Raw genomic sequence first — 71,249 nt, 5'->3', positions numbered from 1 at the left:
GTAGAGAATTCTAGTCCTTGTCACCAAGTTAGATATTCAATAGGGAGAGTCTTGATGTGCCCATAATATTAATCCTAACATATTTTTATACTTAGTGATTGAAAATTTGGCCAGCTACTAATAAGATGTTCATCTAGTAGTATAAGATGTCACTAGATCTTTAAGATAACCAAAATGTCAATATTTTAATTTGTGGGAGGGCAGCCATGTACTTTAAAATTGGTGAGTAAATACGTTTGGCATTACCAAAAATATTATTCAAAATGAAGGAAGAAAAAGCAACTTTTACAAGTTAAATATTTTGGAGTATGTTTAGAAAATTAATGGAAATATAAGACTTATAAGTCATCTTATAAATATACTTTTAAACTTTTTTATACCTTTTATTACTTTCTAAAAACTAACTCGTAAAATATTCTTAAGGTACAAGGTAAATGGTGTGCCCAATTAAACAAGAAAGTTGGTCTAATTGTGATCATAATCATGATCCAATTATATTCTAGAATCATGTTCTTATAATCTAAAAAAAGTGAATCTGGTTTGACCATAAAAAACGGTGGGTTAAGTAAAATGGGCTTTAGAATTGTAGGGCCCATTGTTGCGAAACATGACACAGAAGCTGATGAAGAATTCATTACAAGTTGAAAACGTCAAAAGTGATTAATAGACATAGTTGCTGATGTCAGTGCAAGTGGATTGTGCTCTAATGTGAAATTTATTTGAATTTGTTTAACTAATTTTTGGATTCAACATAATGGGTTAGCTTTATCTTTAATCATTTAATTGTGGTTTTGGCTGCTAGTCTTACAAATGAGATTTAGAAAATGTGAAAGTTGAAGCAACTACTTATTAGTAGAATGTAAATTGTGTTAAGACGAATAGTTAAATGCTTAATTGATGTGACCAATATTTATTAGAGGAAGTAATCATACATTAAAAATAGATTAGTTTATTATAGTGAGAGATATAGTTGATTATACAAAATAAGTTTTGGATTTAATAGTTTTACCACTAAGCTTTGGATTTAATAGTTTTCAAAGTGGAATCACAATCCCAATCACGAATACTACATATGAATATTCTTAATTTGCATTTTATAGTTATCACTCTAATATTCAATTAATTGACGCACTAAAGAGAAAACTTGTTTGCAATCTCAGCCTATAATTAATTAATTACTAATAATCTAATTAAAAAATAAATCAAGAAAAAGAGTATTGTGCTCTTGTTTACGCAATAACCTGTACCACATAATTGACTTTAATAATTTTGTACGTTCTATTTATATGAAATTATTATATACACTGCCAAGAGCATGCATGCTGATATAATCCTTCACGCCTCAACTTCATATTAAGAATTATACCATCTCTTCCACTAAATAATAAATAACATTACTTTTAACATTACACCCTACCACTATGCTCTTCTATCATCTCCTTAGAATATCTGTCGAGAAAATTAACTCTACATATATGTGGATGTTCCCGACTCAAACGTGATTGAATACATGTGAGAAACCAAAATATAGAACAATCTACCTTAATTTCTATAAAATAAAATTGTTATGTACACACTACAACCACGTGAATACCTGAAAATAAATATATAAAATACTTTATTGAAAAATTCATGAAAGGGTAAAGACTCTTTATGTTCACATCATGGAACAAGCATTAGGATTCTCATCACTGAACATTTGTGGAGGAGGAGGATAATTTTGAGGATGCATATAACCATAATAATGTTGTTGTTGTTGTTGATTATTGTATCCTTGATCCATCTCATAATTACCATTATACCCTGATGATGTTTGAACGTACATAGGAGCATGTGGGTATCCATAACCATGATGCTCCATTTTGTTCACTTCTACTATCTTAATAACTGCACCTTCCTCTTTTTTCTCACCACTTTCCTTATTCTTATTCTTCTTCTTCTCTTCTTTCTTCTCACTTTCTTTGTCTTTGTCTTTGTCCTTTTTAGGTGGGACAACCTCAACGTTACGCTTCAGTTTCTGGTTTAGGTATGATACCAATTCTTTAACATCCATTGTTCCTTCAACCGTTATCAAATCCTTGCCTCCATCAATGTCAACTGATTCAGCTCCTGCGTAACGTTATCATCTCAATTAATACTCATTACTTAGAATAACCACTAATTAATTGTTTGTAACAGTTAGTAGTGGAAATGTAACAAAAGAGTAATATTAATGCATTATAATCTAAAGATTTATAGACATCATTCACCGTTTATTTTGTAGTACTTTTTGTAGATAAAGTGAATGATAATTAAATATGAATGATTGACGCCATAAAAAATTCTTTGAAATGAATATGATATATCATGGAGTGTTCAATCCTACCAAACTCTAAAGTTTAATTGTAGTTCTATACATAAATAATGAATGAATAGATTTAAAAAATATAACATAACAATATGGCCTATATGATTAAAATGCTAAGTATAAATTAACCAATTTGACGTTTTGACAATTGAAAATTTGGGTCAAAATATGGTAAAAGCTAACCTATGTTCTTGAGTATTGAGGATAATTTCTTTAATTAAAATTAAAACCTACACTTAAATGAATAGACTATAGAGAAAATAGTAATTGAAAAGCAGAACAAGATATATGTGACTTTTACATTACAAGGGATTTTCGTGGATCCAACATTTATATTTAATCATTATAAAAGTAGTATAAATGAATTATGGATTATATATTAAGTCTGTATAAATCTTTATACTAACAATATATAAAGAAAATAATAGGTATATAATTAATGAGTTCATATGTGTTACTTAGACAGAAATGGATCATTTATATTATGATATTTTGTATTGGTTATATAAAGATTTTCAATTGAAAATTTAAAATACGGTTATGGATAATGAGTAACCTTTGAACTTGAGTATAATCTTCCGAATTTTCTGAATGCAACCGTCACAGTGCAGACTGGTCTTCAAAACCACCGTGCTCTGAAACCAACCACAAATACTAAAAATTAATCCAAAATAAAAAACACCAATAAATATATATATATAGTGTCAATGAGTATAAAACTTATATAAACTTTTCGGTACATATATTTTTTTCTCATGATAAAACAACTGCAATTGACAAATTAACATGAAAATTTGACAAGATTATAACTCAATTGCAATGAAATTATCGCTCTATTTCGTGAGTACTACCTTTTTCGGTTTCTTCTCTTCCATCTTTTTGTCGCCGGTTTTCTTCTCTTCCGTCTTTTTCTCATCGGATTTCTTCTCTTCCGACTTCTTCACCGGCGGTTTATCACCGCCGGCATCTTTCTTAGCATTTGACGAAACGAGATCGACGTTCTTCTTCGTTTTCTCAGCCAATTTATCTCGCAACTTAGCGGGATCAACTTTTCCGATAACGGTTAATTTATTAGCGGAAATATCAGCAATAACGTCTTCTACACCTATAACAAAAACAACTCAATCAATTAAGTCCTCGTTTGAAAATTGAAAATCTGATTAATTCGAAATCTGAAATAGTACCATCGAAATGACGAACGGCTTTTTTGATTTTCTTTACACAACCCTCGCAGTGTAAATCTAGGTTCAAAACGACGGAAGCGGGTGCGTCGTTTTTCTTTTCTCCTTTTCCTTCGTTTGGTTTCTTCTCAGTCTCATTCTTCGGTTCCGTTTTTTTCTGGAAAAAAGAAAAGCATGTTAGTGAGAGGGAAATTGAAAATGGTAGAATCTGATGAAAGGTTTTAGAATGTGATTGAAACTAACCTCTTTTCCCATGTAACAATAGTTGTTGTTTTTGTTGAAGATTTGAAGTTGAAAATTGAATTTAAAAAAGGTGGAATGAGAGGTTTATATAGAGATGTAGATGTGAATGGGTTGCATGCTATGTAGCTATGCATGTATGTATGTGTATGTAACACTTGAAATGATACTCATTTCTTTATTTATTTTTGGAATATATATACACTCATTTGATGGATAATGTGCTAAACTTATTAATGATGTATAGATTTTAAATTCTTCATTTTATCGTCATTTTTTTGGTAGGAAGGTAACCTTCACCTTTTTGGATAAGTAACTAATCTCTTTTGGGGTTCGTGGTTGCTCTTCCCCTATAAGTGTCGTTCCTAGACATCAAACCCTCGACATTGAGATTCAGTGGAACATTATAGTAATAGACGGGCCTTGTTATTCTTATATATTTTGCTATTTCTTATGTTTATCTATATTTAATAAAAATTTTATTTTATCGTAAATGGGAAAAAAATATTACACAAAAAATAATGGTATAATGTAAATTAATATGATAATTACATTATTTAAAAGACACGTTATTTAGTATAAGACATATAAAAAGTATAAATAGAAGCTATAAAGGTATGTTTATAAGTTATTTATTTATTTTGGAGAATATGAGGTGCTTAAAGTCTTAAACATTGTGCTAGGTCCATCAAATGGATAAAACTAGTGAGAGATAAGATTATTTTTTGTTTTACATATAATATCAGTATATGAGGAACCAAATTGACGGCTACCATAGTAAATGATTTATAGAAAATTGAACATGTTATGTTTGGAGGAGTAACAAGTGTGTATAGGAGGATTTAGAAGGTTTCCGGTTTTGCCGCAGGATTGGACCTAAGCTTTTCCACAAAACTACAAAAACGTGACTATCAACACTCAAATACTAAGGTTTGGATGTAGAACTAGAAACAAACCGAAACAATTGAACCAACTCTATTCACTCAGAAAAAAAATTGTTCAGATTAAAACTTGACTTGAGTTTAACATGAGTTATATTTATAACTTGAATTTGATTCGATTGAAATTTAGAAAATGTTCGGCTGAACTCGAATTGATTCATTTGGCTCACTCAAATAATTAATTTATTTTTAAAAAATATTGCACAAATTATGAACCAAACGAATCAAACAGTATCATGTTCGAGCTAAGTTTGACTCATTTGATTCATGTGCTAAATTTGTTGAGCTAAATAATGAATTGAGTTTCATACGAATTGATTGATAAAAGAAAGAAAATAGAAAGTCATAACTTAATGAATAATCACTTATACAAAGCGCTAATTTGGCTCTTCCCCAATATTAGAGTGTCTAATGATTTTTTTATATACTGTCATTGTATCATCTTCCATTATATTTAATTATAGTTGACTTTTCAAAAAAATAATTAAAATGGATAAAATGATAAAATACATGTGTATAAATCTATACTCTATTTATATATACCACATGCCAATATCTCTATCCACTAGGAAGTTCTAGAGAGGTTCATAACCCAAAAGCGCCTACAAATCTAGAATCCTGTGAAAACTGAAAAGTATGAGTTGAAAACAAACAAACAAAATAAACAGGAAGGAAAATAAGAGGACTATATCTATTCAGTTTATCCAAGGAACATGACTTCTTCAATTTCTCCACTTCTCTCCCTTCAAATGCCTCTTCAATTCTCCAAAAGTGCTTATTTATCATATAAAAATTTATACACGGTTAATATATTATATACCGCTTATTTATATTAATTTTATTTTAAAGTTAATGAAAATTAAAAATGAATAATTGATGATACGAAGAACATGTAAAATCTCTTGTACTATGGTTTTACACATAATTTTCTCATTATTCTTTTCACCTTATCAATGAATCTTATGATTAATCAACAAGTAGAATTACGACTAATAAAAATATATATGATTAATAGTGGTTTTGTTATTATATCCTTTAAATGTTACTCATTTTATTTTCAGTACAATACATTTTTTACTCATTTATCATATTAAAAGCTTTGGCCATCCTTTTTTGTTTCTTAACCGACAATAATATTTTAATCTTATAATGTTTTTTGAAAAAACAACTAAAACTAACCGCTTTTATTTGTATTGCAATTTGTTGGATATATCTTATAAATATGACTTTGGCAATATCTTCTAAGTAATCTTATGTTATTATTATGTATACTCAAAATTTACAACTTCTTAGTTGTTGCTATATGGTTCTTTTGAAATTTTAGTACTTTTTATAATATCATTTTTATAGTTCTATTTACATTAATTAATTTTATTATTAAAACTAATGTTACAATTATCAATTGTAAAGAGAAATGTATAAAACTCATATTATCAGATATATATTTTATTCTCGTAAATACAAAAATATGCAAATCGAGTGAATATGGTGTAACATAAAATGCATTTAATGTGTGCTTTAGTTAGTAGTTAAAAGTTATAAAGAAGACCACTAGCAGATTTTGGAAATAATTTAGATTTCATGAATTTGAGCCACTAATTTTGTACAGAAAAAGAATCAATAAATAATGATTGAAAAAAATGAAGGAGACACTTCAGGATTATCATCACACACATCTCTACTTTTAGAATCTCATAACTATTTTTCTATAACATGTTATATTATTATTTGAATTCTAATATTATAGAAAAAAAATATCTCAATAATTAGAACAAAATAATAACGACCCATAAACAGCACTCCTCTATTTTAACTTAAGATTCATGTTTGTATGTTAAATATCTTATATTGTAATTATATGTCCTACATAAATAAAAAAATAGTCTTAAAAGTATAAAAGTCAACATTATTTTGCCATATAGTATTCTAATAATATATCTGCATTAAATCACTGCAATATCATGTGACAAATTTCCAACGTGCTTGAGTTCGTGAGGTGACATGGATCAGAATAAGAAGATGTTATAGTAAAGGCACGTTCAAGGAAAAATAAAGTAAGACAATATTTCACATTTTAATTAGAAACTTTACGCTTAATATTTATATATGGATAATGTAAAGATTTATACACAATTAATATATCATCTACCTTTATTTGTATTACTTTTATTGAATATTGATTGAAAAATAAAGGTTGAATGATGTAGTAACAATGTAAAAAACACTACACTATCAGTAGATACATCTTTCTCCCATCATATATATCTATATAATCAGTGACGTATTGGCATCGATCCTGTGCATGTTCATAACCTCTAAATGTAACAAGGTTTAGAAATTAGAATACATATTTGACTTTGTTATTATTTTATTTTTTTGGTTTTTATTTGACTTTTGTTACTTTGGCTGTTTATTTTATAATCATTGATATTCTATCATCTCCAAAGCAAACAAAGAATATAAAAATAGCATAATGCAATAAGTTCCTATCTTGGCATATGATTCATCAGCATGGTTAAGAATATCACAAATAAATAGTATGCACAGTTTATGAAGTATAATGTTTCAAGCTTTCATATGATATTCCATGAAATGTACTTATAAATAATATCATTCCACTAGTTATACACACAAAATAGTACTCACTCATGAAACACTAATAGTTTGATTGATCATTGTGTTGAAGCTTTAGTTTGGTACAACAGTTCCTACTAGACCAAATCCCATTGTAAAGAAAGCCCCTGCTTGCAGCAACAGATACACAAAGAAATGATCTTGTCCAAATAGCAGGTCATAAATTGCACAGTGCAGCATGAACATTCCCACTATTATCTCCAATGGATGAATCCTTTTGATGAGAGTAAAAGGGTTATAAATGCTGATCCTGCTCATTAAGGTAAAAGGGTTGTAAGAATGCATCAGATACATTGATATGGAACAAGGATCCTCTCCATAAATGGAAAGACAAGTATTTGATTTTACATGTGTTTTCAATAGCGAACGTGTTATTACATTGTACATAAAAGGATAAAAATGTCTTACCATGTTATTGTTTCCTTTGTTTTTTATAGTACTTGTCATTGTTTACCTTGTAATCTAATGTTATCTAAATACATTATAATTAGTGTGTGTTTAGTAGAGCTTAGTTTTTTGAAGAAAAAGGCTTTTACTTGCTTAACAAGTTATGCCAATGATTTAAGTTTGTGCAGAAATTTTCAGCTGTTATTAGCTTAAAAACAGCATTTTTAATAAGGTGCTGATACCTTTCCGAAATACGGAACCATGAAATCCTTGATGATGATGATGGCCTAGTATTGTTCTTCTGTTTCATAGCATTTCCTAGCTTCTCAGTAACAACCCATTCGTTAACACGGTTTGCTTCTAGAAGTCCGATAATTGCGGCTTTAGTTCGATGAAGAGACATGACATTCTCAAAGAGTATCCAACATACAAGTAGATGTAAGGACCTGTCACACACATATATATATAAGGGAATGTAGTATAATTCAGATAACTGAGGGAGAATGAATAAGTTTTACACTGATATCAGAATTCAGAAACCAATTACCTTGGTGTGGAGATTGCATTTAGAATAGTAATGGTTGCTGGAATATATATGGCAACCTTTTTTGTGAGTTGAACTTCTGGAACTATCACACAAGCTGGTATAACTATGCAGTAAAAGAAGAATGTGACCCAATGCGCTACTATTTTCCGCACGAAGAAGAATGCATAGATAAGATGAAGTCTCTTGAAAATTGATACTCTCTGAATGATACATATAGGTTTCAAATTCCAATCAGTACAAGAGTTTGTAAATCGCGATTTGTTTTAAGCCGACGATGTTAAAACTAGAGATTACTTACTCTGCAGAGGAGGATTTCTCGGGTCATTTTCTTGAGTAGGTTAGCTGGACCACATGACCACCTATGTTGTTGATATCTGTATGCTTTGAATGTACTAGGTAGTTCATTTTTTACCTAGTAAGAAACAAAAGCACCCTCAGGAACAAGGGTTAGTTTATGAGTTATTCGAAATCGAACATGATATTGTGTCAAAGAATTTGGATAGAATATGAGTAACTCACTGTTACATCACCCACAAAAACAAATTCCCAGCCCTGCAGGCTTGCCCTTACTGCAAGGTCCATATCTTCGACCGTAGTTCGGTCTTTCCATCCTCCAGCATCTTTTATTGCTTGAATCCGCCATATTCCTGCTGTCCCTATATGTTACAGAGGAAGATATTTGTTAACGAGATTCAGCGAATCGTGCCTATTCTTCAGGAGTGCTGGGACTAAAGATTTATTAGAGAATAAGGATTACAACGAGTCTCGGTTACTCACCATTGAACCCGAAGAATGAGTATGTTGAAGAGCCTACTTCCTGTTCAACAGTGAAGTGATAATCCAGTGACATCTCTTGAAGCCTGGTCATTATACATTCTTCTGAATTCACTGCATGTACATAAACTTGTTAGTAATACTTTTGCTGCATTACTGATACAAATGAACAAGGTGGTTTTACACTTTTACTAGTTAATTACCAAATTTCCATCTTGCTTGAACCAAACCCAACTTTGGATTCTCAATAAGATAAGGAATAGTGTTCCAAAGAAAATCTGTATCTGGCTGAAAATCTGCATCAAATATTGCTACAAACTCACAATCCTCAACATATTGCTTCTCCAAACCTTCTTTTAGTGCACCTGCTTTGTAACCATTACGATGTTTCCTTGTTTCATATTTCACATTCACACCTTTTGCTATCCATTTTTGACACTCCAACTCAACCAGTTCCTGCATGTTTGTAAAAACATGGTTACTGAATTTACACACACAGAATTTGAAATGAAGCATTATTGGATTAATCAGATACCCTTAAGATTGGATTTGTTGAGTCATCAAGAACTTGAACTATGAATCTATCTGATGGCCATGAAAGTCCACACACTGCTCCAATGGATAGCTTGTAAACCTGGAAACCATAAATTGCATTTTTTTAGCTAAGCTAGGTAGGAACTACTCACTTGAGAACAATCCACTATTGCGAGAACTGCCGGACTAGGCGAAGGATTACCTTTGACCCATAACTAAAGGGCATTTTTTGGCCCATAACAACTGGAAAGAAGTTAGACTCTGGCTCTGATAGCATGTTAAGGTTTCATCTCAAAACCAATTAGTAATGAGAGGAGTAGCCAAACAGAAATAATGAGGTAGACAATGTGGGACTTACTTCCCAACAATATCCCTTTTATCACCATGGTTATGTCCTAGCACTATAATTTGTATGGTAGTACTACAACAATTGTAATCTAATTCAAAGGCAAAAACAATAATGAATGAATAAAAGTAAAAAATTAAGACTACAGGAGTAAGAGAATAAATTATTAATAATATCATAAAATGTCGATTTTTGAGAGAGTACATATACACAACCTTATTAAATCTACTATCTTCGGTAACAAAACAAACAATCTTACTATTATATCGACGCTCACCTTCTTAATTGAAAAGCAAACGTACCTCTTTCTCATTATACATTGGTATTTGGATCAACACATTAGGGTATCTTTGACTTCTGTGTAGTTTCTGCTTCATGACATCCAAATTATACTTCCTATATTTTTTCTTCCCAAGCACTTTCACAATTGCACACACAGTTGCCATAACCACTCTCTCAACAAATAGCATAACTGACATAACTGAGCACAATATAACTGCTAACTTCAGCAATGGTATTATCACTGGTGCCCTTATTGATTCCCATGCATAGCGTAGTTGGCTTGAAGCATAATCTGGTACCTTCATATCAGGCTCCTCAAAGATCAAGTTTCTCATGTTTGATGGGTCAATGGGTAAGAGGGTATGAAAAGATGTAACCTTTATATAAGAAGATGAAACCTTTATATAAGATGAGGACATGCATAGTGAGTTACACACGTTGTTCATGCAAGAAATGGTGCTGCAACGTAGCTACTTCATATAGCTGGATATGTCTTTTCTTGCCGACAATTTGATCAAGTGTTTTACCATTGATGATCTTGTTCATACTATCAAGTTCTTGTTCTATTCAGTTCAATTTTGTTATGTTGCAAGTAATGAATAGATAACATGGCAACAAAGTTAAGCTAGCGTATATGCTACTCTTCCATGGCTTAGGTATTAAGATATAGTTTCTCAATATAACCGATTTCACGTAATGAGATAAAGACTTTGTTGTTATTGTTGTAAGATATAGTTTCTCGACCTTACAATAGAAATGGCCTATATTTGGTTAATGTTCTCACTCATGGTGTGTATTACTATTTACTCCGCAACACTTTATAGTCATTTGGATTTTATCAAATTGTCTTACCTGAAAATTTTGCGTGCACTCAACTTCAATGTGTACAATATATTGTACTTAAGCTACATTGCTGACTTCATTATCAGTGTTATTTCTGTTAGAAGTTATGAAGGAAAAGGTGGTCTAAGTTTTCATCATTGCTTTCTTTATTGTGTGATACTCATCTTGTGTCTTGTATTGAAAGTTGGAATAAAATATGAATTAATAGTTAGTGTTTGTTACAAAGGCAATGATGACTCCAAAATGTTTTGTTCTATATGGGTTACTTAACATTGTTCTCATTTTGAGATAATTATATATTGCAAGTCTTTCATGTAGTAGTGAGTATGAAATGGTAGCTGGAACAATAAACACTCAAATTTTGTTTTTGGTATTACCAAGAGTATCCCATTACCTTTTTAGATAAGGAATTAATTCATGGTTTGTCCCTCTCAACAAGTGTACTCACAGAAATCGAACAATCGATTTTAGAATCCAGTGAAACCTTACATCACTAGACGAACGCCTTGTTGGTACATCTATCAATTTTGTATATAAAAGTCTTGATTATTTTGGTTATGTTGTATATTTCTAGTAAGCCTGTTTGATATACCAAGTCCACAAGCAAGCCCATCATACACCAAGAGGCTTAAGCTTCATCATATTTGGCCCAAATTGGCATAACCCACACCCAAGAAATATCATAATTTCTTCAACTAAATTTTGGTGTACACTAAAGTTTTACATTCTTGGTCAAGTTGCTTTCCTTGCTCATATCAAACTAGTATATAGTGAAGAATGAGAGCACATCTGATGTCCTATATTTTGTGCCATTCTATATATCATGAGTTTATGATTGGTTAGAAAAATATTTAATAATTAAATTATAACTTAAATATTTTTTTTCTAACTAATCATATGCCTCTGAAACATGGAGTGACACAAAGTGTGGGATAACAGATCTGTACGTGAAGAATGAGGTGCGATTATGATTGTAATGAAACTTGGGCTAGCAAATGTGATTTTGGGCTCATCCATATTCAACTAAAACAGGCCTACACATCATCATACAAAGGCACAAGAAATTTGGAGCATGTCACCTTCAATGATACTGCCATGCCTTAGTGGCCAACAAAATATCCATCATATTTGAGGTTTGGATCTGAATAAATTGACTCAGTATAAAAAAAACAGAGACATTATACAATGTCTACTTTCATTGGATGCTCAAATTATATAATTTTTATAACCACTTGTCTATTTTTTTGGGCTAAAATGTTCACATAACATATTTTTGATAATTGAATTATATATTAGGGTCACTGCATTAATATCCCAAATTTTGTCATCAAGCAAATGATGCTTAATGAGGAGGCTCTTTATGGTACCATAGACAATAATGATATTTTTTTAGTACTACCAAGAGTATCTCTTATCCTTTTGGAATAATAATTAATTCATTTCGGGTCGTGTGGCTACCTCTTCTAACAAATATCGTTAGATAATGATGATATATTTTATGTATGCCAATTGATAAATACTTATCAATTATGTCATATTTTGAAAGTATGGATGATATTTTTACATTATCCCCATGTTGAATCAAACCCCACATGTTAATTATAATGTTGCTATTCTTTCATATCCTAACTTATAATTTTGGAGAAAGTGACAAAAGTTTGGTCCCCATTACAGATAACATGCACATTCCTCTTTTCTGTCATTTTGTCACATTTCTCCGCATGCTTTCTCATTCCCACTTGTTATTCTTTCATATCATAACATCTCAATAATGTTTGTCCCCTTCCTACATATGCACCTGCATCACATTGGGATTAGGACCATAATGTTTTTACAATTTCATTATAAGTGTCATGTTCAATATATCATAGTCAAGATCAAAAAGTGGTGGAAAGTCAGAAACTTTAGTCCTTGTTACTTACTTTTAATATCAATTCTAATTCATAGATATTTTCTGTCTTGATAGAATATTTTGTTAAGCACCTTACACATGTAAGATTTATTGTTCCATTTTTGCATTATCGACAAAATACATTTTTGCAAAGAAACTTAATTCGGATAACAATGATTTTATAATAAAAAAGGACGGTCAAGTGTAGGAGACTACCACGAAGTTGAGTAACTCCACACTTGTTTAGACTAGATATTGAGTTGTCCAACATGACTCATTGGCTTTGTGTTGATTCTTTAGAACAAGGGTAAAAAAAACAAGATGCAAAGAGGATACCTTCAATAAATTCATAAGGATGAAAATCTATCCATCCATTTCAATATGGTTCATGTATGTGATTGTCATTTCCTTTGTAACATTCACAAATGACAAGAAGATACACACTCTTGAACAAGGGTGGGAAAAGGAGGGGTAGAGATGATAGACAAACTATACTATGTTCAAAACAAAATGCCAATAATTATGATTTGGTATTATGGCAATACACTTCTATAGCATGTAATTTGTTTTAGCCTTCTTTTTCCTCATCTTTTGGTCTAGTTGAAGAACTTGAACCTGAAGCCATGCCAATGACTTGGGTGTTTGTGAACCTTTGTAGCTGAATCATTCGCGCATAAGTCCCATCCGGGTAGTTTTTCAACAAATGTGAATGTGAACCTTGCTCAGCTACTTTCCCATCATCAATCACAGCAATCACATTGGCATTCCTGATAGTCGATAACCTGTGTGCAACAATGATGGTTGTTTTACCCGATGAGGCACGGTCTAGTGCCTCCTGAACAGACCTCTCGGATTCAGCATCAAGTGCACTTGTTGCCTCATCGAGAAGCATAAGCTCGGCCTTCCTCACAAATGCACGAGCAACTGCTATTCGTTGCTTTTGTCCTCCGGATAGTTGAACTCCTCTCTCCCCGACAAATGTTTTGTATCCATCTGGGAGGGAAGATATGAACTTGTGTGCATTGGCAAGAGTTGCAGCCTCAATTATCTCAGCTTCAGTAGCCGAATCATGACCATAAGCAATGTTTTCGTAAATAGTAGTTGCAAACAAGCAAGGCTCTTGAGGCACTACAGAAATGTGCCTTCTCAGGGACTTAAGATTGTATCTCCTAATGTCCTTCCCATCAATCAAGACCCTTCCAGATGTTGGATCATAGAATCTTTGTATAAGTGCAATGATTGAACTCTTACCACAGCCACTAGGTCCTACAAGGGCAAGAGTTTTACCTGCCCTCGCACGGAGACTAAGGTCGTGGAAAACTGGCATATCTGGCCGGGTAGGATAAGAGAAGTCTACATGCTTAAGTTCAACTTCACCACGAAGGCGATCAGGAACAGGAGTAGCATCAGGATCATCTGGCTCAATTTCAGTTCTACGGTCAAGGAACTCAAAGACTGACCTCATGGCTCGACCTCCCTTGATGAAGTCAGGAGCTAGGGTTAAAGTTTCGGCAGCACCATTAGCAGAGACCATGAGGACCATAAAAACCCGAATTGTTTTAGAGAAATCAGAGATGCCGTGTTTCACAAGCCAAGAAGCATACCAAAGACCAAGTGCATAGGAAGCATAAAGTGCAAACTGAGCAATACCATATCCACTTCCAGCTATTTGTCCCTTCCTGAAGCACCGTTTTAGTGGAGTTTCAAGGTTGGATGTGAAAAGGCGAACAATTTTTGTTTCTGAATTGAAAGCTGCAACAGTTCTCACATTGGCTATAGCCTCTCCTGCTAGTTGTGTGGCCTTGGCATGAGCAGCTTCCATGTCACCAGAGAAACCAGTCATGAACATTTTCTGTACAAAATCCATAGTAAAAGTTGATTAATACAAATATAAACGAAAAACTGAATTACAATGGATGTCATAAAAATGTGAAAAAGCAGACCTGCAAAACAGTGGCAGCAACAACCACAGGGAAGACAGCTACGAGGACAAGGGCAAGGCGCCATTGCAACACAAACCCTGCAGTGCAGGCAACTAACATAAGTGCAGTGTTCTGCACAATCACTGAAATTCTATCTCCAATGGCTGATCTGACATTGTTGGCATCGAGAGAGAGCCTTGCAGCTATCCGGCCACTCTCATTTTCCTCCTGATCAAACCATGCCATTTCATTCTTTAGCACAGCAGTCAGCATCTTCTCCCTCACTCGTTTTGTAAGATTTTCTCCAACAATATCCCAAAAGAAGTGTTGCAATGTGTTGAAGAGAAGCGCAGCCGATGAAAGCCCAATCAACAAGTAGCAGTACTTTTCTATCTGTCGGATCATGAATCTATGGTCTGGATTGTAATAGACACTGAGGACAGCACTAAGAACATAAGCAAAGAATGCACTAAGGGATCCACAAACAACAGAGCCTATAGAGCCAATTAAAGCATAAAGCCATTCAGGAGAGTTCATTTTCGCAAGTCGCCAGAAAGAGCTCGCTTGCTCTTTGAAGGGAAGTCTTTCATGCCTGTAATTCGGATGTGATGCGTCAAGGGACAGACTAAAATCAGAAGTCGAGAAATCAGACAGCCTGTGTGAGTATGGTGACCGGCCATAAGAAGAATTTCGAGTAATTATGGGTGAGCTTACAGAATTTCTTGCACTTGAAGGTCTGCGAATGAAAATTTATCATGTGATGACATATATCAGCTTAGAATATGTCACAGTTAAAAGATGAATAAAATCTGATGAATGATGAAAATGAGCTGCAAAAAGTTTTGCTACCTTGCACTACTCTTTCTGGCATTACTCATAGCAGTTTCATGCGCAATCTCCTGCATCTTTATAAGCTTGGCATAGACTCCATTTTCACCTTTAGAAAAGAGCTCATCATGAGTTCCAATTTCAGAAACACGTCCTTGCTGAAGTACAGCTACGAGGTCCGCTTTGCGAATAGTGGATAGGCGATGAGCAATTACAAGAGTTGTTCTACCGATCATGAACCGGTCAAGGGCTTCTTGCACCAGCTTTTCTGACTCAGAGTCCAGTGCACTTGTTGCCTCATCTAGCAGAAGAATTGCTGGGTTTTTCAGCATTGCCCTTGCTATTGCTATTCTTTGCTTTTGTCCTCCTGAAAGTTGCAAACCTCTCTCTCCTACCTGCCATTACAAAATAGTTTCTTAATTCATCAAATAGTACTTAAACAAATTATCATTTTGTAAGAGCATTATAGCAAACTTATTGCCCGTTAAATTATTCTAGGACTATAAAGGTATTTTGAATCCAAAAGCAGTATTCCATCAAATTTAAACGATCATATTCATATATTATGATGTCTCCTGTCATTCATAATTAGTTAATTCAGAGTCGTATACAAAACATTATACAATCTCATTAAAGTGACAACAAGCATGGAAACAAACCGATGCTTCTATAATTTCATGTTAGATATTAAAATTTAATGATGTGATTGGTTTAACAGGTCTGCATGTGGCTGTAATCAGCCGCTACAAAAAATGCATTTCTTGGGGCTATTTAAGAAAACATTTTCTAAGTTGACTAACCTGGGTTTCATAGCCTTCAGGAAGTTTGTTGATGAACGAATGAGCATTAGCAACCCTGGCAGCTTCTTCAATCTCACCCTGGTCTGCGTCAGGCCTGCCCAATAGTATATTTTCTCGAATTGTGGTAGCAAATAGAGCCGGTTCTTGGCTTACTAGTCCTATTTGCTGCCTCAGCCATCTAAGTTTCAATGTTTTTATGTCATGCCCATCTAACAGAACTTGTCCTGCACACAATTTGTTTAACAATTTAACTACAACTGACATAAACTCCAATTTCAAATTTATCAAGTTAAATCCATAGTAAAAGTTAAACTAAAAACTTCAATTTTAAGATGCATCAAAGTTTACCTGAAGATGGGTCATAGAATCTTTCAATGAGGGAAACAACAGTGCTCTTGCCGGAACCACTGCTACCCACCAAAGCAATAGTCTTGCCAGCAGGCACGTTCAAGGAGAAATCATTGAGGACCTGAACATCTTGTCTCGCTGGGTATGAAAAGTTTACACTTTTTAGCTCCACAAGTCCTGTCACAGATTCTAGCTCCAAACCAGATTCACTGTTTCGGTCTATACTCGGTTTGTGATCAATTATACGGAAAATTTTTGCAGCAGCAACTCTGGCCTTAGTAAATGCAGCCATGCTCGGTGCAGACTGGCCTAAACCTCTGTGTGGATTAATTTATTAAAAGAGGTTACACAATTCAATCACTAAGGCCTATTTGGTATTTTGGCTTAACAAACGTTTTCTCTCTTCATTAATAATTGCAAGTATGTAACCTTGTTTTCATTCAGTAAAAATGAAATTAGTACAAGAAAAACAACAATTATTGTTTTCAGTTTTTCCAAGGGAAACAGAATGAAAAAAGGTGTCACACTTGTAATTATTAATGAAAACAGAAATTTTCTTAAACCAAATAGGCCTCAAGGTTTGCTAAAATACAAAAAATGCGGTACTTACAATCCACCAATCATAACAGCAAACATGGTTGCAATTGCAAGTCCTCCATTGGTGTAGTGGTGCCTAACCAGATAGCCTCCATACCATAGCAGAAGTGCATAACAGCAGAAAACAACGAAGTAAGTGGCACCCAATCCTATCCCCTTTGCAAAGCCAGTTTTGTAACCAAGCTTCTGACCAACCTTCAAGGCAGATGAGTAGGCCTTCAATGCTCTCGACTCACCAACAAAGGCCAGCACTACTCGAATTTGTGCAACCGTCTGCAATTTTTGCTCAATATTAACAACAAACACCCCAGTTGCAGATGCATAGTAAGATAATGGTACATAGACTCGCAAAGTTCGAATTTTGGTCTCTAATTAGTAGTAGTCAAAAATTTGAAACTAAAAACTTGTAAATTTGGTCTCTCGGTGTCTTACCTGTTCTGCGATGTTGCCAGCTTGAGAAAGAGATTCCTGGCTTTTTCCAGAGAGCTTAGCCAAGGTGATTGTGTGAATGGCACCAATCACAGCTATCATAGGGACTACAGCAAGGGTTACGAGAGCCAATTGCCATACTGCAGTGAAACCGACAACAAAACCAGAAACAAATGTGGCCATGTAGTGAATGAAATTACCCAGCTGCAAAAAAGCATAAAACAATGACCAGTTTCAACACTATTGACATAAAAAGAAACGAAAAAACGAAACAGGGTCAATAACAATTCACTACTAGGGTGTGCTCCACCTTCTCACTAATAGCATCTTGGACCAGGACAGCATCTGTATTGATGGCGAAAACAACATCGGATGTTCGAACCTCAGTGTCAAAGAACTGAATGTCCTGATTCAAAGCAGCTTCCAAGTACTTGATCCTCATCTTAGTTGATTGCCGCTCTCCGGTCCACATCCAACACGAAATCTCTGCAACAAGCTCAACCTTTTTCACATTCAAAACTCCAAAATTTGGAACACAGAATCAAAATCCTACAATTATAGAAATTAGAGTGACTAACTAACTAACTAACCTGCCCATGAAGATGCCCATATAGCAGCACCTACCACAAGGAAATAAAATGCATACTGCAAACATAAACCTTTCAGTAATTTTCACATTCACTTTCACTACAAAATGTTAATCAATCACAAAAAACACACAAGTATAAATTTCATGATATTAGTATTATTGTATTACCTTGACAACTTCTTGGGTCATTTTGTCAACATCATTAGCATTGGAACCAAATGAATTAACAAGATCAGCAAAGAACCGAAGGAAAATAGGCAAAGAACAACCATGTACAATAGCTCCAACAGTTCCAATTGCCATGAGAATATAATCCAACCCATCAGCAAATCTGAAAAGCTTAACAAACCCTATAGGAGGAACACTCTCAGCTTTTGTTTTCTTCTTTTCCCCACTAGTGTTGTTACCATTACCATTACCATTAACACCATTAGAAATAGCATCATCAACAACACCATCAATATCTTTGTTGGGTTGTTGAGAAAGAGAAGTACCCATTTGTTCTTGGCTTGGTTTTGAAGATTGAGAATGTGGGTGAAGCTCAAGGCCTTGCATTTCAGACCATTTCCATTGCTCAATAGTGTTGGAACAAGAATCTTCTTCTTGTGACATTTGCATATATACCCTTTTATGCAAACACAACAACTTCACTCTCCTTTATGATTATTGTTACTATTATTATTATTATCTCACCTCACTCAATAACTTCAACTACTATAATAACTACTCTATGATTATCTAATAAACTCTTATCTCAATCTTCTTCATTCACTCATATCTATATTCTAAGAGGGAAGAGATACACTGTTAAAAAATGTTAACTTTGCTTGTTATGTAAATAAACTAGCCATAGTGAAACATGATGTGTGTACTGAGAACCTAGATTCCAACACTAATCTTAGAGAGGAAGGAGAAGAAAAAAGAGAGAGAAAGAGAAAAAGTTTTGATTTTGATTTTCCACCCGACAACATCACATAACTATATCAAGACTTTCGAGTCCAATGTTTTCATAATTATCTATCACTTATATCATCTTATTTAGATTTCATAGTTTTAATGCAAATATAATATCCATGTGCAAATTCACAAAAATTACCATATATGAACAATTATCACAATCAGTTAAGTAAATTATCTTTAATCTTCTTCAAAATACGAGTAAGTAATTTATTTTGTAGGTATATTTAAGGATAAAATTGTTATTATAATATATTTAAATATACAAATGATATATCACATTATTTATTCTTTATTTTTCCATGTTTTTCCTTCTTTATTATTATAGATGTTCCTTACTTAAGGGTGGAAATATGTCAGATTAGATTTTGTCTTAAACAGACTCAGCCTATATAACATATAGGAGCCTGAGTTCGGTCTGTTAATCTGTTAAAAAAAATTTCAAAGCCTAAATTTGACCAGTTAACCTATTTAAAGGCCTATTATACTATATGATCAATATAATTAAATTATATTTTTGTATTAATATTACATGTTAGGCTTAATAGACCTCTTAGGTAGCATAAAAGTCTAACTTGTTGAGCTAAATATGTTTTTTATAAAATCTAAGTTTGACATATTCATGAAAAAAGTCTGGTCTAACTTAACATATTATAGACCAGGTAGTAGATCTCATATGGTGTAACCTATTTCCAATCTTATCCTTACTCGTTTTAAATGTCACTCTTCTTTTCATGCTTTAAGACACCTTTACTTAACAAACACTTTGACTCAAAATTATGCAAGTAACTGTGAGTGTTAAAATAATATTAATGAAAGGCAATGAAGGGAATTACTTGTCCCAATCTCAAGCCATGACTTTTTGAAGTGTAAACCTTTGTGTGGTCACCTCTTTGGAAATAAAAAATAAAGAATGTCACATAAAAAGAGATACCTTTTTTTCCCTAAAACAAAAACATTTACATTAAACATTTCTACTATTAATATACAGCACCAAAAACTATACTATCAACTTTTTAACCTTTGTATATATAGAAACAATTTTTAAAATGATTAAGAACTTCAAAAACAAACATGCCACTAGCTAGGATCTGGTTAAAAACCTGAAACATGATATATTCATAGGGTCATAGCAAATCTAAACAAGGATTCTTAAATTTCTAGCAATATTTAAAACCTTGTAACATTTTAGGTGCATTGAAATTGAAGCAACCTATGTAACATTAACAAAATTGTCAGGCAATCCTCGACATATCTGGGGATTCCTCAAATATATGATTATTTTTCTGTGAAAAGGACAGCTAAATAAATTATTTATTTAGGGGCAACTATCTCTAATCAAAGTTTAATTAAAATATTACAATATTATTCTTATACTAAGCTTTCAATATGTAAATTAAGATCACCAGGTACCTTCTTTTTTAGCTTAAAAACAATAACTTGCCTTAATTTATTCTGACAAACACTTTTGGGCCATGAAGTCCTTTAAATTAAAGTGTAGCCAGTAGTAGTAGCAGCATTGTATTAATAATGTACACTTGAAGCGATCGTTGTGTAACGTTGGCCACAAGCAATCAATAGATAATACATCCACAGGAGCAATCAATTATGTATACATCCACATGAGCGTTGAATGACTATCAAAATATTAATAGAGAATAAAGATTACAAGCCTTAACAAACCTAATACCCATAGGTTCAAGTGTTCATGTATATTTGCTTATATCTGATGCATATTATAATAAGAGACTTGAGTGTAATATATAATTGATATTATATTCGATTCTAATGCTAAACAATGTTTGACTTCTTATAATAATATATTTCGAATATCCTAACAAACTATATAATTAGATAAAGAGGGGGAAATAAAATTAAAATAATCTGAGCATAGCATTATTAAAGAGAGAAAAATAGTGAATTTAAAAAGTATAATCTAACAGAGATAAAAGAAAAAGAAAAGGAATATGTTTTCTTTCTTAGCTTTCACGCTTACTCTGTTCTGTACTGATGAGTGGTTCAGTTGTGGTACCATGACTTTTTGGCTCAGTCAAAGAGCATCACCACTTCAGTTTCTGCTCAACAGTAAGAATAAATTTTCAACTTGTGTTTGGCACAAAACAACTACACTCTTTAGTGAAGTTTATTTATTTCTAATTAATATGTGTGATGTGGTAAGTCATAAGGTGATCTGATGGTGAAGAGGAAAAACTTAAAGAATGAAGTATAGGAGGTTGTGAATTCGAGTTCCACCATCAATGATGGTTAGGATAAAAGATGTTGAGAATGAAGTCTTATCCAAGAAACTAATCTCTTTTAAAATACACGATTATTTTTTCTAATAAGTATGGTTATCTGAAATCTTAACATTAGCCTTAATATTAATGGACATTCAATACATTATTTGCTATTTAAAATGCAAATGGAGAAAGTCATTTCTGACAGATACACTTGTGTTGGTGCCAACGTCATGCACTCTACAAAGGAAAAAAACAGTTTTTTGTACTGAACTCAGTGTTAAAGTCTATGTATATGTCACACACGTATTGTCTTATATATCCAGCAATAAATAAAGTATAAGTTATTTTTTTAAAACTTTTATTTATTGCTACCTCTCAATAAATCTCAGACATAAAATTAAATCCTTAAATGATGACTACTTTGAAATTACTCCAAGATGAGTCGTTAAAAAATATAAAATTAACTTTTCAGAAAATCTTATTAGATATTAACTACTTGTCAAAAAGTCATAAAAATGTGAATGGTGGTTGTCTTGTAACTAGTTTTGTTCACATGCATTTTAGAAACACACTACTTCTAGTAAAAAAAAAATCTTGCCCATTAATCTTAATAAAATATTCTCCATTTGAAAACAAAAGTAAGAAAGGGAGGACTTTGACCAAGCGTAGACCCAAATATTAAAAAATATATATATATATAGGCTTCATATATATAATATTTAATTTACCTTAAACTACAAGTTAATAGAAAACAGAAAATGCAATATCATAATTACGTCTCACCAACTCTAAATTAAGGTTGTGATTTGGTCCCACTAATATATGTGATGAAAATCCCTTAGAGCTTGGATTTGTAGGACACATAAAAACATAAGATACTATATATGAGAGTAGTTTAATCTATTAGTTTTTTGTCTTGAACGTTACATAACTAGAGAAATAAATTAAGGGCATGATGATAGAGGCATGACCCTGCCATCTAATGAGAATGGAATACAAAATATAGTAGAAAAGTCAAATAAACCCTCATTAGGTGAATAGGTGTAAAGTAAAAGGGTTAAATTAAAAAAACATTTCAACCAATAAGGTATCATAATTAATAGGTAATCAAGTTTTGTAATGTCAAAATCATATATATATATATATATATATATATATATATATATATATATATATATATGGAGGGGATCAAGTTACTATCAAAATAATTTTGAAGAGTTACTCCCAATCATATCCATTCATTATGATTAAATCCTAATGTTTGCATTTATTCATGTGAAAATCATATGATTCCAATTCTACACTTTTTTCCACAAACAATGGTTAAGCTATTGAGGTTGGTTATATTGTATTATTTATAGGTTAAGAACTTGAGCCTTAAAAAATATTACATAATGTAATGATAAACAAATACGTTCTTGGGGTCTGATCTAAACTTTAAAAAATGTAATGAATTCATTTTCTTCTATGAATTTTTTCAATATAAAAATCACTCTTCAAAGGTGATTATTGGGTTCACCACCATGCTCGAATCACTAATATGTAACAGCACATGATTCTCAATTGAATATTATTATTATTTTTAAATCCAATTGAAATTGAAGTATGAAAATTTTACATATATTAAACTTCAAAAAGAAGAAGAGAATGTGTTAAAAGCATATGGGTAGTGCATTATATTATTTGTTTTTCTTTTAAGATAGTTAGCCTTCTATTTAATTTGTTAGGTAAAATTTTCTTTTGTATAAAAGCATGGTTCTTCTATAAACTCATTTAATAATTTTAATCAATCAATATATATGTATCATTAACATAAGGAAAAGGGGTGGTTAATTATGAGTCATGTGATTGTCACGTGCCTTTTTAATGAATGAAGGTAGATCCTAAGATTTAATTAAGTGAATTGATAGGATTGAATATAACTTAAATCATATATATATATATATATAATTACACTTATTCATTAATTTTCTTAAATCTAACGAATCAAAATGATGAACGAAATAAGAGATAAGAGACAGAAAAAAAATTTAAATAACTTTTAAGTTTAACCATTTTGATCCATTTAAAAAAATAAATAACTGAGATTGAATATAACTAATTTAACTTAAACAAATATTTCCTCCATGTATATTAATTTACTAGTATTTACTAAATTCACAAGAAACAATAAATTAATCTCATTGTGATAGGTAAAGTATCATGGTTGTTAAGGGTGATGTTAATGATTAAAGTTGAACTTTAAATAAATACCATCAAATACAACAAATATAATCATGCACCCACTCAAATACTTGTCTTAAAAGTGATGCTTTGTGACAATAATCGTGCCTTTTCTATTGTCTTTCTTGTGGTTAGCACTTAGCTCAAAAGAGACCATGTGATCTTAATTATTGAGCTATGTTCATTCTTAGTGTTCCATACACAATGGTTCCCTTTGCATCCTAACAACTCAACTTGTGATAGTAGTGTTCTTGAACTCACATTTTAATCTTTGCAATGTCATTGCATTGAGAATATTATACATCAACGACAAGAAGTTGATTTAGTGGTGTAAGACTCAATTGGATCTTTAAGGTCAATAGTTTGATTGCCATGAGCGACACTTATTGGAAGTGCAATTACAAACCCAGAAAGGGATTAACTCCTTACTAAAAAATGTGAGAAAATACTCTTGGTAGTATAAAGAAATAGAATATCGGATATAGTAGTATATTGACAAAATTATTATTACCTTTATTCTTCAAAGCTATTTTCTGCTTTTAAATTGGCTCTATAATTTTTTATAAATAGATCATTGAAGTTATATTTTTTTTGTCTTGATCCTAGAAGTTGTTTTTCTTTTAATTTTAGAGCATAAGAATCATTTTTAATGATATAATTTCTGAGAAATAGTATATGATTATGTATATAAATTTCGAGCTCAAAGATATAAAAATTGTGAATTTTATTGAATTAGAAGAATTATGAGACAAAGTTTGTTGAGAATGACGAGAAAACCAAAATAAAAAATAATTATATTTTACATATAAAAAAATTGTTTTAAATTTTAAAGTGAAAGATTTTGTTGGTTAAAAAGAGACACCATTTAGAATTTAGTGAAAAATAAAGAAACAACATATAATATGGAGGATTAGACCTCTAATTTAACAATAGCAATTTTTTTGAAGTATAAGTATATTTTATTAAGACAATTTTGTTTAAATTGTGCAGAATGATTATGGATAATAAAACTACAAAAGAAGAACATAAAATAATAAAGGGCATATTATAAAAAACACTGTAAAATATATGTTCCTTATTTAAGTAACTAAAAAACCATAAAAATCTAGATGAATGGTTCAATTTTTTTAAGCTGGTTCAAAGTCAAACTTAATTTGTACCCACTTGTCAATGCTTTTCTGTCCAAATTAAAATGAAAAAAAGTAACAGATCTGATTTTTTCCCCTCTATAAGAATGGGAACTTGATATTTACTTGACTAATAATTTGTGTTTGATATTACACCCACACAAGAAAATTAAAATTGTTTCTTTATCATTTTTCAACTTAGACAAGACATGAACCTCGTTTATGGTGCCCATGTTCTTGAATAATACCCATTTTCCTAACCAGTTCACATCCAACAGTTCCCCAATAGTTGACAAGTAGAGTTGTTTTAAAATCAGTAGTTCATCTGTAGTTCCACAAGTTATATCACTGTATGTACTATCAGCTATAATTAACAATAAAATTAGTTGATTATTAATTTTTTAACTTAAATACATTTTTTCAACCAACATATAATAACAAAATTTATGGAATACCAAATATGCTCATTTTCAACTTGTGTCCATTTCATAGATTATTGTCCAAAAACTCAACTATTAAGCATGGCTAGCTTTTCAAACCGATGGTAAAATAATATTGTGAGTTGAGTTTTAAAAAAAAATAAAAATGATATATATATAAAAGTAATATGACTCTCAAATCTTTATTTTTTATCTTAATATACAAACATAACTTAATTAATTTATACATTCCCTCAAATCAAGGATGCAACCTTTTTGGCTTTAATAATTCATTTTTAACCTTTTCTTTTATTAAAGAACTACCTAATAATTGCAAATAATTTCAAAATCGTAGCAGTTGTGAGTGGTAAATCTTATCCCCAAGATTTTGATTTTGTAGGCAAATTTCTACCAACAGACATGCTTGGACAAATAGTGACTATAGAAGATTTATGTGTTATTCATAATTATACACTAGTAAATAGATAGATTCATACAATTATCAAAGTTTATTTCTTTGGCTTTTATAATAAATCAAAATTTTGACTACACATATATTCCTCAAATACAAACAGAAAAGTTGATAGAGAAAAAGCCAGATTCATACAGTTAACAATTAATGTATATCAGCTTTTAAGTTGGTCCACCTTAATAAATGAACCACCGGTGGTCCTTTAAATTAACCTCATCCAATTTTTAATTATTAATGTCAATTCTAAATATGAATAAGACTTGGATAAATAAATCTTAGTAAAAATAATAAGTAAGTTGAAAGTGTCAATTCAGTTCTGTAATTCTTTATTTACTCTATTAATTACATATATCCCTTGTATGTTCCATTATTATATGTATTAGACTTATTTTGCACTTCTTAAATATTCTTGTGTTTTAAGTAATATATTTTATTATTAATGTCTCCAACATTTACCATTATTGTTAAATAATATATTTTATTGTCATCCCATATTTACCATTATTATTATTAATGTCGTCTTTCTTCTCATACACTATTTGTATGATATCATCCACCATTGTTATCACTACCTGAAATCATCCACCATCATCGTATAACACTCTCTACCATCAGCAACGAGTCGGGTCATGGTAGCTAGTATGATAGTACTAGATGGTGGTTATCGTGGTCAATTCTAAAAGTAGTTGTGTTAACATTTGTTGTCGATAAAGAAGAGAAGATACAACTCATAAATGAATACACTTTATAACCAACAATAATTTGTTCTACACAAAAGATTAAAAACAAATTGCCATGCAAATTCATTTCACTATCACAAAAGAGAATAAATTAATTAATGAAGCAAGTGATAGGGAATATTCCAGCTTGTCATATAAATGGCTCATAAAAGAAGGGAAATTTAAAGTAAGATACGAAGATCTTGGTCACACACTAAGATATTGAACCTTCTATACTCTTCTATATACCTTATAGCTGCCAAACACTATAAAAACATATACAATAATTGAAGAATTTGCATTTACAAAAAGTGATAACACATTATTACCAACTCATTTGCAACCCTTTTGTCAGGATTTGAAAATGCTTTGTATAAAAGTATGAATTAGTTTCAATTCAACTATTCCCTTTAGTGGGTATACAACATATTTTTCCAGCTTGGTTATGATAGGATTATATATATACACTAATGCAAATCGTACACAATATTGTTATAGAGAATATATACTCTATCATGTGCTTATAGAAAAAATAATATTTGTTATTCCCTTGTCATTAGGCTTTTGATTTGTTTTTCAAATACTTGAAAATGCTTTAGTGGATTCCTATTGAGAAGAATCAAAAAAAGGTATTATTTTTGTATAACAGGTATATATCCCTTGACGGCAGAAAACATCACACATATAATGATTGAAGAAATATATTTTTTAAGGAGAGAAATATATTTCATGAGTGGTTCGATTCCTGTGAGCGATACTTGTTGAAAAAGACAGTCGCATGCCCCAAAACGTATTCATTCTTTATACAAAGGGTGAGAGAATATTACTGATAGTGTAAAAAAAGTGGCGAGTCCACACCCTAATTTTCTGTTTTTTATGCACAACTAGAGTTTACCTAGTAACAATTAGAAAGTGGTTCTTCACATAAAGGAGACAAATATCCAAGTTTGACATTGTGTTTAAAACATAAAATTATATGTCAACCATGTTATGACTTTTTAATATTTTCTCATTTATTTTATGTGATAATTATAAGTATGGATGGCTTGACCCTATTTATGTGTTTTTTATAAGGAAGGTATTGAACTTACCATATGTTATGTACATGCATGTGTTTCATTTTGAGCGGTTGTTTAAAAATTAATTTGCTTTATTATTTCACATGTATGTCCTTCTATTTTAAAGTCACGTCAGTGTTATTCTTCTAAGAAATGAAGAATATATATTATCAAAATTAATGGTTTTGGTTTAAAAGTTTAAGAGATTATTGAATTAATTATTATGGGTCTTAGAAGTAGTTTATCTTTGATGGGGCTAGCTTCTTGTTTCTGTTGGTATATAGCTGAGTATTATGTACTATTTCTATTATCATAATATTGCTGAAGTGTGGGTACCATATACTTTCCGGTCTACTCTCTCTTAAGTCCATCATGTCCCAGCTGAACCATCGGCTCTGATACCACTTGTTGGACCAGACTGCGACCGAGGAGCCTCCAACCACCAGGGAGTTCCATTGTTACATGGGTATGGGAAGAGTGAAGAGTTACAAGTGAGACACCATGTCTTGAACCAAAACCTTAAGGCATTAGTTCCATGAGTCTTTCATTCTTATAAACTTTTTCACTCCTTCCCGCATATTCAAGACGTAGTGTCTCACTTGTGACTCTTCACTCTTCCCATACCCATATAACAATGAAACTCCCTGGTGATTGGAGGCTCCTCGATTGCAGTCTCGTCCAACAATAGTGATGATAAAATTGTAGGTTTTATATATTTGTTTATAGAAATGGCGCTATTCATAATGCATTTAGTTAACCATCTCGTACAATTATAGGTTTTATGGTGATGATCATAATTAAATCCATTAGAAAAAGTAAATACATCATGCATGCATTAACTTCAATTACTAAAAAAATCTGAAATAATTTTTGTGAAGCTTAAGATTCTAATTATAATAACAATGTTCTCTAACTTAAATTATGATCCTACTTCTATGAATTTATATTGAATTGAAATGCGCTCTTTTTTATAGAAAAAAGTTAGGTGAAGGAAGCTAGGTCCTCTCATTCTTAAGTTTTTTTAATGGACTAAGACATTAACCCAATTTTTGAGATGCCGTTGAATCATATTAGTTGGTCTAATATATTTAAAGTAAAATATTAAATTGGTATCTAAATATACAAATATTACCAATTTATTTCTAAAAAAGTGTCAACATAATATTTTGCTCTATACTAATTTATTATATGTTAAGAGGGAGAACTATCATCACAAATGATGATATACAAACAAAGACTTCTTGGATGCCTTATAGTAACAAAAGTATAAAACGGGTTTGAAGCAAGAAAGTGATCTTTAGTTGTATTTTTTGTAGGGTGGTGGAGGGAATTTCTAAAAGGAAGCTACTTAGGTAAAGTGAAAAAAGTTTTTTCTATTTCCCACATGTATCATCGCACTGGAGGCAATACTATCCGAGTCGGGAATATCCATAGGTATGTGAGACAAACTCTCACAACGGATATTTTTCCATCCACAAAATTTGAACCCGAGACTTTACTTAAGAGAAATCAACATTCTTTGATAAAACTTATCTAAGTGTAAAATTTACCATTAAAAAAAGTTGTATATAATCCATGTCATTGCTTGAAGAGGTGAGGGCAAAGGGACATAATAATTTGAAGATGACAAAAGGTAGGGAAAACTCATGGAAGTGTTGTTGGGTGTAATCCAAAAAGGGTAGTGGAATTATGAATGGATACATATCACGGGTTATGCAAGTTGACCTTTAGTGACTTCAATGACAAAAATAGTGGGTGCTATTGTTGTACATTTTAATGATGAAAAATTATTTGTTTCACTATGGTATTGGTTTCCATGTTTTGATGGTTGCATGAATATGTGAACTTAAATATCATCACTAATTTGCACCTCCATCTTATGTATTATATTCATAATTAATCAAAAGCTAATTAGATCTAAACAAAAGTTGGGTTAGGTTATAATTTTTGTTATATAACTTGTAGAATAAGGGTAAGGGTAACCTAATTTTGCTTTTTTTTAGGAGTTTAGATTTTTTTGGTACTACCAAATGTATCTCCTCACCTTTTGGTAAGGAACTAATCTCTTTCGGAATGTGTGACTACCCTCTCAACAAGTGTCGTTCCTATGAATCGAACATTGACCTGAAGATTTAGTGAAGTCCTACACCACTAGACCAACACCTTATTGGTTTTCAAGAGATTTAAACTAAAAAAATACCAACTTTAACTCATATTACTCATATATAACCTTGCACACATGCATGTAAATAAGTTCATGTATTTTAGAGTGATTTGAAACATGAATTTTGAGATTCAAATCTAAACTACTTCAAACTTTTCATGGAAGCATCAAAACTAGCCCAAATTTGAATGTGTGGCATATAAAAGGAGCCCACTTTGGATCTAAGAGTGGGCCATATTTCTCTGTCTGGTGCAACAATGGAATATATTTGTGTGCTTATGAATTTATGATGCACGTACATCATCATATTCATACATGCATTCATGCTTTTATTTCAAGCCCCTTTAGCTTAGTTTTTTTCGTGAATAGTATATTTACTCCGAGTGCAAAATCTTCTATTGATCTTTGCCTAGATAACTTTTCTTCTTGTTTTTTTCATTACTGTTTTGGCAAGTATAAAAAAAAGATACCTATATATACGTGTTCCCTATAATCATCAAATTAAAAAGTTTTCGTGGCATCAACTCTATGGATCATGTAGATTGAAGAATCTCTTGGAAATATGGTACTATAGCTATGGGTCTATTTATTAGACAGAATGAGAAGGGAAATTATGTCAATTAGCTATGTGGGTACTAGTGTATAATATAACAATGATTTTTTTAGTACTACTAAAGATATCTCCTCACATTTTTAATAAGAAACTAATCATTTTCGGGTTAGTGATTGCCCCTTCCAACAAATATTATTCCCAAGAATACAATTTGAAATTACATTTTGAGATAATAAATCTTTGTCTCTTGTGTATGATAATGTCGAGAGAAGCTTCTCCACAATGCATTTGTAATTAATTTGATATAGATTAATTAATAGAAAAATATAATAATTTTAATCATCCAAGTTACAAATTTAACAAAATTTATGGAGTTTAATTTAAACAATATGTTGGACCAGAATGTGACCGGGAAACCTCCAACTATTGAGGAATTCAACTATTATTAGATATGAGAAAAATGAAGAGTCACAAGTGAGACATAACATCTTGAACTAAAACATTAAAGTGTTTCATGGGCCTTTCCTACAAAGTCTTTCATTCATCCCATCATATCAAATGTGAGACTTCACACTTGAATAAATCCAACACAAAATATACTTTAAAGAGCCAACATTATAATTTCATACTCTTAAGAATAGTTGATTTATGTAAGGCTTTGTACTAATTGCATGTACCTCAAGGTTAGAAGATAAAACTATTTCCTTACTCTTTTTTTTTTAATATTAACATACTATGCCGATAAAAAATGTTTTATATATATGTCATTAGTAAAAAACAAAGTGAAGTTCATCTATGACCATCACATTAATAAGTTTATTACTTTAGCAAATTAAGTTCTTTATATTAACCAACCTAAGAGTCTAGAGGGTCATGCAAAAGTAGGGTTAGATGTAAAATTACTAGCTATATATAAAAATCATTGAATGAGAGAAAAACAAGGGTGGCCCTTGAATATGGTAGTCATGTGTGACAACCCATGATTTGGTTAAAATACACAACATATATATGTAACTAATAATTTGGGTTTAGGGCTAGAGTTGGAACATATTTGACTATGGCCAATAGGAAAAAAGACATATATGTTGACATGAAAATGATGTTTATGAACACAAAAATATTTTTGATAGGATAAATAGACAAGTATAGCCCTTTGTGTTGATAAGGTTACAGCCTCATGGTACCCTTATAATAAAAGGGTTTGTCTCCACAATTTAGTTGTAGTTGTGGTGAGTCACTTTCTAATAGCAACTGAAATCACCATATGAATTAACCATAGAGGAAATTAAAAGTTGTTAGGGGAAAAGTGATTTTTAGCTTTTGGTATTGGTTAAAAATGTAAAGGGTGTTAATTATAAGAAACCTAGCTAGCTTTGAATGAAAAGGGTTAGTGCCAAAAAGAATGAAAATGACATATTTTCCAAATGCATAGCTTACTTATAAGACTGGGACATTTCTAACATGTAAGTTTTCTCTTCAATAATTCAGATTGGGAAGATAATAAATAGCTTTTCTTCCTTATGTTTTGGTAGCAACTTTTCTTTTCTTTTTATATCATATATAATAAAATGAGGGAATTCCATATAGTACTTATATAATTTTATTGTTGCAGTGTATAGCACTTGGTACATGGTTACATGCATGGGGAAAAAAAATCCTCTCCACAAGTTGTTACACTTGTAAAAACATCATGCTATTATATCTAAAGGATAAAAGTATTATAATCTTCAGTTTTTCATGTTGTATGTGATACATTTATCTCTCCTATACTGAAGAGGATTCTAACTCATATATCGAAAGAAGCCGCTCTTAACCACCATAGTGGTCATATTGTTGCTTGGCCTTGAGTAGATCAGAATAGGTATCATAAAAATTCCCAAAATAATTGGTTAAGTAGTTAGATACAAAAAATGTCATTTTTCTGACAAAGTAGTTAAAGATCAGTTACTGCAAAATAAGTTAATGTCACCAGGATAGAGAGAGTGAAATATTTCAAAACTATCGCATTTTTTTTGGTGGAAAAACATTGTTGGACCATACTACAATTGGGGAGCTTCCTACTATCCGGAAGTTTCATTGTTACCAGAGTATGAGAAAAGTGGAGAGCCACAAGTGAGACACCATGTCTTGAACCAAAACTTTAAACATTAGTTTTATGAGTCTTTTTCACTTATAACCTATTTCATTCCTCCCCGTATATCCAATAGAAAACTTCACACTTGAATAAACCTAACGGACGCGAGTCAAAGAGATGAAGAATGGATTGCCACACATTTGGAAGAAGTTAGTTATGAAGTAATTGGTGGGGCTAAGACTTGAAAAGCTGAAAAGATTGGGTCATGTCATGGACAAAGTTTTCCAACAGGCTCACTACTGAAAGATTGGTGCATGTGCTAAGCTAAATTATTGAACCATAGAAGTTTAGGGATATGGTGAAATAGCACCTATATCAAACTCTTATGGTGGGTGGGGGAAAGAGGACCTTGTAAGTATTTGCTAAATTAGAATTAGATGTACATGTTCCTTAATAAAAAATGAAGACAAACAAAATTCAAAATATTATAAAAATGACATAAAATCAAGTTTTATATTGTGTTTTTAAATTAAACATAATTAACATTGAAGTAAGATTAGAAAAATCTTCAGATAATCTTAAATCTAAGATTTATTTTGAGAAAGTATGAGTGAGAAATATAAGTGTAAGATTTCAACATGTATATGGATAGTCTACCCTCCACGCCAAAAAAATCCATTGATAAAACATGTATGATAGACAGGTGAAACAGACTAATAGTATAATTTTCATGACTTGACTGATCAATAACAATAGACGGGCAATGCTCATAGACTTAGTTAAAATTGAGGGCCACCCAACAAAAGTGATTAGTTAGATTAAGACTTTGTTTAAGATCCAAAATTTTCCACATGAACCTAATGATATACACTTTGCTTTCTTTTGGAGAAAGCCTAAAACTTTTTGTTATTAACAAGGGAAAAATCAAATAATAAAAGAGTATGGATAAGAAAAATAACACAAGGAATTTGGTAATGATGTTTAGCCAATTGTGCTTATATTCTCGGGAGCATTGAAAGACTATCACTATGTATTAGAGAATTAAGATTTGTGTTTAGTTATTGTTTACATAACATAAAATATATAGTATTTGGCATATTTCAATTGCATTAGAATCTAAGATTCAAGTAAAGAACAAGTATTTGCTTCCACTAAATGTATTTGACATGTTTCTCTTGTATTATAAGACATACAAATTAAATTAAATTGAAACACCCTTAGAAAAATCTCAAAACATAAACTCTGTTGTGAAGGGTACCCTCTAAAATCAGAAACTTTTCCCAAGTAATATTCATGGTTAAAAATGACTCATAGGATATATCACAAGTAATATGTTTCAAACATTCAATCAACCTCAAAATCTGGTCACAAGTAATATGTTTCAATCAACATCAAAACCAGGTTAATAGCAACCAAAGTTGATGATGTAATTAGCACTGTTAATTGAAATAATATCATAAAAGTTAATAATAATGAATAGGTTGTTCAAGGTACGTGAAGTTAAAGTGCTGTAAGATCATTTAGTCAATAGGATTGAAGCTCCAAATTGTTCTTTCTTCTATCAACATAGTACCACCCTTTGATTTTTTTGCTTAGTATATTTGTAGATTCCTTATATGAGAATGATTTGACTCCAACCCTCAACATGTTTTGATTCTGTTAACATCCAATAGAAATGGATATGGACCATGGCATGTAGAATATCACTCATACTACTTCATCTCATTGAAAGCACCAGGTTGAAACTTGTTGTGTAACGCTTTTATCGCAGTTTCGAGGCGTGCTTGGTCCTTTAACAAAGTTTGAAAGTTTGGTATCTTAATAAAGAATGAAACATTTCTTTCAGACAAAAAAAGGACTAGAGTATGCAAGTTATGTTGTACCTTTCCTTTGAAGCTTACTATGACAGATCCATATCTGGCTTTGCGGTAACACCCTTGATATTCAAAGTAAGGAAATATAATTAGGAGAATGGATAATGAGTCATATTCTGGTAAAAAAACAATGATTCATAAACTTCATACCGATATATAGGTCTGGAAATTCAAGACAAAGCTTGGATAGTGGTTGAGCAATTTCAACCTGTAGTTTAGATATCCCAATATCAATATGAGATAATTAAATAGAAACATAGGCACACACAACACATTGATGTTGCATTCTCTCGTCAGCATGGGCCAAAGGGCGGCCAAATGCACAAGGCTCCCATCTGGCGGGGCTTGGGGAGGGGCGGAGGGTATATCAGTATATATACAGAGCCTTACCCCTGAAAGCGGAGAGACATTTCCAGAATTTGGACGAAAATAATATTAAGAAAGTATTAGGTAATCTTCGAGCTGAAGGAAATGAAATCATGGTAGATGTATCATGAGACAGGAAATGGAAGTTAAAACATACATCTGATAGATTTGTTGTCACTTGCTTTGATACATATGGTTCCAGCAATGTAAGCATGTCACAAGATTTTGTTAATTCAATCAAACAGTCCCACTGACTTTCCAGCTCCGAAACATTCGTCGCATTTAGAATTATTATATTTTGGCACTTGATCTGCAAGAAAAAGACATTATCTCAAACAGTTAAAACCAGTATTCCATCAATGTTTTCATTGTACACAATACAGAAGTTGGTTACAACAAATAAATAAAATAAAAATTTCCGTCACTTTATCACTGATGCAAATTTGAAATTTCAGCGACTTACAAACAATTTTCATTGCCGAGTTTCGAAAGACATACCAAGGGCATGGACAACTTGTCATGATGCAATAATTCGGTTATGCCTTCAGGCAATTGAGCCATCTGAAAGGTGGAAAGACAAGGACGGATCAATATTGATCAATTTCATACTATAAATGTCATCACACAGAAGTACATTGTGTAAATTGATGCCACATTTCAGTCACAAAAGGAGAAATAATGGACCCAAAAGTTCTATACTAAATTACCTCATTCCGGTCACCGGTACACTGATCACCAATAATATGCCTCAGATATTCTTCAAATTCTTCATCAGGAGCCTACATCAAAAGCAAATCAACAATAGATATGGAATTATTGTACAAAAATAACCAAACCTTAGTGCCACTAGGTGGGGTTGGCTACATGAATCGAACAACACCATGATGCGCTATCATAAATCATGTCCATTGACAAAGTATTGATCTCTAATACTATCCTTACTGGGGATTTTAACGGTCTCCTCTACACATGCCCAAACCACCTAAGACACGATTCTACCATCTTTTCTACAATAGGAGAAACCCAAACTTTCTGATAATGCATTCATTCCTAATCCTATTTGGTCTGGCGTATTCACTCATCTAATTGATATGGAGATACTATGATAAGTCAAAAGTAATTAATGATGGAAGCTATGCTGGTACCCCCATATACATGCCTAAGTCAGAAGGTTAACAAAAGTCAAATTTCATCTTTCAAAAATACCATGCTACTTAAGAACCAATAAGATGCGAGGGAGGTGAATACAGCATATGCATATCAAAGGAATGATATTAGTATCCTCAAATTGACAAACACAACAATTAAAGGAAGCAACGCACCAAACGAACACCAAAAGCTTTTGCGATTCCTGCTAAGGTAACATCTGAATGCAGCGGACCTACACCTCCATAAATAAATACCTACAAGGAGCAGGCCAGATTAATAATCTGAAATATTATTCATCAAGAATTCTCATACGTGTAAGTTTACAATCATTTGTATATTACCGTATCACATGTAGATTTCCACTGCTCAACCTCTTCGGCCACAGAATCTATCTGGAACAAAGGATATATGTCGTAAAATTAAAAATATAATATTAGGTGAACAATGTATATATTAGTGTTTGCATGTGATTAGTTATCCACAGTCTCATACCAACACCTTAAAGTGTAAGTGTATGCAAATCAGAAAGAACATATATACACAGGTACAGGTTGGACTTCTAAGAAATGAACTCACGTTGTTGTGTACGACAGAAAGTTGTAAAACAGACCAACCAACGGAATGCAGCTTCCTACACAAATAAGGCCCCAACTGATCCTCAACAGTGCCAAACCTGAGCTATGGAACAAAGTAAAGAAACGGAGAACATCATCAAAAAAGTTGACAAAAGGAGGATAATGATTAATCACTGCACAGCATGACATGATAGATTAAAGATTAGAACATTTAATTTACGTTGTCATTTAATGTTTTCATTCATCAAATTTATTGAAATTAATTTCCAAGTATCTAATTACTTCACATTTAAAAGAGGATATTGCTTGTCACGTTTAACGAAAGACCAGCTGTGGTATAATGGGAAGCTCAGCAAAAAAGTCACTCTCCATAAAATTAAGAAACTCAACAATATGTTAAACCGTTGCATATTGATACTCTTAAACTTAAAAAGTGGATGAATAGTCTATTAAAATTGTGCAATCTTCCAATGGAAAAATATAAATCAGAGCACAAGAGTTATAGAAGATAAAGTTTCCAGTATACCACACATAAAACAATTATTCATGTGGCACCGGGGTACTTACAGAATTTCATCTCCCACGACAATAATTGATGCCGTGAGCATGCTGTTTTTATGCAAATCCAGGCCAGTCAAGCCATTGCTATCAGCACGGAGTTGTCCAGAAGTAGAAGATAACTTTTTAACCCTTCCTGCCCTCTCTAATCTTCCATCGGCTAGTAAATAAGCTGGCTTGAATTTATTGGAAGAATCGCTAATGGATAATAATGAGTTCGGAACCGTGTCATATATGCTCCCAATTGAAGTATATCTGCACAAATAATAGAGCAAGTTTATGACATCTTTATCTAATTATTCACCCATGTACTTATTCGAGGGGTTCGTTAAAAACGGGGGAATGTGGCAGGCAGATATATTAAATCCTACAATAATCGTCAGCATATCTATTGAGTATTACCCTTGATCATAAAGGCTGCAATACTTCACCTTGCAAGTTAAAAGGAAAGCCCACACGTCTCTGCATAGAAATATAAGCAAGTCAATACCATAGTTAAATGAAGCAATTACCATTATAAATTCCAAAAGCAACAGCATAAACAATCATGAAAAAGAACAAGCAATACATATTTTCAAGTGATAGTGCTATCAAATTAACATGTAAGGAACCCAATAATTTTCTTGGTTTGTTGAACTATTTTAAAACATAAGCAAGGAATAGTTGTCAGGTCTAGAGGAGAATAAAAAGTTAAAATTGAAAAACTAACCAAAAATAAAAAATAAAAAAAATTGTAGCCTTTGCAATGTTCTGATTATGACTCAAAAAAGTTACAATGGAAGCTATAAAAATAAAACGACAATAAAGCTAATTCTATTAGGTACTTAGGTGGGGTTGAATACATGGACCAAAGAAAGCTATTCTCTGAAAAAATGAAAATAAATAAAAAAATCCATTTGGATAAAAGACTTTCTTTAAAAACTCAGCTTCTCTTCAGCTTTAACCAGCGAAATTTGTGGCTTTCTCAACATATAAGGTTACCCAAATATGAAGGTGTGCATATAGCCAAAATGGTATATATCTAAGATATCTTGTATCAAGGACAAGAACTAGCCAGTGATACTGCTATTGTTGTCTTCGAAAAGGGTGAGTTTTTGATTAGTTAGAAGTGGGAAACATGGGTGCTCAAAAATAAATTTTGAAATAGGCATGAGAAAATAAATAAATGGAACCACTCATACAACAAATACCAGAGATCTTAGTCTCTACTACTAATGTTCTAGGGAAATAAGGCACCTCATTAACAACAGAAAATATGTGAGGGAAAACCCGATAAGGGTGAAACTTATTATCAAATGAAAGGATTTGGTCAAAAGAGAACTATAGTTTTTCAGATCTTTATTTCGTTTGCTCATTTGGATGAGTTCAAAAGAAACAAATCAGCACCAATTATAACCGTTGGTTATTATTTTACTTAATAAAAGGCAATAACAGGAAACAACAATAACAAAGGACCAAACCTGTATGACCAATCTAAAATGGGATTCACTCTCATGAAAGGTGGCCACCCAGGTGAACTAGGAGAGAATTGTTCTTGGCCAACCTGCAATGTTGCAGAACACGTGTAAACTGAAGATTCAATGTTCCAAAATTTTAAAAACCAGGTTAATCAAATCTCAGTTTAATGTTCTTAGAGTTTTACAAAAATTAAGAGGCGGCCAAATTTAGTTTGATTTCGCTCCCATGGGAAAATAAAAGGGAGTTTGAGTTCATTATAGTATAAATTTGACAGTTGAGATATCCGTTATACTAAGACATTGTTCCATAATTGTGTAGTATTGGCACATCATATATTGTAGATAATAAGTCTAAGGATCATATATAACAGTTTTTATATACCTTATGTGATGACATTTATGACAAAGCTTTACTGTATTCTGAGAACATTTTGAAGTTATGTCATTAACGCTTTATACCATAATAAGTATTTTTCTTTAGATAGTTTAAGCTACTTTATAAATAGTTAAATGTATGCAAAGTTTTTAGGAAGGATATTTATATGTAGCATGTATATAAATATTTCTTTTTGAGTCTTGCATGTATATGGAGCTTAAAATGAAAAAAAAAATCATGGTTAAGAAATAAGGATACCGCAGTAGGGTCTCCAATTCGAACTCCAAGGAAAATAGCTCGAATAGGATTCTCTTTTAGCAAACCCTCCAAACCAGACTTGAAATCTAAGCGAATGGTGTCAATTTGCAAATCATAGCTGCACAAGCAAAAATCCTTAATTGTAGCATCTTCATGATGAAAACAAGCCTCAAAGTTTAAAATAAAACAAAAACAATAAAAAGAAAGGGTGAAAATTATTACTTCTCCATGTTTTCTACACTGCGATAACAATTTAAAATAAAATAAGGATTAAGATTAACAAAGAAGCTTCACTTACGTGGCAGCTATATCATAGGTGAATGAGTTTATTTCTGGAAAAGCACAAGGACTCTCAAAATATATTGTGCGTATTGAAAAATCTTTTACATCCCCATTCGCATTACCCTGTCCCCTTTTATGCAAGAAATTTCCAGCCCTGAGTAGGTGCAACAAAACCTACACGCCAAAGCTCGATGTCACCATGAATGGCCTCAAAGATACCAATGATGCTAAAACTACATGTTAATTAAAACTTACTGTTGAATCCTTTCCACCGTTGAAACTGAAAGCAACCTCCTCAATACTATACATAAAGACAAGCAGACATCACTAAACTTACATTAATAAGGACAGTTAAGGTTGAAAAGTTTGATAGTAATCACAGTTAATAAATAATAAGTATGTAATTAAAATCATCTTTTGCATTTATAATTAAACACAGGCATGGCTTATTGCATCTTTTTCATCTTTCAGACCATCATTTATTATATCATTGTTTCAAATTTCAACAGAATGTACAGTAACTGCCCTCAAGTCAACAGACTCTATAACTACCCTCGGCTAGATGAACCAGGCAACGTCATACTGTCCTACCGTAAACCATGTCTGAAGACAAACCACTTAAATCTAAATCCTTGACGGTTTCGCCTATAGTTTTTCTTAGTCTCCTCTACCTCACTATTTAGCTAACTCCGTCTGATCTAATCTCCTTATCGGGGCTTCTATAATTCATCTTGACATATACCCAAACCACTTACGTTAACATATTCAAACACTTTTGAAAAGGATTTGCACTTGCCCTTGAGACAATACAATCAAGGGAGAAAATTTAATATCACCCCAGAATTTCATCAATTGGATCCAACATAAATCAATCATCCATCCACATTATTCGTCTTTCTAACTCAAACAACTTTGAAAATCAGGTCAACGGTACATAACATTATTTTCATCTTCCAACATAATACAGGCAAATGAATCAAAATCCACATACATAAAAAGTCAACCCCAGTGCATAGACATGGAAGGAACTTACGAATACAAAGCTAAAGCTCTCTGAATAACATAAGTGGCGTTGTTGTACTTGGTTTGAAGTCTTTGATCATCACACTCTCTAATAGCTTTATCAATCTCCATGTTGATCCCGCAAAAACACAATCTGAGAGCAAAAAAAACGACCCAGATGAAAATTACAGCAAATGAGACTCCAAAGATTGCAAATTTACACTCTCTATCAAAAATCAAACCTGGGTTTTCGTCAAAAACGTTTATTTTTGCAAATTAAAACTCTGGGGTTGCAGAGCGTGGTGTGAGTGAAGTAAACGAGTGTGCCCTTTTTTTGGTTTTTTGTGAAATTGAGATATTTTGGAACAAGAATTGAATTGGATTTATATATAACGCAATTTGAATGAGACACAAAAAAATGGTGCTGTGTATCTAAATATTCATCTTTTGGTGTTTCAGCGTTGCACGCATATGGCTGCTGATCCTGAAAGATTTATGGACTGGATCCAGTGGGTCTCACTCATTCGCAATCAAGAAAAGGGAAAATATTAGGGAATTAATGGAAATTACTTTTTTTCATATCTTTTCTGACCGACAAGATATTGGTCTAGTGGAGTAAAGTCTGAATAGATCCTAAAAAGACCAAAAGTTTAATGGTCTAGTTATCGATAGCGATATTTGATGAGAGATACAGTAAAACATTCCGAAAGAAATTAGTTCCTTATTCAAAAAGTAAATTAAAAAAAATTATATTTATTATTGCTACTTTGGTAGCATGGTAACATGCCTCATTCAACTCACATTTTTATTGATTAAGATTGGTTGTATATTTAGATTATGTGAGAAGTTGAATGATTTAATTAATACCCATGTCTTGGGATCATAATAACAAAACCACAAAGTTGGTGATTGGAGATAACTTTCATTATATTGATGATACATTATGGACAAAATTTCCTAAGCTCTTCTAAGTGAAATAGTTGAAGGTGATAGCAAGTATGCTTTTAAGATCTAGAGATTACTCAAATCCTTAATGTATTGTCTCCCAAATATCAATCCTCAATTGAGAGTATAATTTTGGAGAGTGGCTTTGATAGGTTTTGTGACACAGAAGTAAAAATGGATATTTTCATACTCACACCCTAGGGGTTGAATCTCAATATTTTTCTACAGTTCTTATGATACTCTATATATAACTTAAATTAGCAAAGAAGACCATATTTTTTGTCCAAAAAAGTAAAATATAATGTGTCTACTTAAGATGAAACACATTAATACCCTCTACAAAAATTACATAACAGGGGGAAATGAGAATATAAAAATTGTGTTTTACTGATTACTTTTTTATAAGCAAATTGTTGTATATTACTATTTTATGGTGGATAAAATTTTTACACTCAAACTTCCTTATGATTCCATTCTCTAAGCCTTTCACTCTTACCACTAGATCCTTTTAGGACCAATTTTTATATGTTTTATTTTATATAATTAGAATATGTTTTACGTTGATATATTTTATATTGAATATACTTTAAATAATAATTTTATATTTTTATTAAAATGTCCAATTTATATGAGAGTAGTAGTTTTAATTTGTAATTAATGTGTTGGTGATGACTACCTAAGATTATATGTTTTTTATAAAAATTAAAAAATGTTAAAAATAAAATAGGAAAATAAAAATTATATCATGTTCTGATTTTATATATATATATATATAGATATATAGATATAGATATATAGAAGATATATAGATAATAAAAAATTGGAATACCATGAAAATTTAAAATGTCAAAAAATATGGAACGAATGAATTTGATAATTAATGTTTTGAGAATAAGAATAATAAAATGGAAAAAAATATAAGATATATTTTTTAACCTTTTCAATGAAATCAAAAGGGTGGAAGAGTGACAAAAATATTAGTACCCATGAGGCCATGATCGAATACTCTAGTACCCATAAATAATTGTTTATGTGAAAATGGTGAGTATTTATTTATTCATAAATTTATTTTTAATAAATACTTTATATCTGATAATTTTTTATTGGTTTGAGATTATAGTTAATCTATTTTATTAGTATTTTATAATGAATTTTAATAATTGGAATACATTGGAAATTCTATATGCAATTATACATTCAATAGATATATATAGTTAAACTTGAATTATTGGATATCTACAAATATTTTTGGTACTTGCTCACCCTATTGTCATTGATAGGTGGAATTTATGTATTCATCATTGATGTCTCATAAATCATAGTTAATCAATTATATATTTAGATGAGTATAACACATGGAATAGAACAATTAAAAAGCATTAGGTAAACGTCTTTTTTTTATGCATTATTCAGATGAAAATTTTAACTTATAATTGGGTCAACTTAATTTTTCTTGTAAGAGACGCATTGTTTTAGAAAGTATTATAAAAATACTTTTCGAAAAATATTATGAAATAAAAAAGGGTACCCTCCTAATAAATAGTTAATTAACAGCATTAGTTAGAAAATGTCTAGTCAAATTTGTCAAACTAGCTGTTAACCAAAATAACATGGTGCATGCATAAACTATTTCAAAATCAGATACATCAAAACTCAACCTTTTTAAAATTAATAGGAAAATAAGTTCACATCCAAAAAAGCCATATTAAACTCAACCTTGTATAAAGTGTTGGGTTTTTTTATGTACCAAAAACTAACACTTTAGACAATCACATAGAACCTATGGAACTACGGAAGCTGTAACATGTGCACCATTAAACTTTGATTTCTCAATTTCAAAGACAATTGTATTACAAAGCTACTGAAAAAATCAACTTTTTATCAAACTTTCAACAAACCATTGTATGAGATTGCCCTCTATCATTATGGATGAAGTATTCTAGATCGAAAAATGAATTCTATATAGAGAAATTTTTAGTTGAGCGAGCAGCAAAATACGAAAATCACATCTTTTGGTGTTGCAGATATAAACTGCAGAATGGAGTTTACTTGTGCAGCCAAGAGAACCAATTATATACTACCACACAATGATTTCAAATTTCAATCCATCTCAAGTTTAAGTGCTTGTATCATCTATTCTATGTGTTTACCGTTTCATCAATCTGCACAAATCCGTGCAAGATTCTTATTCGCAGTCCACACTGATATACAATTTGTCCTTGCCCCAGAAGTCACCAAAAAAACTTAATATCTCCTGCAGAACCCAAAACAATACCAAATTATAATTTTCTGGACATAATTTATTCTCAAATTTGGAGAAAGAAAGGAGTGTATCTGAATGAACTTACAGCTAATGCTATTGACTGTTTATATGGATCATGATAATTATAACAGGCAGACAAGAGTATTTCTTCATAAAGGTCTGATCCCCTGCAAGAGATGTCTCATTACTTTTGGCAAACATGGTTGCATAAAATAATACAAGTTTGCATATAGAAACTATAAAGGTACATCTAGGACCTCCTGCTGATAATAATAAGCAAGAGTTTTTGCCTCTGTCACACGAGACAAACAAAGTTATTGACTACATTAAACAGATTTACAGAAGTAAAATTGTCCACTCTTAACACTGCCAAACCAGACAGTTAAAGACAGTAAAAATGTCTCGACTTGCATTTTCCAAAATATGGAATGAATTCACAAAGGGGTCAGTAAATTTGTTATTTGACACAGCAATCTCTTGGTTGTTGATTAATTATTTGGTGTCTACATTTCTGTTACTGACATTGAAAACTCCAATCGTTCTTCCAATTTAGCTATATGCTTGGAAATCTTATTATAGCAAATCTGATCAAATGCTATGACGATTTTCTTTCTAATTTCTAAACAAAAAAATAGGATCACACCATCCACTGAGCAAACCCCACTACTTCAATATTTTGACATATCATCAGAACAAATGAAAATTGAAGTAAGCATATACCTTTCAATTGGCACTCTAGGTTGTCTTTGTAATCTTTTAGACCGATCACCAACCCATTCACTCCTCATATTGTACCAGGCTATCTCAGCTGCATGAGAACATACACTTACTTGACAACATTCCAAATAAGGAACTTATGCAGATTATATTTAAACCTGATACTGGAATATCAATCAATCAAGAGAGTCTCACGACACTGACAACAATTAATATTAAGGGACAACAAATGCACTAATCTATTTTATAATTTCTGAAAGATTTCACAGACCTGAAAGGATTAGTTCAGATATTTGCCTAAAATACTTGTTTACATCTGGCTAAATTAATTTAATGCGCACGTTTCTTAGTTTGTAGTTGTGCATCACATTGCCTAGAGACTAATTCAATCATATGCCCGATTATTTACCTCAATTGATTTTCATATTTTGTACCTTTTCCTAATTAATGCAAGCTATTTTGTATTCTATGTTGGAGGAAGGGGATAATTTCTTATTACTTGGTTAATTGTACAAGAGTGAAGTCTCCTACTTTTTTTATCGGAGTGAAGTCTCCTATTTATATAGTGCTGTAGAGACTTCTAGGCTAGGTGACTAGCTCTCATCATTGCTCCACTAAGTGCTTTACGATTATGAAAATGAAACAACACTTAATTATATGACACTCTTTACTAATGATTACATTAATTTCATAACTTTCCTATAATGATCGCAGCTTATTTCATAACCCCCAGAGAACTCTAAACAAGTGGGTCTAGTAGATATCCACTTCATGTTAGAGAAGTCTCCTATTTATGTTCTAATTATTATTTCTAACATTCTAAACTGAAAGTGGGTCGTAGTAGATTTCAGAAAAGGACATACCTTCAGTAAACTTAGCATTGCTGGCATCGTCTGAATCTGAAGAGTGATTCTGAGGGGCATCCGAGCAACTGCATGTGTGTTCCATCTTCTATGAAGCAATCAAACAGCAACTCCAAATTAATAATCCGCACAGAAGGTATATGGAAAATATACTCTCTATTAGAGGGAGATTATTTGTATTCATTTTTGCTACGTGTTATTGGGGTGAAATATGAACCACTACGGTTAAAGCTCCTTATATACCATGCATACTTTGAACTTCAATTATTCACAAGCAGAAAATAACAGAAATTCAATAACTCACAAGCACAACAAATACTTCATATCAAGCATGGAACTAAAACAGAATGAAAGACATAAATCAACAATCTGTTCCCCTTTTGTTTTCACTTAATGATTTTTCCAACTGATTCACTCACATGCCACAAAACGAACAAAACCTAATCGTCAAAATCAAACAACACGATCACATTGATGACTCTAAGAAATCACAAGAAACTTGTAATTCGATCAATAAAACAGTAACTATGATCAATAAACAACTAAGAACTACGTAATCATCTATCAAACAAAAAAAAACTGCAACAAATTCATGAAGAAAACAGCTCGACGATAAAAGAACTAAAAATATATAGTGCATTCAAATACGATCTTCAAAGATGACATTACGTAGAGAAAAACCTAGCCATCAAAATTAAACAACAGAGTAAAATTGATCGATAACCAGAAATCAGAACAATCTTTTATTTAGATCAATGAAACAGTAACATTGAGTACAGTCAATAATCTAAGAACTACTTAATTGATTATCAAACAGCTCAAATAACAAGAAATTCATGATGAAAAGAACTCGTTATTGAAATAAATCATATGAATAAATACAATCTTCAAGAATGAAATTATGTAGAGAAAAACTTCAAATCGTTCTTTGCTGTATGTAAACTAAATAGAAAATTGAAATGGAAAATAGGAGAAAACCTTGTGCATTGAGCAACGAAGTTCACTGCACTGTGCTGTGTTTAGCTTGTGAGGAAAGAAAGGAAGTTATTTATTCTTATCTTTGTTTTCAATATTTGGGCGGGAAGAAAAATTGAGACAAATCACACTATATATACTTATGTGATTGTATTTGTTACGTCCTCATTACTAATTGGATTCATATGAGAGATTATAAATAAAACATCACATCTTTAACCAAAATATTAAGTCAATAATTTGAGTCTTTGACTTATATAATGATCACTCATTTGTTTATGATGTTTTTATTTGTATTTGTCTCTTCTTCAATTCTATAGAGATTAATAACATATTTTTGACTCAAAGTATCATTTATATACTCTTTAATTTTTCCTTCATATATTCATTCTATTCTATTTAAACCATTAACAAAATATTTATATATATATATATATATATATATATATATTATAATTGATAATAAGTTAAGTTATATTCAATCTCAAACATTCATTTTCTTAAATCCAACTGATCACAAGAGTGAACGAAATAAATGATGAGAGAGAAAAGATAAATCTTAAATAACTTTTAAATTTGTGTTTAAAAGTTAAACCGGTCGATATTTATGGTCAAGTTAGCCTTCGAATAAATAGCATGATTCGAGTTTAAGAAAATAATTCGATAAACATCTAGTACCGGATAGAAAACACGTTTTAATAGCCCACACTCAGTCCTAGTTGCCACTATTATTTTTTAAATCTAACTAGAGAAAATGTTAAAGTAGTATTATATGAATTAAGTAAAAAACTAATTCATCTTATAATAAATAAAACATCTTAATCTCTTATTTACTTTTCTTCCTACATTTTTACACATTTTCTCAAAACTAATCCAAAAATTAAAATACAATTAAAACATTTAAAAATTGTTATTATATATAGATAGTCAACTTATAGGCTACGAGGGTACTTTTGAAGCGTACAAAACATAAGAAAAAAGAAGCAAAAAGTAATATATCCAAAAGATAAGTTTATTACTTTTTTTTTCTTCAATTTATAAAGATTATTATAATTTCAAAGCTTATAACCAAAAATTCAAAATCTAAAAGCGCAATCTATACTAAAAGCATTAAATTCTCAAAATTAATGCTTACACCTTTGTCAATTTTCATTTATTAAATTAAGAATCAATTTAGGTGAGTGATTATTTTATTAAGGATTAAATCAGCAGACAATCAATGTTAATACAGTGGTACCAGACCTCTTAAAAAATATTTAACACAGCTAAAAGATCAAGAATTCGATTTCTGAAAGTAAGATTAAAAGATGAGTATAAATAGGGTTGTGGAGTTGATTGAAAATTGGTGAGGTATGAAGAGAGGGATGAGTGGGAATATAATTTACATAACAGGGACGCAGCTTCTCTCACTCAGAAAACAACCTAACATTGCGATCGTTGATGTCAGGTACAAATTCATCATCGTTTTCCCCCAATTCATATTCGTTATTTGATTATTGACTTTGTTAATTAATAAAGGGATGATGAGAGGAATTACGATGGTCACATATCTGGTTCTCTTCATTTCGCAAGCCACAATTTCTCTGAAAGCATGCCCAATCTAATTCACCAAGTTCAAGGCAAAGATACCCTCGTTTTTCACTGCGCTCTAAGCCAGGTTCACTCTTTTTTGTCTTATTCGAGAATTTTCATTGGAAAACTTAGGTATAACCTATTTTAGGGGAAAAAAGATGGTAGATTCGTGACTTAGGTGATTCGGCATGTATGAAGGAAACGTGTAGAAGCGCTAATAATAAGGTAGGTTAGTGAAGGATAGAGAAATGGTTAGATGTAGAGAGATCCGTAAAAAGAAATTAAGGTGTTTGTGAGTTGGTTTTTGGAGGGCAATTAAGGGAAGGGGAATTCTCGAGAGTTATGAAATACACTTGTAAGTTGGTTGTCAAGCGTTCTCTTTCTGTCTCTTCCCCTCTAAATATTAACTCGCAAACAGACCCTGGTACGCTAAAATCATTAAAAATGATTTAGATATCAATCGTTTGTTTGTATACATGATTCATGATATGGCACTTTAGCATCTTTTGATCCTTGTAGCTGATATTGTTTTCTTTCTTTTTTCTTCACCCGCTTTCATTGACTTCTGCTAAGTGGAACATTAGATATTTATCTGTTATTGGTTCTTCGGGTGATCTTTTTATAGAATTTGAAATCTACATGATTGACTGATCATCTTTGAACATGTATATGTTGGTGTTACCAAGCTCACCCACTCGCTAGTGCCTTTTCCGAATGTGCATTGTGATTTATATGCTTCATTGTTGATATTCAACTTACACTACAACACTTATTCGGGAGTTGGTTGCAGGATACACCTATGAATCATGATATAAATTACTAATACATATCTTTGAGGTTATATCATACAAAAAATCAACTTCACGTGCCAGTTTCTATTGATTATGTATCTTCCTGGTCTGCTATATGGATCGAACAACGACAAAATGTTTTATCTTTAAATAATGTGACTGTTAATATGAGAACTTTTTGTAAAGAGGCTATGAATCATGAATGTCTTCCTATATTGTTTCTATTTCATACTATATGTCTCTCTAAACTGAAAGTGGCGTAAACTGTCTTCTAGGTTCGTGGCCCAAGTTGTGCTCGGAAGCTTGTCAATTATCTCGAGGAGAGTAAGGTAGATGCTGGGATAAAAAATGTTATGATTTTAGAACGTGGCTTCAATGGGTGGGAAGCTTCTGGCAGACCTGTTTGTCGCTGCAACAATGTTCCTTGCAAGGAAGGTGGGAGTGCTTGATCAAGGACTTCATAAGGTTGGGATGGATTCATGAAATCATATAGTCTTCAATGCTTTTCTTACTTCACGTTTGTGTGCAAAATCGAAAAGAATAACCATGATTGGATCATTATATAAATCATAGGTAAACTGAATACCTTGTTTCTAATTTGTCCATCACTTCTAATTTAATCATCCTTCAAGGAGGGTGAGAGCATGTCTTTGTGATTGTTGTAGAATCATTTAAGCATCTTGTCTTTCATGTAATATTTGCACTTGTTTGAATGCAAGAACAGAAATGTGACCATTATGTTTGGATCATTATATAAATCATAGATAAACTGTATTCCATGTTTCTGTTTTGTCCATCACTTTACTGTAAATCAAAATTGTACACTAGTTTCTGAGTCCTAAGGAAAGAGTATTTGGATACTTTGGGTTAATATGAAACTCAAATAAAGTCATGCATGTAACAAGCTTTGCTAAAATAAAAATGGATATGCTCAATAGGAATCCATTAATCTCAAGGTTGTTAGGTCATGGTGTAACTTTTTTAGATATGAAATCAAAATTTGATTGTGTTCTAAGAGTTAATAGGTGAAAAAATCATAACAGCTATACTTAACTACTTTATTTTTGGCCCTCATAACCCTTAACTTCTTCGTATATAATCACTTTTTTCAATCTAGTTAAAGTTCTTCCCCTTGGTTACCCAAACGGTAGTTAACAAGTTTTTTTATTTTTTATGAATGAACTAGTAAACAAGTTGTTATTTTTTAAGAATAATAGAATCATAAAACTTATTTGAAAACAATATTTGTGATTTAAAAAAAAAATAGAATGTAGAGAACTATTATCACACTGAGTAAATATTCAATTTCATTCTTAATAAATACTTGTTATCCAATTAGTTTCCCGATCGTTAATAATCTAATAAATAAATAATAATTGAAATAGTACTTCATCTTTTTATATGATCCTTTGGGGATCGATTGTGATTTTTTTATAAGATTATTTTCATAATTCTAAGGACATTCATTAAATTTGTTACTAAAATATTTTTATGTAATGATGAAGGAAACTATTATCTATAAAGAGATTGAGTGATGCATAATGATGAAGGAAAATATGGTAAAGTTTCATCTAAATTAAAATAATCATACTGATTATTCCCTAATTCCAATAAGGATTTAATATGTATACACTGATAGTGTAAGTGTTTTTTATACTGTCAGTGTAAAAAACTTTACTCTGCACAGATTTTAAACTCTTTCAATAAAAACAACTCAAATGATCCTATAAAAACGAGGGAAGAGTAACTGGGAGAAATTATATCTTTAGAACTTGGTTTTTTAAAGGAATAATCTTTAATCAAACTTGAGATTATTTGATAAGTTGAAACTTGTTATTCATTAGGTACTAAATCAAAGAGTTCATTCCTAGCTATAATTATACTTGTTTTGTAATAATTAGAATCTTTAACCAAACATAATATCATGGCCCATTAGCTCAGTTGGTTAGAGCGTCGTGCTAATAACGCGAAGGTCGCAGGTTCGAGACCTGCATGGGCCATTTTTTGTTAAAAGTTTTTCCATAAATTTTCAGCAATTCTGGTGAAAAGGTGCTACTTGTTCTTATGAAACAAATTACCATGTAACTCATTCAATCTTCTAAATAAGTTTGCATAAGGAAAGAAAGTTTTCATAATTCCATTTGAAACCCCACCTTAAGAAGTAACTATATTTTGGCCTTTTCCACACAAAATTGTTTGCATATAAATCTGGCAACATGAACAGTGTCTTTTTGTCTTTGGTATATGTTGGCAAAATGTGGTGTGTTGATGAGATGAAAGATCCATTGAAATGATTTGATGGGGTCCTTTAAGTGATTTTGTGTCATTATCATTATCTTATAACCGGACACGCATACATAGCTGAAGCATAAATTGACATTTTCTGAACATTTATATGAAACACCAAAGTGAAGTACATCAAGCCTATATAATTAATAACTCATCATTTATAACATAAAAAAATAATATCATTTATAAAAGCAATATTATGTATACAAAAACTTTTTATCTGATTATTTATTTGTACAACAACAATGCTATTTGAAGTACAATGTTAAAAATATATATTTTTGTTTCTTATAAGACCACAAGCAGTTGGTTGCAAATTAAGCATTTTTGCGAGTTGGATTTTGAAGGACAATAAAGAGAAATACAAAGTTTGAGAGTCATGAAGCACACTTCTGAGATAATTCTAAAGCTTTCATTTTCCATTCCTTATGAGTATTTGGGTAATTGACATAATATCACAAGTTCAATCTCCATTGTAAGGCCCCACTAGATCCCATGGTTGATGATTTAATTTCTGGGAGCGACATTTATTAAAAGAGACAGTTACGAACCCTTAAATAGATTAATTATTTACTCAAAAAGGTGAAAAATATCATTTGTGTACCAAAGAAAATCTCCATTGTAACAATTGTAAAAGAAAATTGTTTTTTTTTTTACATAAAGAAATATGTGTTGAAACTACCTAGTACCTAAAGATGACTCAATGCTACAATAAGGTGACTGAAACATAACATCATAAGAAAAATAAACAATACATAGATAATTGTAGTAACACATGCATACATAATATATTTTCATAAATTCTATCAATGGTCATAGAAAAACTATATTAACTAAGATGATCCTCCATATTCATAAATTATATTAGATACAAGATTAATATGAATCAAGGTGAAAAGATTACATTAATATTTAGTATTCGATACAAAATCTATACTAAATAATTAGTTATTTTACCAATAAATATTGGTTAAAGTGATACATGCTTAATTTCCATTAAGCAGACTATTGGATTTGAGTCTCGGGTTCCAGTAGAAGGATAGTCGTGGAAAACAAAAAACAATTGTTACTTTGAATTGGAGACAAAAGGAAAGAGGGTAATTGGAGGATAGGAACCACTAAAAAAAGTGACCAACATATATAAGTTGTAGTGGAGTAGGAGTAGGAAACTCACCACGTAGCTATTTCATGCTAGAAAATTGATTCACATAGTTGAAAGTTGAATCTTAAATCTTAATTAATAGACCATTTGCTTTATTTTGTTCTATTTGGATCTATCTGCTAGTAATATGGATAGAACATAATATTCTTAAGAATCTTAAAATGTGAATTGTTTCTTAAATTCCTAATAATTCATGAAAAGAGAAAATACATACAATTCAAGAAGATAAGACTATATTATAACTAGTATAGTGCATGTTTTGCATCATGTGTTTTTTCCAAGAGTGTCTTCTTACTTGATAGGGTGAGAAATTAATCTCCAGAATATTGTTAACCACCTAAACAAGGATCTGTTTTATTTAATAATATTTTGACATATACATAAAGGAATCAAACATATATAGAACCTTATGATTAAATATAATTCAAATTATTTTCACTTAAATAACACATGTTACTTATCATGTATTTCTTTTAATGCATAAAAAATATGCATGCAAGTTAATATTATCAGTCAATTTTATTTTGATACAGTGTTTGTGATTTTATGTGCATTTGTGCAAATTACATAAGAATTTTATTAACGATCATGTTTCCAACATAATGTACAAAGCAAACTATAAAATGTTTTTCTATTATAAAATATTTTTATATAAAATAAGATAGTTCAAAAATAAACTTAATTAACTCCATTAGCACCTCATGAAGTCTAGTTTAAATTTTCTCCATCCACCAAAAAAAAGATGATGAATACCCTTAAACCATTAGCTAGCAACAACATTTATTTTTTCCTTTCTTTATATTCCACATTTTTTGATGTTTTAAAATTTTCATGTTAAATCATTTAAGTGTTAGAAATTCGATACATATTTATATTTTATTTTCAAACTATATCATTATTTATTACTCATCATTTCTCTATTTCCTTTTAATTTTGTTTCTAATGTCTTTAAATGATGTAATATTAATCAATTGTATCAATTCTTTTATATCATCTAATAATTTATTAAATTATATGTAAAACCTTAAAAGTAAAAAAACAAAAAACAAATGGAGGATTTGTTAGTGTGTGTTATAATGTATGTATGAATAGAATCTTCAATGAGGAAAGAATATTATCCAAATCCCATTAGCCAAAGAAGTTTGGTATGATTGAGCACATAGTACTTGTGTCACAGTGATGAACATAGCAAGCATTTTCCAAAAGATATTCATAAGATTCTATCAAAAAAATTAATGCCATAATAATATAATACTCTCAATAGATAGAGAATCCATTGGGATTAACTTTGAATATTCGTTCTTATTTGTTTTTGGTGGGTGGGTATGAACAAGACAAATGAAAAAGCCTAAGGCATTTGTTATAACTTTTCTCCTCAGTTGGAGAAGTACAAGCTGCTAGTAACCTTATCCACATTATTAGATACTGGCGTGTCGACCGGCACTTTGTGTCTGTCGACCCACATTCCTATTGCAATATATAAACTTCAAGAAAAATGTTGATTTAAGAAGAAAAAAATTACTATATGATTGTTAGATATTAATATTGTGTGAAAGTTTTTATTAGTTATGAAGAAGAGAGGTTAAAAAGAATAAAAATGGAATATTAAAATTATGTCATGCATGGTGGTTACCACTTGTTTTGGTTTTATTACTAGTATAGATATAACTCTAATTACACAATCATATCTACTAGATGCATTCTTTTTCCATTTTAATAGGTCATATTTTATTTTTCCTATTAAGACATTGGTTGCTTCCATGCATGTGGAAATAAGCCTTCAAGATTCCAAACATTGGATTTTATAATTTTATTCATATCATTTAAAGTGCCCTTTCATTGAAAAATCATAAAACATTGATAGCTTTAATAGAAAAACGTACAATGTAGAAACTTTAATAGAAAAATGTACAATGTAGAGCATGCACGTGAATTTAACCATGGTTTATTGAATAAAGATTCTCTCCATTAATCGAGAAACAAATGTTACACAACAACATAAAAAAGTAATATTAATGAGACTTTTAAGCTTTTGTTATCGTGAAATCACATTTTATTATTAAAAATATAAGTAAAAATAATCACTTGTATTCTCCAGATTGATATGATCATTGTTTACACAGAAAAAGAACAGTATTTCCTTAAAAAGTGACCAAGATAAATATCTATGATGACGTCGCTATGGCATGACGTTAGATTGTGTCAGCGTTATAGGATGAATTGGTGTTGGGCTTTTCACAACGAAGCCCATAGCCCATAACCGACAGTTGCAATTGATTAAGACAAATTATGTTTATTTATTCATTGAGAAAAAACTTGTGTGAAGACGAAACCATATGGAGACAACCAATAAATCTTGACAACACGTTAATATTTTAATTCTAATTAAATTTAATCTTAAATAATAACGTTAAAAATCGTAAAATATATTTGTCTTCAAATATGACGTGTTACATGTGTCTCATGCAAGTTTTCTCTTTATTCATTTCTTAATGTGTCACCTATACTGGATCCCACATTAGTGTTTGTTACCACTTACTTGGTACAAACATGGATACTTTTAATTGGTTTACAGTTTTGGTTTATATTATGTGAGACATAGGGAACCTTGGTCGTGGTTAGGTACTTCAACACTCACATTTCCAACATATTTAAAACAATAGAATAATGTATTTCCTCAGGAGATAACTTATCTCTTGTAGTCAGTAAAGATATGACATGTGTACTATTTGTTTATTTTTAAAAATATTTTTATAGAAAATGATGAAACATGACACATGTCATGATTTCATTGATAGAGGGAGATAACTTATCTTCTTATACCAGCACATACTCCATTCCCTTAAAACATACATGATATGATTGATTTTACATCTTCACTCTTCTCAAATGCAGAATTATTAGTTTTTTTCTTCTTTTTTATAGATTAGTTAAAGGAGCACATCTGTTGTCCCATACTTTGTGTCACTCCATGTACCATGGGTTTATGATTGGTTAGAAAATATATATTTAAGATAAAATTTAATTATTAAATATTTTTCTGACCAATCATAAACTCATGGTACATGGAGTGGCACAAAGTATGGGACAGCAGATGTGTACCCATTACTTAATAAGTTGACAAGTATATTAATTGATATTGTTATAAAAAATTCATTAGTTAGCATATAGTGAAAATAAAAAATGAGAGTCATAATAAAAAAAGTAGTTTTATAAAAAAATACATCCAAATAATGATATATCTAATAAAACAAACATATTAATTGATCAGTGAATAATTTATGTTTATATATTCATGAATGATTTATAAAGAACATGAATTAACATTTACTAATGTTAATAATTTCATGTTATCTTCAAATTAAGATATATATTTTCATTAAATGGCAAGCTCATAGAAGGTCCTACAATGGGAGGATGGGAAGAAAAGGGAAGAGGTGAATGAAAAGGAGTGGAATTGCATTTTAGGGATTAGCCCATTTAATTCTTCACATCTTATAATTTAATCAATGAAAATAATTGAATATTATTTAGATTACTTAATAAATTGAACACCAATATGCAACTTATCTGATTAATAATTAAATATTTTTATTCACTTTATAGACAACCCCAATAAAAAAAATTAAAAAGCGATTATTTAGTAAATTGAATATTTTATAACAATTAGACTAAACTTGGGATAGATAAATAGATTATATAAAATATATTTGTACTACCAAATATATTTTTTTCACTTTAGTAAAGAACTAACATTTTCAAAGTTCGTAATTACATTTCCTAATAACTATCGTTCACATAAATTAAACTATCGATATTTGAGATTTAATAAGTCCGATGAGAGAATAAACAAAACATCATTACAGAAAAAACGTGGTACGTGGGGGAACCGTTTAAGAAATTGACATTGAATCTAAGATGAACCAGGACATTCTTTTTTTACTTTTATTTCACCATTTGCATTATTTTCATTATTGCTTGTTTTTTATTAGTTAGTATAAAAGCTTTCTAGAAAAAGACACATGATGTGGAAGCATTATTTTCCTTTTCTATTTTATAATTTTTGTTAAGACTATGCGAGATGGTTCTCTTCTACTTGGCATACGACTTTAGAAACTTCTGGACCATGCCACCATGCATATTACTCTAGATTTTTATTTTTTATAGTCTTAATCACACGTTTTAATTACTAAGATGTATAAATTGATATTAGTAATTAATTCATTTATAATTATTTTCCTAATTTTCAATGTCACATTCTTTAGTAACAAAATTAGAAAGTTTTTTTATTTTTATTGTGTGCCATATAATAATACATGATAAGATTAGGCCTGACTCAGCTACCAGTCATAGCACAAGTCTCATTTATATTTGAGTCTAATTTATTTTTTGTACTTATTAAGTTACTTGTTTGATCACTATCTTTATTATATTTTGTATTATTACTTTAGTGATTAACTTATAGAATTTGTAGTTTGTGTGAGGTTTTATTTGACTATATTGTTACAGATATAAAATCAATATTATTTTGGAGAAATACTCATTTAGATAAATCATATATAGTTAAAATTTAAAATATATAATTAAACTTCAAAAAACAGAATGAATATATGTTCCAACATCACATGTTACCTTGTTGTTACAGTTGATGATATCTAAATGCAGTAATGCACTATATTCTATGCATATAAGAAAATTAGCAACTTAGTCTTGGCAAAAAGAATATTGGAAATTAAGAGATTTTGATTTTACCTTGCTGGTCCATAATAATTACCGTAGATGATATTTAAGAATCAGAGTAAAGTGTTATAAATTCATAAGTTTAGTGGTTACAAAATAAGTGATATAATTATTAATTACTTAGAAGATTTCTGAAATTGATAATGGATATATTTTAATGAGTGAATATCAAAACGATTGACCTATAAACGATAATGATAACCCTATAAGTTAACACATAAGGAAGTTATGATTCCAAAACACAAAATCATAAATAGTTTTTACCTCTACCCATCAGAGAGAAAATGAATGTACTAAGAGAAATTAAGAATCTGATTGAGGAAGACAATTCTCTTAAAAGGTATATCAAGTAAATAGATCATATAACATAGATTCAAATATAATTTTGTATCATTATTTTATATTATTTGTGAGAATCGTGATATTCAAGATTCTTAATATTGATGTTTCACCAATCATCAGAAAATATATAACATAAAGTTGTTAATTTATACTTAGTTTTAAGGAGAGAAATATAACATCTTTAATTTTTAAAGGATAAAAATATTACATCATATTAATTTTTTTATTTGTTTTGCTTTCAATATAGTTTATTATTATTTAATAAAGATGACCCTCAACGCGATATTTAAATGTTATTATATTCCATGCATATAAGAAAATTAGAATCTTAACAAACAAAAATATATTGGAAATTGAGAAATTTTGGTTTCTCCTTAATCCATCAAAACTCGTGAGCCATGATCCTCTCTCATTCACAATATATCGTTAGCTCGATTTTATCAAGGTTGTTCATGTTCGAAAAAACCAATAGTGAAAAAATAAGGACATGATTCATCAACAATAACAACAACAACAGCGCCACCAAATACTATTTCTGAAAAGACCAAACTAAGAAGTCTTCTCACTTTCTTTTCATTTTCCTTTCCCTTTTGTTTTTCACTTTCTCTCTCCACTCCAAGTACCATGCTAAATAAACGTTATACACTGTAAAGTGTAAAAAAGTGTTCTTAATCTATCTTAAATATCATATTTAGTGTGGATTAAGAATCATAAGAAGAAAAATTATGGGGATATTGCATGATGATGTAGTGATTATAAGGCCACCAGAGAAAGAAGGTGACACCACCGTGTTAACAGTTAATTGCCCTGACAAAACTGGTCTTGGTTGTGATTTGTGTCGCATCATACTCTTCTTTGGTGTCACCATTCTCCGTGGAGGTAAGCTTTTGATGTTGGGTTTCATTCAAAATGTTATTTTTCTGTGATTTTCAATGATGGGTAGTTTTTAATTTTGCTTTTCACTCTTACAGATTTTGAGTTTGATTCATTCGTTTGTTTTTGGTTTTTTATCTTCATGCAATGTTTGGTTTCAATCAAAATCTAATCTTTATGTGAATTTGAGACATGGGTATGTTTTACTTTTTGGTTTGATTTGTTTATTTTTTTCTTCATGGAATGAAGATGTTTCAACTGATGGGAAATGGTGCTACTTGGTTTTCTGGGTGGTGGGGAAACCTAAAACAAGGTGGAGTTTGTTGAAGAAGAGGTTAATTGGGGCATGCCCTACTTGTTCTTCAGCTTCTGGAATTTCATATTACTGCACTGATTTGAATCCTCCAAAGCCTCCCAATGTTTTCCTTTTGAAGTTTTCTTGCCATGATCGGAGAGGACTTTTACATGGTAATTTTGGAAACTGTCCCTTTTTGGTAATAAGTATAAGTCTTAAATTAGAACTACACATGTTTGTTATTTTGCTCTTCAAGTAAGAGATTCAATTGAGATATTCCTACACCTGGGATTCTAACCTTGACTTCACTTTTTACATTTATATGCTTGTTCCATTGGACTTTTACTAAAAACAATTATATGAAGAAAAAAGTTTTTATTCGGGTTCTTCCAAAAGCTGAATTTTTAGCTTCTCAGGAGAATGTTTCTACCGAAAAGTTTGAAGAATTTAAGCCTAAACAAGTAGGACCATATACATGGTTATCAATGAGTTAATTATACAAGGGGTTTCGGGTGTAGGAGAAACATTTCCTTTTGATTTTAGGGGTTTTATGACATGCTGAAATTCTTTTGTTTTCTATTTTTGTATCTAGGTGTTATTCCTTCACACTCTTATATAGCAATTTGTTGGGAGGATTAGTAAAAGGGTCTTAACTAATGTTTTTGTCCGAAGTTGTGAAAATCATGCTAAAGCGAAAATGAACTGGCAGTCTTAACAATGATAATTGATGTCATAGTCTAAAACACGTTACAATTTGAATTTTCGTTGCGTGAATTCACAGATCCTTCCCAGATATATTGATTATAAGTCTTCTGGTTTTAATCATACCTTCATTACTCTGCGAGGACACGTAACTGGATGTCTTTATTATTGAGACAGATGTTACCGAGGTTCTTTGTGAGCTAGAGCTCACCATTAAGAAAGTGAAGGTATCTACTACACCTGATGGAAAAGTGGTGGATCTGTTTTTCATCACAGATACCAGGTTGTACATCTCTCTCCCTCTCTACCTATCTATCTAGATATATATGTGTGTATGTATATATTCGGAACAAGCTTTTGTTGTGATTTGGTACCCTCTAATTGCAGGTTCATGTCAACTGAAGTTTATATTTGTATTTCGAATATCGATCTGGCGTGTTAGAATGAAAAGTATTCTTCCAATGAAAAAATGAAACTTGAACAACTAATGGAGTTGCTAAGTTGAAAAAGTCGATGTAATCAATAAAGTGAATTTTTTTCCCGGACTACTGCGATCCAGATTTCTAGTGAATTCTATTTTGGTTTGTTCAAGGAAATGCGCTACTGACGCTACGATTTTTTTAATAGCAGACATAGTTCATTAGTGGATGTTGAAATGTGTTATATGAGAATGAGGACGAATTTGAGGATGTAAAGAATGCACAGTTGGTGATAATTTCATCTCTTTTTAGCTTACTAACTAACCTACCCCTTAATTTTGCATATATATCAGGGAACTCCTACATACGAAGAAGAGAAAGGATGACACGATTGAACAGTTAACAACTATTTTGAAGGATGCCTTACTCACCATTGATATCGAATTGGTTGGCCCGGAAATTCCTGCTTGTTCTCAAGCATCTTCCTTCCTTCCACCTTCAATCACAGAAGATATCTTTGATTTGGATTTGCCTGATTCGGCTCGAAGTGGGACTTTCACATCAGATTCTGTTTCTGTTGTGATGGACAATTCACTGAGTCCTGCTCACACACTCATCCAAATTATGTGCCACGATCACAAAGGTCTTCTTTATGACATCATGAGAACTCTGAAGGACTACAATATTCAGGTATAGTAATTTCGCAAATGACAAATAAAACTTTCCGAAACATGCATCTACGCTGATCAATTGGATAATGTCATCAGCGTAAAGTGGATACTATCATATGCAACTTTTGTATGTGAAAACGACATTGTGATGTTTACTTTGTCATTTAAACAGATTTCTTATGGACGCTTCACTTCAAAACCTAGACGAAAATGCGAGATTGACTTGTTCATCGTGCAAACAGATGGGAAAAAGATTGTCGACTCCAGCAAGCAGAAGTCTTTATCAGCACGCCTCAGGACGGAACTAATTCGTCCGCTCAGAGTAGCTGTCGTGAGCAGGGGCCCTGATTCAGAGCTGCTAGTTGCAAACCCTGTGGAGTTGTCCGGAAAAGGGCGGCCTCTTGTTTTTTATGACATCACTCTTGCTCTCAAAATGCTTGACACCGGCATCTTTTCGGTATTTATCTAACACAATATATCACTTTGTAGCTTGGCGTTATCCGGATTTGTTGTACATATAACATTGTTCTTTCTAGCATGTCATTACTTTAACTAATTGTTTCGACAGGCCGAAATTGGAAGACATGTAATTGGAGACAGAGAATGGGAAGTTTACAGAATCTTGCTTGATGAAGGGGAAGGATTATCTGTTCCAAGGAACAAGATTGAGAAAGGTGTTTGGAAAATGTTGATGGGTTGGGAATGATTCATGAACTGTGGCATTGTTCCTTTTTGTACATATTAACATATTTATCATATAGTTACTAGATGTAAGTGTGAAATATATATGTTGTGCAAGTTATAATTGTAATATTTGCCACATTATATTTTACTAGAGCCTTTTTAATTCCTACTTAGTAAAATATAGGGTAGGCACGTTGATCATAGCATTATGTTAATTAAAATGAATTTTTGTAAAGTGTTTTTCTCAATATATAGTATGTATATATATATATATTAAAAAGTGTGATGTCATTTTATTAAGATTATGACTTTGACTACCAAGTTACCTTTATTATAATAATTTAGTACATCATCCACCATTGATTTGTATTATTTTTGTTTGAGAGTCGATTAATTAATCAATGGTAGATAATTTGCCGACAGTATAAAAAACATTTACACTATCTGCGATCAAATTCCCCTTGTTGTACCCTACACTGAATATTGGATTTCACCAGTTGCTACCTACTTGGATTTCAAACAAAACAATGGTACCATGTCACATTCAATCAACTTAATTTATGTCTATGATTCATTAATTTTTAGTAACATGTTCAACAGTCGGTAATATTGTTTTTCAGAGTCATTAGTATATAGTGTTGTTTTTGTATTTTTTTTAATAATAATAGTAATATAGCATAGTTTGATCATTGATATGTATTGAAGATATTGTGAACTATGGAGTTTCCCTGTACTAGAGCATAATAAGGAGATACAAAGACCTCTTTTACTAGATATTTAATGTAATTTCATCTTAATTGATTCGAACTTCAAATATATGATAACATACATTAACATATATACTTTATGGGTTGGGTTCCTCTCGAATACCGATATTAACTTGTATTTTATATGTTAGTGACACATACACTAACATATGTATTTTATCTCGTTCCCAATTAAATAAAAATCTGGGTGTTTTTCACGTCTCCTTCTCATTGTTGTTCACAAATTGTGAGGAGAAAAAAATTAATAAAAACTTTTACATCAGGGTTTAGGATTTGGATATTCTTAGGTTTTGGGTTCACATTTTCTTATAGGGTGTCACTGTTCATTTTTTATTTTAGTGAACCAGTTCATCTATGACGATTGAAATTATAATTGGGCCATTAAAAAATTTGATCTTTCATCATAGATTTTGTCTTTTCTCACTAGAATAATGTTAAATTTATGAATAGATATAGACTTGTACACATGACACGTCCCTCGTATATCTTTGTGGACACATTTATTTATATTCTAAAACATAGTGATGTCGTTTGTTTATATTGTAACAAGCAATATACGACTTTATTTAAAATTTGTTGTGAAAATATTTGAACTTTGATTAGACAAATATATTTTTATGGTTTTTGATAATATTATTTAAGATTAAATTTAATTAGAAATAAAATATTAATATATTGTCAATATCTTATTAATTATTTCTATATGGTTTTGTCTTCACATAAATCTTTCTCTCAGTTAAATTAAAGAAAAGCAAACATTGGCATTTGCAGAAATTGTAGAATACTATATTCTCTTTGGCAAGCTATAGAAAAGTCACTAGGATAATTTGGGTATTGAGTACAATGAACCAAATGGGAAAAGAAGAATATTGAAGAATAATAACTATAGAATTTCTATTAGTATGTCTGGTTGAGGTACATTGCATTGTTATATATATAGCTTAAACTAGTATATTCCTAGTTTATGCAATATGCCAGAAACCACACCCAAGAGAAAATGATTTCTGCAAAAATGATATAAGAGAGTTTCATTCCTTTCTGAGTGCCAAACATTGATAAACACATATCAAACATTGAATAACTAATAAGTTTGTAATTGTTGCTAACAAATGTCGCTCCCAAACTCCTATTTAAATGACCTAAACATATTCTATTCTATATAAATGTCTATATAAATGATATTCTTTTGACGTTGAATCAAATTCCTTTCTAAACGGGTACCGCGCATCGTCCGATCCTGCCCTGTCAGGTTTTATTCTTTCGGGATAATCCCGTTCTTCCTTCGAGCTTGGCTTTGAATCAATCAATTTCATCATTGAATGTGGTCCGCCTACTAAGTAAAGTCTAAGATCCTTTACGGCATCAACATGAAAGATTACCGATCCCGGACTCCTATTTCTTCCACTGCTACAAAGACTTCTATTGCAACAACGACAGCGGATCCATCGCTTGCTCTAAGTGCTTCTTGCTCAGACTTGACTGACACTGATTGAGCTAACTTCACTATCTTAGTTACTACATTCTCATACTTCCTTGAGACTTAACTTTTCGCTTACAAAGAAGACGATAAGACGAAGACGATTCGGTATAAAAGCTTAGCTTCAACTTCAAAGCTTCCGGGCTTGCCCCTTTAGTTTAGTTAGATTGAAGGCTTCCTTCCCTAGAAGAGGGTTGAATATGTACTCGACATTCTAAATATTGAAAAAATATAGGATTAAATTGATAATTATTTATTAGAGGACGGGATTAACAATTAAAAATAAGATAAATGATGAAAATAATATTTTAACAATATATTAAACATATGTGGGCCTACATGATTAAAAGACCACAATGCATATGATGTGGGCTTCATGGTGTAGCAATGGAATGAATAAACTTTAGTTGTAACTAGATAGGTCCCTATAGTGTGGGAACCAAGTAACAAAGGCATAATTTGATTTTGACCAAAAAATTATTTCATTTTATGCTGAGAATGATGTTTCATAAGGCACCAATTCAGACTTCAAATAAAATTCTTAGATCCTACACTTTTCCCTTAACTTTCGTTCTTTGTAACTAAGTTATTATTAATAGTTAACCAAATATAGGAGAAAAAAGAGAAGGGGCTAAGATATGATACAGATAACATAATCAGCCACCATCTACCACCACCACTTTTAGGTCTAACCTTATGAACCAGAATAATCTGAAGTCTATGTCATAAACTATATCTCAAACCAATGACAATGAAAGAAAATGTTGGGTTTATTCAAGTGTGAAGTTCCACATTGGATATGCGAGAGAAGTGAAAGAGTTTATAAGAAAGAAAGGCCCATATAACAAATGCCTTAAGGTTTTGGTTCAAGACGCGGTGTCTCACTTAGTCCAATAAGTGGTATCAGAGCCGGTGGTTCGGCTGTGACATGGTGGACTCAAGGGGATTGAATATGCCTTAAGGTTTTGTTCAAGACGTGGTGTCTCACTTGTGGAACTCCCCGGTAGTTGGAGACTCCCAGTAGCAGTCTGGTCCAACAGAAATATTTTGGGACATCATATCTTTAACCCTAACCCTACCACCATCCTTGAAGTTGGTATTTGGGCTCTACTCAAAGTCTAGCCAGTAAGCTAAATGACTATTTATGGCAAAACATTGATTTAATTCAAGCCTCTGACCCGATCTAAATGGGCCAAAATCTTAACATTGCAGTTCATAATTGAAAAGAGAAAAAAAAAAGTTAAGGAAATTACTTCAAAAAGCCTAACACTTTTCTCCCCAAAAGCTATCTTGTCAATTAAAAAACTCAAACTTCACCATAATGTCTAAACATCAAAATCTGTGTGACATTCCATTTGGAAAAAACTTTTTGTCACTAAATAAGTGTCGTGTTGCTATAGCTAAAGGTAATATGTGTAGTAGTGGTAGCTAATTTCATAATAAAGAAATAAATATATGTTTCTCTCTTTATTTTTAATGATAAAGTATAATTTTATTGTAACCAAATGGGTAGATAAGTCAGATGAGATCATATGTCTTCATTATGTTTCATTTGGTGTATCAAGACAATGAGAAAACTATATTCATTTGAAAAGAAAAATTATAAAAAAGAGAAGTTAATATTCTAATGTTGTTTTATGAAGTTTGATTGGTTCGGAGCATGATGACAAAAATATTATGAGACAGATGATCCTTATCCTAGATAAATCATTGAAATTTTTATTTTTATTTGTTTTCTGAAATATTTACATATCCATTAATCGAGAGGATAATAATAAAAATGTTAGTGGAGAACCTGGCAAAGATAATGACATTTTGGTTAGTACATTTTTGGTTGCATGTATCTCTGAGGCTCTAAGCTGTGGCAAAATCTGAACTACAGAATCGATATATTAATGATGAGTTTTGGTCATCCCCACTTTTACACTAATATATTTTGGTCCCAATTCTTCTCCATGTGTGTGGCTGATTTATAATTTATTAAGGGGCACCACATAGAGTGCATGTCATTTTCTCACTTCAATCATTCTACTATTAACTAACACGTTTCATTGAACATCACATCTACATGCAAATAAATTTTTCATATATTATAAAAGATATATTTGATATGCTTTCAAAGTGTTCTATTTTTTAAGCAAGTTCTCAAATTTTGAGTTTGTGGATAAAAAGAAGTGTGAATGTTGTAAAAAACCCTCAAATTTGAGTTTTATGAATAAAAATAGCAACTAATAAAATTGAGAAAAAACATGCACAACACTTTCACTTACTTAAGATATAAAGGAAGGTAAATGTGTAATGTATTAATCTCCTAAGTGAAGAAACTCATTCCATCATTTAACTACATAACCTTCATCTCATAAAACAAACAATCGAGTTATCCTCAACCAATAAATTTTAGTCTTCCAATAATTTTTGTAGTTTGACTTAAATTAGTGAAAACATGAGTAGTATGTCATGTTTTATCCAAATTGTGTCTTGTATCAATAACGTTAAAATAAAAACAGAAAAAAATAATGATTGTTTAATTTTTATAATTGACGTAACATGTTATTATTGGTGTGGAATAAAATTTAGGATATAACAAAATATATGTTATGTCTAATACATGAAGTGTTCCGTGAATCATGGAAATTGGAATGGAAGTATAAGGAATACACTACCCTAAGCATATATATGTAGCAATATTCAATTTTAATAAGCTCAAATAGTATATAATATGCTTTCTCGAATTAACATGTGAGAAAATTCATCCCCTCTTACCACGCCGCCTTAATTCAACCAAAGTCTCCGCTAGTCAAACTTATCATAATTTATTCCGTCTCCATTTCTTCCTAATATTCTCACCCTTTCTCTATATCATTCCAAGTATATCTTCGATTTCAAACTTTATATATTATGTATATATTTTTTATTTTTATTGGTAAAAATTATAAAATCAGTATATTTTTCGTGACCAATAAGAAACAAGAGTAGATGAATGGTATTAGGACATAAGATATGCCTCCGTCATTATAGAGTAAGGATTATCTCTATTAATGAAGAGACAAGTTCAACACAATAACGTACAAAATATAAATGTAACGATACCATCATTTTATTTACCATAAAATCACATTTGTATCATTGACTCTTCGTTAATAGAGAGGATAGTTATTCATCCTTATATCCATTCCTATATATAGATACTTGGTTATCCATAACTTCATCACCACATTCAACCACAACAAAAAGTGTTACACCCCTTACCACAAAAACACACAAAAAAAATGGTGGTAGCAGAGTTCACAAGTAGTGGTTGGAGAAGAATGAAGTTGTTCAGTCACCAAGTTCTAACAGGTCGTTACTTCATGGTATTTGCCTCTCTTCTAATCATGTCTGTTGCTGGAGCAACTTACATGTTTGGTCTATACTCCAATGATGTCAAAACATCTTTAGGCTATGACCAATCTACCCTTAACTTACTAAGCTTCTTCAAGGATCTTGGTGGCAATGTTGGTGTCTTATCAGGGCTAATAAATGAATTTACACCACCTTGGGTTGTGCTCATTATTGGTGCAATCATGAACTTCTTTGGGTACTTTATGATATATCTTTCAGTTACTAGCAAAATTCCAAAACCAGAACTTTGGCAAATGTGTGTTTATATTTGTATTGGTGCAAATTCACAATCTTTTGCTAACACTGGTGCTTTGGTTACATGTGTTAAGAATTTCCCTAGTAGCCGTGGAAATATCTTAGGCCTTCTAAAGGGTTATGTTGGGTTAAGTGGTGCTATAATTACACAACTTTACCATGCATTTTATGGTGATCATGACTCAAAAGCACTTATTTTGTTAATAGCTTGGCTTCCTGCTGCAATTTCCTTTGTTTTTCTTCCAACTATTAGAATTTTGAGTCTCAACAAAACACAACAAACAAAAGAGGTTAAAGTTTTCTATAACCTTCTTTATATTTCACTTGGCCTAGCAGGGTTTCTAATGGTATTGATCATTATACAAAACAAGTTGAGTTTTTCAAGGTTAGTGTATATTGCTGATGGCATGGTTGTTATTTTCTTACTTCTTCTACCACTTGGTGTTGTATTTAGAGAAGAATTCATCATATGGAAGACCAAATTTCAAGGTTTGTCTAACTCTAATCAATCATTGAAAGTGGTCACTGAAGTTCCAACTAATGATATAACATTACCACAGCCAGAACAAAAAACAGTGCCAGAAAGTTCCAAACCAACCAAAACTTCTTGTTTTAGCAACATGTTCAAACCACCAAATAGGGGTGAGGACTATACAATTTTGCAAGCACTTTTCAGCATTGACATGCTTATTCTGTTCACAGCAACAACATTTGGTGTTGGTGGAACCTTAACTGCAATAGACAACTTAGGACAAATAGGAACCTCATTAGGGTACCCTAGTAAAAGCACAACAACCTTTGTGTCCTTAGTGAGCATATGGAACTACCTAGGAAGAGTAGTTTCTGGATTTGCATCAGAAATTCTCTTAACAAAATACAAATTTCCACGCCCTTTAATGCTCACTCTAGTCATGCTCCTATCTTGTGTAGGTCACATTCTTATAGCAATGGGTATCTCAAACTCTCTTTACTTTGCTTCAGTGATCATTGGTTTTTGTTTTGGTGCACAATGGCCCTTAATGTTTGCAATCATATCTGAAATATTTGGCCTCAAATATTACTCAACTTTGTACAATTTTGGAGCAGTTGCAAGCCCTTTTGGATCTTACATATTGAATGTTAGAGTAACAGGTTATTTGTATGATAAAGAAGCATTCAAACAATTAGAGGCTAAAGGACTTACAAGACATGAAGGAAAGGATCTAAGTTGTTTAGGTGTACAATGTTATAGGATGTCTTTTATTATAATAACTGTGTCAACCTTAATTGGATGTTTTGTTTCATTCATTTTGGTGCTAAGGACTAGGAAATTTTATAAAGGGGATATGTATAGGAAATTCAGAATGGAATTAGAGGCTGCAGAGAATCATAACAAAAATGGTGTTATTCCATTTCAAATAGATGGAAATGCAACCTTAAGCTGCAATGAGCTCATTCAACAAACCACTACAAAGTGAAGTTTATTTTTAAGCTTTTGCTGAATTAGTGCCTTGTAAGATTATTGATATACAATTACTTCAAAATAATTTATATAGTTAGTTAAACTTGAATCATCATATGCATTGTAATTGTAATAGGAAATGTTTTTCTTTTTATCTCGAATCACAAGTATTATTTACATTGATACCCGAGTCAAATATGATTAGTGTGTATGATAGAACTTTTTTTTGAAGTGCTTATATCTAAATTTTTAAATAATTTTTTTCTTTTATTTCATAAATAAAATTTAGCTACCAAATAGCTTAATTGGAGTGTCTTTTAAGGTGGGTTATGTGTTTTCTTCAAGAAAAAAATAAATTGCACAATTCATAATGAATAAAACATGTATATAAAATATCAAATAGAGAAATTAAATGATTCAAAATTGTAATAACCAAATGCAATAAATATTATTATAAAAGAAAGAGAACATTTTCATTCCAATTTAAAAGAAAAATGGTATAATGATACAACTAACATGGTCATAACCATGTACAAATAATTAAAAGAAGAACACCATGATCATCATCAACCATTCAAATAAAATTTTCCAACACAAAACACAAAGAAATTGAAACTCCACAATACACAAAATAAAAAAGAGAAATGATTTGTTCAATACACAACCAAATTTCACTTTTTCCCTCCCTCTAGTAATTAGTAGTTGGGATTTGTTCATGACTATGGTTAATAAAAAGAACCTCATATAAAAACCCAGCAAGCCCACCACCAATAAGAGGCCCAACCCAATAGATCCAATGGTTGGTCCAGGCCCAACTCACAACAGCAGGCCCAAATGCCACTGCTGGGTTCATTGATGCTCCAGTGAAAGCTCCACCAACTAAAATGTTAGCACCAACTATGAAACCAATAGCGATTGGAGCTATAATTCCTAAATTACCCTTCTTTGGGTCAACGGCTGTAGCGTAAACCGTGTACACCAAACCAAAAGTAATCACTATTTCGAGGACTAAAGCGTTTCCTACACCAACTCCTGCTGAAAGACCGAATGCTGGAACACCCTGCGATGCACCATAACAAAAACTCTCTTTAACCTTAATGTTTTCACTAATAAATAAGGAGAGAAATATTTATAAAGATTTATACACAATCAATGTATCATCTACAATTTATTTGCTTTATTTTTATTTAAAAGTCAATGATGATTAAAATCAATGATGAATGATGTAGTGATAGTATAAAAAACATTACACTGTCGATGTATATATCATTTTCTCATTATTAATACATATATTTTTTCTCATAAATAAACAAGAATGATAATCAAATTTTGTAAAGAAAATACCTTAGACTTTAAAGTTTATATTACCTTGTGTTACATAACAAAACTAAGAATAGGAATACTTAAAATTTTCTATTTATTCTATTTTGAATGTTGGAATATTGTCTAAACTCATAAACTGAAACATTTTCTAGGCTCAATGTGAGGAAAAAGCGAGACCCTTAATATATAACAGTTCACCATAATAATATTAGTGTTTATATATTTTCAACAATTTAGTCAATCAGTATCTCACAGAAACTACAAAATCTATAAACTAAGTAACTAATATAGGTAATATATCAAACAAGTAACTGTAAAGGAAAAGTTTGAGCCCTACGAAAAATGCATTCTATGTTAAACAAGCATATGATCCAACACATCGATTTTCCGATCGAACCAGCCGATACAATTTTATAGATAATCAAAGAGTGATATTTAAATAAGGGTCTTACGAGTCCAGTGACAAAGGTAAGGAGCAAAGATGCAACAATGGATCCAAGAAGCTGAGCAATAACATACACAACACCACGTAGGAACGTAATGTTACCACCAACAAACGCACCAAAAGTAACAGCAGGGTTGACATGGCCACCAGAAATGTTAGCACCAACGGATACAGCAACAAAGAGAGCAAAAGCATGAGCAATTGATGCAGCTATGAGTCCAGAAGGTGTAGCAGGACCATCATTTGTAAGCTTATTGTATGCAATACTTGAACCTGAACCAGCAAATACGAATATGAATGTTGATATAAACTCAGCTAAACCAGCTTTCAATGTTTCTGGGTGTGTTGCTTCTTCGGGTCTTCCTAGTGCTATGTTTCTTATCGCCATTTTCAATTATCTTTATGCTTTCTTTCTATCTTGTTCTACACTGTTATATATAGTTAATTATATGGAGAAAATCTAGGTTTTCTTTTCATTCAACTATTACCCGTTCACTCGGTATGGTCCGATCATGATCGGTTCGAATATAGTCGAGTCTAACGTCAGGTTTGAATTAAAAAATTAGACATTGTCAATATATAATTAAGGCAGGTAGAGACCAAACATGACCCGTCGCGACTCGTTTCATGGTCATTCAATCATCATGTTTGTATGTGTATCAAGTAATGATACCATTTTGGTGAAAATATCATTGATCCTCTATTTTCATCTTATATACATGATTAATAATATATATACATATATCATTTTAGGGAGTTATTCAAGTGAGAACAATTCTCGTATAAAAATTGTGAAAACAATAGATCTGGACCTTACAAACAATCATGGATGGTTAGGATTAGAATTTAGTTATTGATCACATGATAGTCATGTATATGTATCAAGTAATCTTAATCATTCAATCAACATCTAGTGGTCCATACTAAGTGTTCTCATTTCTCATAATAGCGCATTGTTTTACGTGAGTAGTTTCCTATCATTTTATATGTGACAATAAATAATATTGAGAAATTTTTATCTAAAATGAGTATGCATTATATTTAATCGAGTCTAGGGTCGAGTTCAGATTTAAAAGCTAACCTAATCGATATTTAGGGTCTGATTAATTTCAAGACTCGAACCAAATCCAAGTTCAAAAAATGATTCGACAAATATTTAAGATCGAGTAAGGAATAAATCTTAACTTGTCTCAACCTTAACATACTCACCCCTAATATATATACTACTTGTTTCCCATTGTATATGTAAGGAATCTTGTTTTACAAAACCAGAAAATAAATTATGCATATTTGGATATAGTGTGAAGTTGTCAACAACCTTCTATTACTCAATGACACTTGCATAAACTAAATTAATAAAGAAATAAACATTTTGAATTTGAAAGTTTCTTATATAACTGATTATTATTTACTATTTACTTACTTTATATAAACGTGTTTTATGATAGTTTAATCAAACGCATTTACAATATATTAAAAATAATATTTTAGGAA

At 31.3% G+C, this 71,249-nt stretch overlaps 9 protein-coding genes and 1 non-coding gene across 15 annotated transcripts; 4 read left to right on the top strand and 6 right to left on the bottom strand.

Annotated features, from left to right (window-relative positions):
* LOC109348368 (heavy metal-associated isoprenylated plant protein 6-like) lies at positions 1,348-3,857 on the bottom strand. 2 transcript variants are annotated; one of them, XM_019588770.1, is made up of 6 exons: positions 3,772-3,857; positions 3,532-3,685; positions 3,281-3,452; positions 3,199-3,220; positions 2,904-2,982; positions 1,348-2,109 (listed from the first exon to the last, which is right to left on the bottom strand). In XM_019588770.1, exons 1-6 carry the CDS (start codon positions 3,781-3,783, stop codon positions 1,658-1,660), a joined length of 891 nt encoding a protein of 296 aa, XP_019444315.1. In that variant the 5' UTR covers positions 3,784-3,857; the 3' UTR covers positions 1,348-1,657. The 2 variants fall into 2 exon arrangements, with proteins under 2 accessions (XP_019444315.1, XP_019444314.1); XM_019588769.1 differs by having other exon boundaries at positions 3,199-3,452.
* On the bottom strand, positions 7,265-10,864 carry LOC109348367 (mannan synthase 1). Its single transcript, XM_019588768.1, has 9 exons — positions 10,234-10,864; positions 9,587-9,685; positions 9,255-9,507; positions 9,055-9,165; positions 8,797-8,933; positions 8,576-8,689; positions 8,278-8,477; positions 7,973-8,176; positions 7,265-7,593 (listed from the first exon to the last, which is right to left on the bottom strand). Exons 1-9 carry the CDS (start codon positions 10,657-10,659, stop codon positions 7,398-7,400), a joined length of 1,740 nt encoding a protein of 579 aa, XP_019444313.1. The 5' UTR covers positions 10,660-10,864; the 3' UTR covers positions 7,265-7,397.
* Positions 13,264-19,437, bottom strand: LOC109348366 (ABC transporter B family member 1-like). Of its 2 annotated transcripts, XR_002107723.1 has the most exons (11): positions 18,629-19,437; positions 18,462-18,516; positions 18,182-18,357; positions 17,875-18,075; positions 17,456-17,715; positions 16,846-17,162; positions 16,498-16,721; positions 15,719-16,092; positions 14,891-15,605; positions 13,432-14,799; positions 13,264-13,391 (listed from the first exon to the last, which is right to left on the bottom strand). XR_002107723.1 is itself a non-coding variant. In XM_019588767.1 (10 exons), exons 1-10 carry the CDS (start codon positions 19,076-19,078, stop codon positions 13,516-13,518), a joined length of 4,056 nt encoding a protein of 1,351 aa, XP_019444312.1. In that variant the 5' UTR covers positions 19,079-19,437; the 3' UTR covers positions 13,264-13,515. The 2 variants fall into 2 exon arrangements, 1 of the variants encoding a protein (XP_019444312.1); XM_019588767.1 differs by having other exon boundaries at positions 13,264-14,799.
* On the bottom strand, positions 33,836-40,888 carry LOC109348365 (FAD synthase). Of its 2 annotated transcripts, none has more exons than XM_019588766.1 (17): positions 40,652-40,888; positions 40,395-40,520; positions 39,617-39,662; positions 39,378-39,535; positions 39,080-39,197; positions 38,449-38,531; positions 37,391-37,450; positions 36,998-37,243; positions 36,432-36,528; positions 36,197-36,247; positions 36,029-36,109; positions 35,414-35,485; positions 35,205-35,267; positions 34,864-35,016; positions 34,491-34,548; positions 34,350-34,402; positions 33,836-34,256 (listed from the first exon to the last, which is right to left on the bottom strand). In XM_019588766.1, the coding sequence occupies exons 2-17, from the start codon at positions 40,493-40,495 to the stop codon at positions 34,179-34,181; spliced, it is 1,518 nt and encodes a 505-aa protein (XP_019444311.1). In that variant the 5' UTR covers positions 40,496-40,520; positions 40,652-40,888; the 3' UTR covers positions 33,836-34,178. The 2 variants fall into 2 exon arrangements, with proteins under 2 accessions (XP_019444311.1, XP_019444310.1); XM_019588765.1 differs by having other exon boundaries at positions 33,837-34,256; positions 40,395-40,517; positions 40,606-40,888.
* LOC109347231 lies at positions 43,171-46,272 on the bottom strand. 2 transcript variants are annotated; one of them, XM_019586937.1, is made up of 5 exons: positions 46,130-46,272; positions 45,152-45,239; positions 44,292-44,379; positions 43,657-43,738; positions 43,171-43,562 (listed from the first exon to the last, which is right to left on the bottom strand). In XM_019586937.1, exons 1-5 carry the CDS (start codon positions 46,136-46,138, stop codon positions 43,494-43,496), a joined length of 336 nt encoding a protein of 111 aa, XP_019442482.1. In that variant the 5' UTR covers positions 46,139-46,272; the 3' UTR covers positions 43,171-43,493. The 2 variants fall into 2 exon arrangements, with proteins under 2 accessions (XP_019442482.1, XP_019442484.1); XM_019586939.1 differs by having other exon boundaries at positions 45,152-45,236.
* LOC109348364 (dual specificity phosphatase Cdc25) lies at positions 47,431-49,274 on the top strand. 2 transcript variants are annotated; one of them, XR_002107722.1, is made up of 4 exons: positions 47,431-47,573; positions 47,645-47,783; positions 48,765-49,086; positions 49,176-49,274. XR_002107722.1 is itself a non-coding variant. In XM_019588764.1 (3 exons), the coding sequence occupies exons 1-3, from the start codon at positions 47,479-47,481 to the stop codon at positions 48,936-48,938; spliced, it is 408 nt and encodes a 135-aa protein (XP_019444309.1). In that variant the 5' UTR covers positions 47,431-47,478; the 3' UTR covers positions 48,939-49,127. The 2 variants fall into 2 exon arrangements, 1 of the variants encoding a protein (XP_019444309.1); XM_019588764.1 differs by lacking the exon at positions 49,176-49,274 and having other exon boundaries at positions 48,765-49,127.
* Positions 50,416-50,489, top strand: TRNAI-AAU. The gene has a single exon. It is a non-coding gene; the product is annotated as a tRNA-Ile (tRNA).
* LOC109348363 (ACT domain-containing protein ACR10-like) lies at positions 57,386-60,835 on the top strand. Its single transcript, XM_019588763.1, has 6 exons — positions 57,386-57,901; positions 58,145-58,363; positions 59,070-59,175; positions 59,665-60,001; positions 60,155-60,439; positions 60,551-60,835. Exons 1-6 carry the CDS (start codon positions 57,748-57,750, stop codon positions 60,686-60,688), a joined length of 1,239 nt encoding a protein of 412 aa, XP_019444308.1. The 5' UTR covers positions 57,386-57,747; the 3' UTR covers positions 60,689-60,835.
* LOC109348362 lies at positions 66,144-68,031 on the top strand. The gene has a single exon (XM_019588761.1). It carries the CDS (start codon positions 66,180-66,182, stop codon positions 68,001-68,003), a length of 1,824 nt encoding a protein of 607 aa, XP_019444306.1. The 5' UTR covers positions 66,144-66,179; the 3' UTR covers positions 68,004-68,031.
* LOC109348361 (probable aquaporin TIP-type) lies at positions 68,595-70,180 on the bottom strand. Its single transcript, XM_019588760.1, has 2 exons — positions 69,763-70,180; positions 68,595-69,047 (listed from the first exon to the last, which is right to left on the bottom strand). The coding sequence occupies exons 1-2, from the start codon at positions 70,141-70,143 to the stop codon at positions 68,676-68,678; spliced, it is 753 nt and encodes a 250-aa protein (XP_019444305.1). The 5' UTR covers positions 70,144-70,180; the 3' UTR covers positions 68,595-68,675.

The sequence above is a fragment of the Lupinus angustifolius genome, chromosome LG05 (assembly GCF_001865875.1).
Source record: "Lupinus angustifolius cultivar Tanjil chromosome LG05, LupAngTanjil_v1.0, whole genome shotgun sequence".
In the NCBI taxonomy this organism is placed as follows: Eukaryota; Viridiplantae; Streptophyta; class Magnoliopsida; order Fabales; family Fabaceae; genus Lupinus; species Lupinus angustifolius.
This window is presented reverse-complemented; position numbering and strand designations above follow the sequence as displayed.

Bases quoted from the DNA above. Each gene is read 5' to 3' on its own strand.
- LOC109348368 (XM_019588769.1), bottom strand. The intron at 3,453-3,531 runs GTACTATTTCAG...TTTTTGTTATAG, and splicing joins AGCCGTTCGTCATTTCGATG to GTGTAGAAGACGTTATTGCT. The intron at 2,110-2,903 runs GTTACTCATTAT...AACGTTACGCAG, and splicing joins GATTATACTCAAGTTCAAAG to GAGCTGAATCAGTTGACATT.
- LOC109348367 (XM_019588768.1), bottom strand. From the start codon at position 10,659: ATGAACAACGTGTGTAACTCACTATGCATGTCCTCATCTTATATAAAG. The intron at 8,690-8,796 runs GTGAGTTACTCA...GTTTCTTACTAG, and splicing joins TTTTTGTGGGTGATGTAACA to GTAAAAAATGAACTACCTAG. The intron at 7,594-7,972 runs GTATCAGCACCT...CTTAATGAGCAG, and splicing joins TGGTTCCGTATTTCGGAAAG to GATCAGCATTTATAACCCTT.
- LOC109348366 (XM_019588767.1), bottom strand. From the start codon at position 19,078: ATGCAAATGTCACAAGAAGAAGATTCTTGTTCCAACACTATTGAGCAA. The intron at 18,358-18,461 runs GTTAGTTAGTTA...AGCTTGTTGCAG, and splicing joins ATGGGCATCTTCATGGGCAG to AGATTTCGTGTTGGATGTGG. The intron at 18,076-18,181 runs GTGGAGCACACC...GCTTTTTTGCAG, and splicing joins AAGATGCTATTAGTGAGAAG to CTGGGTAATTTCATTCACTA.
- LOC109348365 (XM_019588766.1), bottom strand. From the start codon at position 40,495: ATGGAGATTGATAAAGCTATTAGAGAGTGTGATGATCAAAGACTTCAA. The intron at 36,248-36,431 runs GTGAGTTCATTT...CCTTTGTTCCAG, and splicing joins TTTCTGTCGTACACAACAAC to ATAGATTCTGTGGCCGAAGA. The intron at 36,110-36,196 runs GTAATATACAAA...TGCTCCTTGTAG, and splicing joins GGAAATCTACATGTGATACG to GTATTTATTTATGGAGGTGT.
- LOC109347231 (XM_019586937.1), bottom strand. The intron at 43,739-44,291 runs GTATATGCTTAC...CATCTCTTGCAG, and splicing joins CCTAGAGTGCCAATTGAAAG to GGGATCAGACCTTTATGAAG. The intron at 43,563-43,656 runs GTAAGTTCATTC...TGGGTTCTGCAG, and splicing joins AACAGTCAATAGCATTAGCT to GAGATATTAAGTTTTTTTGG.
- LOC109348364 (XM_019588764.1), top strand. From the start codon at position 47,479: ATGAAGAGAGGGATGAGTGGGAATATAATTTACATAACAGGGACGCAG. The intron at 47,574-47,644 runs GTACAAATTCAT...TAATTAATAAAG, and splicing joins ATTGCGATCGTTGATGTCAG to GGATGATGAGAGGAATTACG. The intron at 47,784-48,764 runs GTTCACTCTTTT...ACTGTCTTCTAG, and splicing joins TTCACTGCGCTCTAAGCCAG to GTTCGTGGCCCAAGTTGTGC.
- LOC109348363 (XM_019588763.1), top strand. From the start codon at position 57,748: ATGGGGATATTGCATGATGATGTAGTGATTATAAGGCCACCAGAGAAA. The intron at 57,902-58,144 runs GTAAGCTTTTGA...CATGGAATGAAG, and splicing joins TGTCACCATTCTCCGTGGAG to ATGTTTCAACTGATGGGAAA. The intron at 60,002-60,154 runs GTATAGTAATTT...TCATTTAAACAG, and splicing joins TGAAGGACTACAATATTCAG to ATTTCTTATGGACGCTTCAC.
- LOC109348362 (XM_019588761.1), top strand. From the start codon at position 66,180: ATGGTGGTAGCAGAGTTCACAAGTAGTGGTTGGAGAAGAATGAAGTTG.
- LOC109348361 (XM_019588760.1), bottom strand. From the start codon at position 70,143: ATGGCGATAAGAAACATAGCACTAGGAAGACCCGAAGAAGCAACACAC. The intron at 69,048-69,762 runs GTAAGACCCTTA...GGTGCATCGCAG, and splicing joins TTACCTTTGTCACTGGACTC to GGTGTTCCAGCATTCGGTCT.